This window comes from Amyelois transitella, chromosome 5 (assembly GCF_032362555.1).
Source record: "Amyelois transitella isolate CPQ chromosome 5, ilAmyTran1.1, whole genome shotgun sequence".
NCBI classification, from domain to species: Eukaryota; Metazoa; Arthropoda; class Insecta; order Lepidoptera; family Pyralidae; genus Amyelois; species Amyelois transitella.
The window spans coordinates 3,720,865-3,792,953 of NC_083508.1; the positions used below are offsets into that span (position 1 = coordinate 3,720,865).

General features: G+C 33.1%; 2 protein-coding genes and 1 non-coding gene across 5 annotated transcripts; 2 read left to right on the top strand and 1 right to left on the bottom strand.

The window, feature by feature from the left end:
* Window positions 1-9,399: 9,399 nt before the first annotated feature.
* On the top strand, window positions 9,400-21,548 carry LOC106137908 (uncharacterized). 3 transcript variants are annotated; one of them, XM_060954972.1, is made up of 8 exons: window positions 9,400-9,621; window positions 9,946-10,165; window positions 10,574-11,128; window positions 19,160-19,187; window positions 19,846-19,989; window positions 20,320-20,439; window positions 20,884-21,015; window positions 21,514-21,548. In XM_060954972.1, exons 1-8 carry the CDS (start codon window positions 9,551-9,553, stop codon window positions 21,546-21,548), a joined length of 1,305 nt encoding a protein of 434 aa, XP_060810955.1. In that variant the 5' UTR covers window positions 9,400-9,550. The 3 variants fall into 3 exon arrangements, with proteins under 3 accessions (XP_060810955.1, XP_060810953.1, XP_060810954.1); XM_060954970.1 differs by lacking the exons at window positions 19,160-19,187; window positions 19,846-19,989; window positions 20,320-20,439; window positions 20,884-21,015; window positions 21,514-21,548 and having other exon boundaries at window positions 10,574-13,582; XM_060954971.1 differs by lacking the exons at window positions 19,160-19,187; window positions 19,846-19,989; window positions 20,320-20,439; window positions 20,884-21,015; window positions 21,514-21,548 and having other exon boundaries at window positions 9,400-9,616; window positions 10,574-13,582.
* Window positions 21,549-28,552: 7,004 nt separating this feature from the next.
* Window positions 28,553-32,617, top strand: LOC106137914 (troponin C, isoallergen Bla g 6.0101). The gene is made up of 6 exons (XM_060954973.1): window positions 28,553-28,612; window positions 28,817-28,847; window positions 29,530-29,673; window positions 31,185-31,310; window positions 32,005-32,136; window positions 32,484-32,617. Exons 1-6 carry the CDS (start codon window positions 28,610-28,612, stop codon window positions 32,510-32,512), a joined length of 465 nt encoding a protein of 154 aa, XP_060810956.1. The 5' UTR covers window positions 28,553-28,609; the 3' UTR covers window positions 32,513-32,617.
* On the bottom strand, window positions 30,577-30,648 carry Trnah-gug (transfer RNA histidin (anticodon GUG)). Its single transcript has one exon. It is a non-coding gene; the product is annotated as a tRNA-His (tRNA).
* Window positions 32,618-72,089: the final 39,472 nt, after the last annotated feature.

Here is a 72,089-nt window from a genome sequence, read left to right on the forward strand (position 1 = left end):
TCAATGTTTTCACACAGTAGTTGCACATTATACATGCACATTTATCAAATTGTTGTTGTCACAAATCTTAAAAATATTTAATGTAGTATTTAAAAATCAGAGTCAGGTAACCTGATAATTTAAGGGATTTTAGTAGATTTTGAAGTAAATAAATTTATTCGTGATTTCACTTTTCAATGTTAAATGTCGTGTTGAACGTATTTACCTACCTTTTCTGTCATTGTAAATCTGACGCAAGTTGAAATTAAGGCTAATAATTATTTTTTAAAATATTGATATTTTAGATGTATCTACATCGTTTTAAATCTTAACTTTATCTGTATTTCAAGATTTGTAACTTTAATCATAGAAATGAATCGTCTGAGATAAAGACGAATAATGGCACCATAGAATATTTATCAAAATTTAAAATTAAGTATAATTAAGCTGTACAATTTTGTTTTCATGTGATGATCCATATGTGAGTTGTATACAATAAACCACGAGTTCTAATAGCCATATAATTTTCGGGACTCAATGGGACTTTGAAGAGAACATTTTCTTGATACCCCGCCCCGTGCCTCAAAAACATAACTCTGTTAAGATGATACGATTTTATGCTTCTGCAGCAATTACTTTATGTAAAATGAAGGAATTTGAGTACTCCGTTTTGTTCCATTAAATAATAATGGATTGGATTTGTACAGAGTACAAAAATATTTTGTAATTTTAATTAAATTTAGAGGTGCAGGTGCCTCGGGTTTTTTTGGCACACTACATACGATGCTAGTTAAATTCTGATAACGTCGACACAAATGTTTTATTTTGTAATTGAAACATAATTGTCTTTATTTTTAACCAACGTTAAAAGGAGGTTTTATATTTTATTAATTTTGATATGTTTGTCAGGAGATTCCATCGCCAATTATGATCTGATTAAAATGATTCATTTTTTATTCACTTTCAAACTTATTTTATCGTCACCAGTTCAGAATTTGGAACGACTAACATAAACTGCATCTGTATGGAGTAAGCCAGGTATTATCTTAAAATTATTGATCGTAAATTTATGGATATAAATGGGAACCAGCATCAAACATATCTACTTAGTATTTGGCTCTTGTAAGTGAAGTACCACGAACCATTTGACCCTTGCATATCACATAGGATAAGATATATAATCTACTTTATATTTATGTCATTGTTGTGCGTTGTTGTAACCTATACTCAATGTTATCGTTGTTCGAGTGGAAAGCTTGTAAGGTTTCATAATAGTTTTCAATCATGTCGTCTTTGGAAATGTTTATCAAATTAAGGTTATTTCTTAAATGTCAAAATTAACGAGAAGGTCATTTTGTAGAAAAAAAAAGGGAACCGGTAGAGTTTTTTTTAAGGATTTTTATTATAAATCGTTTCAAGAGATCAACTCGATGAAGCAGCTTTTATTTAACCATTAAACGGTTGATAACGAACGTTAACTTTTTAACCAAGTTTTGTGTCAGTTTATTACAATTTTCACAATTTCTTTGCGTTCAAAAAAGATTTGTTCTTGAAAAAAAGTATATTATTTGAACATTTTATAACTTGAAGAATTGATTCCAATCTCAAAATGACTTTCCAATGGTACATTGGTTGTAATCGTTTAGCAATAAATTAATGGTGAATGCTCTTTGGCTGAACCTTGTGACCCTTGTAGAAACAATTCTAAATATTGAATACATCGCAGTAATCACATTTATGGAAAAATTACAGTGTGTACTGTGTTCGTTCGAGTTTATAGTCACATTTATTATCCAACAATATTTGTAGGTAATCTAATCTAACTATAATATTGAAATTTACTGTAAAGATGTATTTATTTAATTTCAGTTTAAATAAAAAAATAAATATAATAATGTAATGGTGTTTTATTTGAAACTAGCTTTGGCTCGCAATTTAAAAAAAATCTAGTAATTTACGTTTTTTTGAAAATCTGAGGTAATCATATTTTAGTGCTCTGCTACATATGTACATTCCAAATTCTAACCCTTTAAGTATCGGCAATCTATAGTCAGTCTGTAAGCTTCTTACCTTGGCTCGTCTTGTTTACCTATTTTGAATTAAATATCTGAAGATATCTATGTGATTCACTATCCCATCACAAAACTACGGCTCCTCACCCCCTTTTCTTGGGAGAACAGCGCGAGACAGTGGTTTAAATTATTAGAGTAGGTATGATATCCTAAGTAATCTTTATTTAATATAACATGAAAATTGTATTTGTTGTAACTTAGTTGCATCAACAACAATATAAAAGATCGCAAACAAAAAGAAAATCTCTTCCAGTGGGAATTTCCAGAAGTAAGTAGCCTTAGTTATTCCTTAAGTTCTATTATATTTGTGTATCAAATTACATCAAAATCGGTTAAGTAATTTTTTAGTTTCTACGTTACAAACATAAAAATATCTTTTTTATTATCAGTATAGATAATTGCGGTTTCAAAGACAAAGACAGACAAATGTAATTGTGTTCAGGCAAAATCGTAGCAAGCGAGCGAAAAATTCTGCTACAAGGAATTTAAGTAAAATTTCACAGTGGAAATAATGGGGCCGTACTCAAACGCGACTGGCGGAAGAAGAGGCACTTTTTCATTCATACACGAGGATTCAAAGGGCCCTGAATAAGGTCCCTTTCAAAGAACGAGCAAATGCCTAACAAGCTTTTTACGAAAGTTATCTTTTAAATCGGGGATTTAGATATCGAATTTATAATATTGCAATCCAATCTTAATTTCAACCGACTTCAAAAATGTGGAGCTTCGTTTAGCTGATTTTTTTTATTCTTTTTTTATTTGGAACCTGTTATAAAATAAATATTAATAAGATTTAATATAACCATAAAAGTTGATGTTAAGAGTCATTATTTTCTAAAATGTTTAGGTAAAACAATGTTTACATATCAAGTAAAATAAAGGCTGAAAATGGCGACATAAAATGCCTATCTCCCTGTCCCGTCGGCAATGCCCAAATATTAATGCGGTTTTAGAGTAAACAATAGCAATCTGAGAAAAAAAAATGTATAAACACGTAATATTTGTAATACTTGTTTACTTATACATTTTTTTCGTCCAGTTTGCTAGGGAAATATTATAGCACCTCATAATATAGGTGTAATTGATTTCTATGGATCAGGTCAAGTACCCAAAACTACTTAACTTGCATGAAGAAAGTTATAAATGTAGATGAAGCGAAAGAAGTATGCAGGGATCGTGGCTGGTGGAAAAGAGTAGTCTCTTTATCCCTAAATCGCCCTTCACTCACTCACATCCATAGAAAAGAGATCGAGTAGTCCTATTTAAAAGTGCTAAGAACCACACCTTCTGCCAAATTGCCATTGCCGTATCGTATCTCGTTTCCGATCGGCTCGGAATATCGTACAAATTGCCTACCCGGCCAACGTTATCTCGCGCCCGCCCCCCAATAATTAACTCTCGCCAACCACCCTCGTTAACAGCCCTGTTTAATAGTTATAAGTATTAATCAATAATATACCAACACATTAAGTTAATACCTACTTTGGAGCACTTAGAATTATTAAAGAAAATTGTGTTCGTAACACTGTTGGAAAACAATGTTGATGAAAGCGTTTAAGACCTACTACAAGGCATTAAGGAGTAAGTAGTTTTCATAGGAAATAGCTTCATTTTCATTTGGAATATACATAGGATTTCGATAAAATTTTGCCAAAGTAGAGAAATCACAATAACATTAGAGATTTAATACAAAGTTGATATTAAGTTAAACGTAACGTACCCTGATCAAATCGGAGATGTTCTAGCAAAATGTCTGGTCAAGAGTACCCGAAACCGACGAGCTTGTATGAAGACAATTATGAATGTGGATGAAGCGAAAGAAGTATGCAGGGATCGTGGCAAGTGGAAAGATGTGGTCTCTGCCTACCCCTCCGGGAAAGAGGCGTGATTTATGTATGTATGTATATGTAGTAGTATAGTAGTGTAGATGGTTTTTATACACCACATTCAATAAAACTCACTTCAAATTAATTGAACATTAAACAGAATGGTAAATTGGATCAATCAACACCCACAGCTCGACTTAAAGAGTAAGGTCTTAGGTAGGAAGAATTTATCTGTCTTTATGTCTATTTTGTCCCGGGGCTACGCCCCCATAAGAATTCCTGGTATTTCTACTGGCATTTGTATGTCAAACAAAATCTATTAGTAATAACAGCTGTGATTCAAAGTAACGTTGATACCTACTTGGCCTTAATTTATTATATTTTCATCCCATACTATACCTATACCACCTACTGATTTAATAAGAAAGAAAAACTATATTTTAATTTCTTAATTGAACAAAATATTCGTTACTTTAAAAGGCTGTAAAAGAGTTGCGTGTCAGAAAGGCATTTATTCATTTTCTTCCATCCAAATGATGTAATTTTTGTCTTAATACGGGTTTGACGATTCTAAGTAAATTTTATTGAAGGTAACTGGGAATGTTTGGAAAGTGTGCCTATGCTTTTTAGTAATCGGAGTTAATTAGTTGATTTTTATTTTATAATAGGTACTTATACTGTTAAAAAATCATTCATTCACTTTCAACCAGCCATGACGTAGCGACGTACACTTATCTATTTATTAAGTTTATATATTGTTGTCCATTTAGGGTATTCTATCTTATAATTTTTAACAATTAAGTTCCCAATTTCATCAAGTTTCTTAATATTTGGTAAGGAGTTTTTAAAGTTAAGTTTAAAAGTTATAATTACGTAACGAATATAATTACGTACGTAATAAACACACGTATTTTATTTTATTTTTTAAATTTTGTTGGAAAATAAAACATTCATTCATTGCTTTGAACTTATATGTTTTATAACTTCCTTGTTAATATAAATATGCCGTGTGATTTAGTTTTTAGACTAGAACTAGAGGCACTTTAGAATAGAACTACTCCATATATTTCCCATGGATGTCGTAAAAGGTGACGGGCTAGCAACCTGTTTGTATTTGAATCTTTATTCCATCATTAAGTCTATCAGCTGAACGTGGCCTTTCGGTCTTTTTAACACTGTTGGCTCGGTCTACCCCGCATGAGATACATATATATACACTAGCTTTTGCCCGCGGTTTCGCCCGCGCAAATGTATTCTAAATTTTCATGTGTCCAACAATAAAAATGCAAAAGTTTCATATAAACTTTCAACCCCTATTTCACCCCCTTAAGAATGCTGCAATTTTCAAAATCCAATAAATAGATTATTATTTTATCTAACCTTAAATTTAAATCTAAAATTTCAAGTAATTATCCTACACTAAAAATTACAAAGTTTCATACAAACTTGCAACCCCTATTTCACCCCCTTAGGAATAGAATTTCCAAAAATCCTTTCTTAGTGGATCCCTCCTAATTAAAATCTACCTTCCTGCCAAATTTCATCTTTATTGGCTCAGTAGATTTCGAGATTTCGTGATTCCTAAGTGAGTGTTTTTCGCTTTTATATATATAGAAGATATATATAGTCATAGACATACACCCTTAACTATAAATTCCTACAATTTATCATGGTTTATTGACGTCTATAATATCGTCAAATAAATCGAGATACTCGTAAATACTCAATACAAATCCACAATAGTTCACTATGGCGTAAGTAAATTAAATCAACTTCTATTTCTACGCGCGTCACATTTCATTTGGTAACACACTAACACGTGTGCGGTGCTGAAAACTCATATGAGACTAGTGTTCAATATGGATAGATAAGATGTATTTTTAATAATAAAGACATAAATATATTTTTTTTTAATATTTTAAATTAATATTTTATAATGTTGTAAAACGAGAAGTCGTATTTATGTCATCGAGAAATAACAATCCAGTCAGAATAATAAGCTTCACGAATAGCCAACTAATGTTTTGTAGTAAATTACGAAACAAACGAGAGAAACAAGCAGTTAAAATGTTCGATTAAAAAACCATTATGTTTTAAGTTTCGTGAATAGGTACCTTATGATTTTAAACTTTCACGTTACATTGTACTATGTATAAATAATACAGGTATAAATCGCGCACGTAACGTACGTTTATTAAATAATACTTTATTTCCAGCTTAATGTTACTCGTGAAATTAAAAATCCATACATACATATAGTCACGTCTATATCCCATGCGGGATAGACAAAGCTAACAGTCTTGAAAAGACTGATTGGCCGTTCAGCTGTTTGGCTTAATCAAAATTCAACTATTGGAATAAAAAGATATAAAAAAATGTGCACACATTTGCAGCTATTAAAAATAATAAAGTCAACCCACATGCGAAAATATATGTTTCAAAATGCAGTTCGAATTTTAAAAAACTTTTTTCTCTATATGAATAGCAATGTGTTCCCAGCTTAAGTTACTCGTGAAAAGTGGGAATTCCGACTAGCACCAGGCGCGCGTCGGGGTCGTGATTGCAATATTCGCATTTGCCGCGCCCCTGATGAAAAATATTCTCCCGTTCGTTTTTTTTAAATTGCTACAATGGCTACAACAGTTCGCGATGAAGCCATGTTTTGTCATTCTGTATTGTAAATTTTTTTTAAATCACAGTACAAAAAAGATACAATTTGAGGTGGTAGAACGGGTTTCATAGTCTACACTCCGTTGCTCTCTCTACCATCGCATCGTGAACAATTTCTTTGAATTTGATTGGCATTTAAACATACTTATATATCTCATATTAATTTCATATATGTTGCACAGAGTCAGCAGTTTCGAAAACGCTTAAATGTCACGTTCGGCTAGATAGATTTTAAGATATAATTGAGATTTAGTAAGTGGCAGATTGCAGAGGCTTATAAGCCAAATTTTTATTACTCTAAGCTTTAGGTAAAATAATATTTGAGAAGATACTTCTTACGGCAAATAGTTTAACCAATATTTTTTCCTTTTAATGAACTTATTATAACACTTTACAAATATGACTATCTTACAATCCTCAACTAAAGGCAGTCCTCGCCTCAGGCAAGCTATAAGACAACACAGACTAGTTTGAAACAAGCGCCCTATCGCACGGCTTAACTTGTGGTGTCCAGGCGGAGTACAAGTTATGAACAACACTTTGATCCGTTCAAGCCTTTAATGTGCCATAAACAATCTCTTTAACCGCTTAGTATGGTAGCAGTTCTACACATTAGATAATCAACGGTGATTACAGTAAACAAAAAATGTGGAATCAAACCTTGTTAATTTTGATCATCCAGGTGATTTGTCATTAGCTGATTTCAGGACGCAAAAATTTAGAATTTGATCACCCAGGTGATACCACTTAGGTCATCAAATTCAAAGTGGAATAAATCGACTATCGGTTGGCGTAGAGATTTACTCCAAATTAAAGTGTCGTATTGAGAGCTGTTCTTTATCCCATCGATTCAGAGCAATTGTTATAACGTGGACATTTATTGAGAGATCGTTTCACCATTTCTGCCTTAGATTACCTCACCCATTTCTTCCATTCAGTACTCGGTTTATGGAAAGTACAAGGATTACGAAGGAAGTCTTTGCCTAGCATTAAACACAATAAGAGTATAAAAAGAAACGTGCATCGCCTAACCAGAAAGTTGTGAGATCACGGGGTAGGTTTTTTGTTTTATCTTATTCTAATTAAGAATAATTAAGTTTGCTTACATTAATTGTTGTATAAAAATATATTCATTAAAACACCTTTCATTTGATTTATTATGAGTTCTCAAAGTATATACATATAAGCTTAAGTAAATAAAAATTTGGCGCTACCTACAAAATAATACGGGAATATTCTGTCCGGGACGAAAAATACCGTATGTCTCCAGAAGATTATTGGTTTAGTAAATATCACGTTAAGAGGCAATAAAGAAACAAACAAAAAATACAAGCAAACTTATTTTCACATTAATAATATGAGTTGAGATTGGGATATACTTACATAACACTGTTCTCTAAAGTGCGGAAAGTAGTTGGTTTAGGTAAACAATTTATTTCTCACATTTAAGAGACAAGTTTTAGTAATTAAACTTAATACTCAAAACTTAATTAAATGAAGACCATGAAAGTGAAGTTAATAAACTATAAACAAGATACAAAGAGGACACTGATAAGACAAACTCTGTGTTAAACGCAGACAAGTTTGAACAAGCTCCGTATCGCTGATCGTAGTTCTCAAGTTAAGGTATCCTAGTGGCAAGCTGGAGCTAAAATGTAGTCCTTTCTTTTAAGGACAGACACAGACAACAAGCAGCAAAGTAGAAAGAGAAATTGGAAAGAAAAGAAGAACCCCATACACTGAAGCATATTAGAGATACATACATACATATTACATATATATATATATATAGACACTTCTATATCCCTTGCGGGGTAGACAGAGCCAACAACCTTGAAAAGACTGATAGGCCACGTTCAGCTATATGACTTCATGAATTGAATTGAGATTAAAATAAAAGCAGGTTGCCAGCCCAGCATCTTCAAGAGGAATAGAGAATATAGAAAAGGGTTAAACTAGAAACACGCACAGATGAGAAAGTGGAGGTCAGATATCAGTCGCTCTGAGTTGATGCCCGACTTTTTCACTCTTTGATCGTAGACTCCGTGATTTTCTCCTGGACGCTATGTAGCATATGTGCTAGGAGGGTGAAGCTGCAGTATAAGTTGCATAGCTTTTTTTCGACCGAAAACAGAGTAATAGTAACCCACCGGCGGCTCCCGATTCAAATAGTTTAAATCCAAGTCTCCAAGAGTTGGTTGGACTGACCACTTTGCCTTTGATGTGGATCAAAAGTAAAAATTTATTACAAAGTTCATCGAGGGCCCAATTTGGTAATTAATATTTACCCGGTACTCGCACTCTCAATCAGTAGCAAAAGTTCTGATTGATTGAATGCAAACAATAAAACAAATAGCATAATCAAATTACTATCAAAGTTATTAAGATTATCAAGATTAGGAAAAGTTACTTTGGGTAGATTGTATTTTAAATAAAATAATTAATCATGGAGTAAATGGTAACATTGGTATACGAATTACACAAATCGGGGTTGTTTTGGTGCAACATCCGTCCGATCAAAAACACTCCAAACTGTCATGAAAAGATTGTTTAATATGGATGAAGCTGTAGAAGTAAGTGGGAAAAGCATGATTAAATGGACCTAAAAATTAGTCGCACAATATTATAATGCTATTTCTGAGTACAAAAATCTCAGAGTGATGTAACATAAATGTAACGCCCTTGCCAATGAAATGTATATCGTTTGATGACTCCTTGTTTATTTAGCTTATCCTTTTATCCCTACGAGCGCTAATGGCCTGATATGGCCGTGTTGTTACAACTTATCTGACACGGATTAGCAGAATGAGCTGTTACCTGTCCGTTAAAAAGCTATCAGTGAGTGTCAACAGCGCCGAGCTTCTAGACTTCACTTATTGTTGAACTTCCAAAAACTTGGAGTTTATTTATTGAATAATTAATTGAATTAAATACAATTTGGGTCATTGCAATAGCGATTTTAAAGCAATTATTGACATTAATAAAATTAAATGATAAGTGGACATGGCTGGAACACAAATAGTTAAACATGGTATATTTCCAAAACCAAGTGTTAAAATTCCGACGGCGGTAAGGTGAATTAATAAATATTGTTTATTTTGATATATTTTCCATTTCAAAGTATAAAAAGTTATCAGTTAGTATACGTCATACTTATTCAAATAAATCGACATAGGTTAAGCTTAATTTTAAGGTAGAAAATATCGTTTGTTTAAATTCCGAATCGTTTGGTGTAATTATGAAGTTAAGAAAACAAAACATCTAGAAAACGGTTTGAAGTGTTAACATCATTATATGTGAATTCGGATTTTGTGTTGGAGTCATCACAACAACCAAATCGCAATCCTTACCTGAGACAACAGAGAATACAATTGAACTAATATCATCTCTTCCTTCAGACAAGCATCATGCAGTCGCGGTTGGCTCCGCATATTGGTGCAGTATACCTTCGGGGCGATCACAGTGGCCAGTTTCATCATGATTGTCATGATTTCAATGAGGTCAGATACCAAGGAACATCGTAAAAATGAAGTTTCCAGCTGCAGTCTACAGAACTGCAGGATTATTTGCAATGACACCGTTCCGTCGTTGTATGAAGATGTTTTGTCAATAGTTTCGGTAAGATACCTTTTTATTTAAATTGAAACATTAATGAAGGAGGAAGGCCTATACGAATTAACCTTTATCAAATCAGGCCCTAGGAAAATATGTTATTGCAAGGTAATTAACAATATAAGAGATGATTCATAAAGTGTATTGAGTATAATTTTATCATTATTATAAAACATATATATAACATTATATGCTCCAATTAGCACCCCCGTAAATTCAGTTTCCATATGAATTTCAAAATATCCTCTCTTATTGTCAATTTTCAGCTTCCTATGCTTAGCATTTTTTGATGTACGTTATCTGTTATTGGTTTTACATATTATAACGATTGATAACAATTTACTGATTTGATAATCAATAGCTTAGAATAAGAAAATGGTATTTATTTTTTCAAGAATTTCTATTGTTTTGCAGGAATCAGAAGTACTTTGCACAAGGTTAGCTTTGACTTTTGTGAATCCATATTTCGAGCACGAAACAATGCCTGCGCAATGGCTATCTAACTTAAGAAGTTCCATCTACAGATTAAACATAATACGAGGAAATCTTAGATTCATTGCACCACAAGCCTTTATGAGCCTTTTTGCTGGCAATATTGAGATACTCGTCTTTGAAGGCATAACTATATCAAATTGGGCAGCAGATATGTTAGTTGGCCTTTCAAGTTTACAGAGACTAGATATAAAACTATGTAATATAATGAATGTTCAAAGAAATTCTTTGCGAGCAGTGGATGAAACCTTGAAGGTAATTATGTTTACGTATAATGGTAATTGGAATCCCGTGAATATCTCTGGATCTACTGAAATGTCAGCTCTAGAAACAGTTGACTTTTCCTTTAACATTTTCAACAGTATATTATCAAACACATCGTTTACGGGCCTTCGAAATTGTAAAATCTTATATCTCAATTCTTGTAATATAACTGCTTTGGGACCAGGTGCATTTGACTCCTTAGATAGCATTGAAGTAATATATCTAAATAATAATTTGCTAGTAACCGTTCCCGTAGGATTATTTGACGGTTTGATAAATCGTGTAAATCCAAAGCCAAGAATAAATTTGCAGGATAACCCGTGGTATTGTGATTGTTCGTCTTATGACCTACGACGTTTATACTATAACGACTTACTCTATTTGATTCCATTATGTGATACTCCTGAAGAACTTCATGGTAAACCATTTTCAGCTATTTCAAATAATTGTGAAAAAACTAATTGTTCATATGCAGATATTGTTGTAGTTGATCTTGTTGAGGTCCCACAAGGTAAAAGTGTTATTCATACTTATACGAGTGTTTGCAGTAGCGAGATTACTTCAAATACTAGCATGTATCCAAAAGAAATGTACGGCTGTGAAGGAAACATTATAACTATTGCTATGTTGAACCAGTTAAGTAGGACTGTAAATGAGAGGATAAGTGAAAGCGACTGGATTACTCCAACGTATCTTGCTAGAAGCAACCAACACTCTATTGTTCAATTTAGCACTTTATCAACAGAAGATTATGGCATACTGTGGTATAAATCTTCATGTCCAAATGAAATTCATTGCATGGCGTCATTGCCAAGGTTTTTACGCATATATGATCTTTATATTGGTTCTGAATATATATTCTGTCCGATCGATTTAAAACATGGATATATTAGAGGCGATAAATGTGTAAACTACAACACAATGCACTTAGAATCAAAATCAACAATAAATGTGTTTTTTAGTGTAATTTTGTATATCAGTACTATCATGATTTGTATAGCAGTGGGAGCTGTAATTGTGTATGGTATCATAAGATATAATCCTGTTCTGTTAAAAGGTAGTAAGCGACTATTGTTTGTTAAACACAAAAATGTAGACGCTTTAGTTTTACCTCCAAAAGTACCACTGCGGAATACATTGTCAAATACAGATCCCAATTTCAACTTTACAAAAATTAATGTTTTATCAGAAAATGAAAATAGTTTATCGCCTAGGAATTTTGTTAGAATGAAGTCAACGAGAAGTGATGTAAGCACTGTTAGTTATATTTCCGCATTGCAGCCTACTGATGATCAGCTTGCGGAGTGGAGAGTCAAAAGACACATTGACAATAATTTCACAATAACTTCCGATTCAGAAGTATCAATATTTTCTTGGGCCAATGATGGAAGCAGTTCCTCAGAGTATTACAGCAGTATAGGTTATGATAGCTTAAAATAAAGTAGTAGTGTATATCATCATGTGCAGCAATTAACTATGTTCGTTAAGTTGGTGTGATGTTTACAAATATTTAGATTATATTATTTTCCAATAAAGTTATAGTAAGGTTGATTTAGAGAAACAGCAATGTTTTAAATATAGCTTATTATTAAACTAAAAACTATTAAAAGAAAACTATTATATGGATACCTATGTAAACTGTTAAAAATATGCTGTAATTTGAGAAAGCATTAGTTTGTAATTAATAAATAGGTCAGTAATATCTATCAGGGAATGTTGTCTGAGTTGACTGTTAAAAGCGCATTAATAACAGTATTTGATGCGTTTAGAGTAGGTAAACTAATTTATTTGGATCATTGTGATGATAGTTCTCGTAGGACGGCTGTCGGAGTTCTGCGTCCATTTCAAAATGAATCAATCGTTACAGCTGCTTCTGACGCAACTCTAAACGACATGCATTGTCTAACCATTGGTCGCCAGGATTATTTTTAGAGACATGTTAAAACAACTGTAGGACTTCATTTAGATCACGCATCATCATATTTCGTGCACCACGCTAGTTAGTTCAATGATTTATTTGATTTTTATTAATTTGATGAAAGTAATATTTAGTGTTAGGTTATTTGATAACGTATAACAATATCACACTTTCGGTTTTAAGAGTTTATTGGCGTCTTTCCAATTTTTGATGTTTAATAAAAATACTTATGTTTAAAATGAAATGTCTAATAAATGTATGAATATTACTGATTTTAAAGTAAAAGTTTATGTAAAGTAAAAGTACTCGTACAAAGGCAGTAAATATTTTACGTAAAAATAATTTGTTGGTATTTTGTGGACTAACTAAGCTTAGCACTTTGGAAGAATATTAATCTTCCATTTCATGTTTTTACAATAGAGCTAACGAAATAATAACATAACCAGATTTTACTCCACCGGCGCGAATTTTGCGCCATCTACCAAAGGTTTGAACTAATGTTTTCACAAGGATAAAAGTCCTCCAGACTTATTATATAAACGCAAAATTTGAAGAAGATTGGGCCAGTAGATTAAGCGTTAAGAGGCAACAATCAAACATATAATCTTACATTCGCATTTATAATGTAAGTTGTGATTGACGTGTACGATTTTTTTTTAAGTTTATTACTTTATTGTGAAATAATGAGAGCGATATTTTATCGACCTATGAAGCGTATTATGCCGTGTGGTTTCCGGCATTTTAATAGAACAGGACCGCACAATCCCTTTTCCATGGATATCTTAACAGGCGCCTAAGGGAATATACATCATAATCTAGTGTAGCTTTTACCAAAATCCAATACGAAAATTGCTTCGTTTAAAAACCTGACTTACCTAATCTAGAATCACGGTTAATGAGCGTGAACTCCTCTACAAAAAGGTAAAGATGTAACCGGAACAAACGCCAGTAGACCAGGAAGTGTATTGCTCTGATATAATGGCAGTACATGCCCTAGAACACCCTATATAGGCCTTGACAATGATAATGATCTAACAATAGTTAGGAACGGACTATAATATTGGCAGATCATTTCTTCCGGTGTGCACAACAATGACTTTTGGCAGGTGAACCTGGCAGTTGTGATCTTTCGTCAGCAATGACTTTCCATCGATGATTTAGTTGATTTTTTATCTTACATTAAATAGGCTGACTCGTACAATGCTTTCGCTCGCACACAAACCTAAGAAATAAGAAATTGGTAAACATTTATAAAAATAAGGGCTTATAATATTTTTTGGAGTAACTAATTAAAGCTTGCGTAATAACAAATTTGAATTGATTACAAAACCAAATTAAATTTTTCTATAAAAATAGTGGACAGAAGCGATCAATTTTTTACACAAAGCCACTCTATCTGACCCCTATTACCCTTATGCCATATCGGGTCATGGTAACAGATATTTACTTTTACTGTATAACTTTAAGACTTAGGTACCTTATAAATTTTCAATCTTCGAAAGACCTGGCTTTCTTTTCCACTAGGTTTTTTTTGTAACAGCATCGTAGTTAAATAATTTATCCTGGCAAAACTACCTTACCCATGCAATATGGGAAAGAATTATTCTGTCTTTGACTTGCTCGACAATAACCATACCATACCATGATAAGGGAATGCCAAAAATAACAGAATTTGTTAAAGTTAATGTGCCTTGAAAACATGAAAAAAATAAATAATACCAAATATCAAATTGTATTCAAGGTTTATTCAATAAAAAAATATACATACCAATAATAATAGATAATGACAGCAATTAAATTAGAAGTAAAACTACCACCACTAGGACAGACTTATCAATTTTACGATTGTGCGTCGACCACTTTAGATAAATGTCTCTTCCTCATCTCTGCGTGTTCCTGGTTGCACCCTTCACAGAAGGGTTTTGGGGCCGCCTTACAACTTTTCAAATTATATTAAATTCCTCGTTAGATTATGTATGTACTCGAAAAAGGAATAAAAAATAGTCGAAATACCTAGGAATTTCCTATAATTATAGGACCTATAAAAGGTAGGTACCTACCTATTATTAAATTATTTTTTTTTGGGCATTTGTACAACTGAGGAAGTCTGCATTGCTAGTGATCAGACTTTTAAAAGCGTTTTTGCTTAATAGTACTTTACTTTTTACTGGAAAAATTAAGATTATTTTTATAATCGGTAGATTAAAAATAACATTCGCAACAACAAAAATAATTTTACCGCTCCATATTTACACGCGCTTATCAAAAATTCCTCAACTTGTTTCTGAAATAAGATCAAAGCATTTGAAAGAAGCTGTTTCTCAATCCATTATAACTGGACTATAAATAACTTCGCAGTGAATTATATTTGTGGTATTAATTGAGGAACACCTGTAGAAGTGATTAGGGCACTAGCAGACGAAACATTAATTGGATATGCCCGCAGGAGGCCGGCGCTTGCCAAGAAAAGACCGGCGCATGCGCCTCATGCGTTTTCGCATCGAATGTTTTGACTGCCGGTTCAATTTATTTGTAAACACGGATTCGGGGGTACTACCAATGTTGACGTATTGACTTAAACGTAGCTTTGAGCGGTGGTAAAACAACTTGTATCTTTTTTTGGCAGCGTATTTGAAAAATTTAAAGAGCTACGCTAATAATTGTTGTTGAGTTTATGAAGATATGAAGAATTTTAAATCTCAACAGTATTTAGGCAATTAGATTAGGTATTGGATGGAGGTAAAAACTGAACGAACCAAAAGTTCAATTTATTAAGATTTGACTGAGAAAGTATTAAATAATACCTACTCGTATATGTATCCAATAATTAATTTTCCTTGGTTTTAAATTGGGGTTAATGTAATAGGAATCTAAAAAGGAATCCAAATAGGAATTTAAAAAGCAAACACGAAATTATTTATCTGATGGCAACTTAGAACAATTCATTCTTCAGTCAACCGAGCATAAATTACATGCAAGAATTGAATTTTTCTGATACAATAATATGTGTAGATGAGCGCGGGGTGCCTTTTTTGACCATTAACCTAGCGTCGGGTTTAACACGAAGCAACCTTTGTTAGAGAACTTAACCCACATTGAATTTATGTAAAAGTTTCACTTGACGAATGTACCTTTACCCTTATTTATCCATGGCCAAGAGATAAAGTGGTCCTAATTTAAAGTGTTAGGAGATAGCACGGAGGATATACAGACTAGCAAAAATAACTCCCAGTGTCCCAGATTTCATTGTCGATTCATTTTCACTATGGTATCCTTTTACACAAACACCATTTGAGACTTTTCTGGCAACTGTCACTCAGTTTACTATTGTTTGCAGACATTACTATATTTTTCTAAGTCTTATTACTATTAATAACAGAATAGATTTTAATTAATCGAATGTACTTAGTGAACAAGATTGTTAATAGTGTTTTGGCTGCTGAAAATATATATTGACTAGTTTGTGTGCTAGGTTTCTGTCGTATTATTTCTACATGGATAAGTAGCTGAGCCGTCCTTTTAGACCAAATTTTTTTTTTCAGTCGGTTGGATTTATTTTTGTGACGTGTTTGTGTCATATGAGTACAAAAAACGATATGTTGTCAATCGCAAAGGCTAAAATTATAAAAAGAAATTATGATATGCCGTGCCGTGTGGTTTCCGGCACCAATACAAAAAAGAATAGGACCAGTCCATCTCTTTCCCATGGATGTCGTATAACTCGACTAAGGGATAGGTTTACAAACTTGGGATTCTTCTTTAGGCGATGGGCTAGCAACCTGTCACTATTTGAATCTCAATTCTATCATTAAGCCAAATAGCTGAACGTGGCCATTCAGTCTTTTCAAGACTATTGGCTCTGTCTACCCCGCAAGGGATATAGGCGTGTCCATATGTATGTATGTACGTATGTATGTATGTAATTATGATACTTGAAAACCTGACCTGGTAGTCTTACGTGCCGTAGTGCCGTGTGGTTCCTGGTACCATTAAAAAAAGAATAGGATCACTCTATTTCGTTTCCATGGATGCCGTAAAAGGCAACTAAGGGATATTACAAACCTGGGATTCTTCTTTTAGGCGATGGGCTAGCAACCTGTCACTATTTGAATCTCAATTCTATCATAAAGCCAAACAGCTGAACGTGGCCTATCAGTCATTTCAAGACTGCGAGCTCTGTTTACCCGCAAGGGATTTTGACGTGATTATATATATATATATATGTATATATGTATGTATTCTAACGTAAAAAGAGAACTTAAAAACGGCTATATTACCAGGCACGACGGCCCAACACTGTTTGTCCTAGTGCAAAATACTTAGTTAGAAGACTGACCCCAAATAAATAGAAACAGGGTTGGACAAAGAATACCAAACGTATATAACTGACAAAGTTGTATAATTATTTTAAAGAAATGTTTTTACATCTACTCGGATGGATATTGCCTTATATAAGTACAAGAGGCCGCCCGCGACTTCGTCCGCTTTAAAAACTATCAAAACGTAACAATCAATCCCGTGGGAACTCCGGCATAAGAATTAGCCTATGTATTATTCTGAGTCTTCAGCTACCTACATACCAAATTTCATCGTAATCGGTTCAGTAGATTTTGCGTGAAAGAGTAACAAACATCTATATTGACATCCTGACATACTCACCAACCACTATCGCATTTAAATACTCGTATTAGTAGGATAGGATTTACATTTCATCAATTTGTACAAAATATGATCGACACGAGTCTTTACAACTGTGTGGTACAGTTGGCCACAAGAAAAAGTTTACCACTTTTGTATCGTAGATGTATCGAATGTGGTGTACTTTTCTATTTGGCCCACAGTACATAAACAATTCCGGCGCATCAACTTTTGCATCGGCTACAGTTGGCAACGATGGAAAGTACCGAACGAACAAATATGTCACTGTCTACTATTGGGAGCACCTGCCCTCCTCCCCTCCCCCCTCTTTGCCCCTCCCGAAACCCTTGGTTAGAGCTTTGCATTCATTTACGATGTAATGTGCGTTATCATAGCGGGATTTAATCAAAGCTGATCAAGTTTTAATGTTAACAAGGTCATGGAGGTCAGACTTATGTAAATTAACTTTATATTATTACATCGTGGATATACCCAGATCGCTACAGATCAGATAGGGTATAACTTGGAAGGAGGCAATCGGCATAATTTCAAAGATTCCGACGTTCTTGCGATTTCTTAACACTGGAAATGTATAACTAAAAATTTGAATCTCGATTCTATCATTAAACCTAACAGCTGAACGTGGCCTGTCAGTCTGTCAAGACTGCTGGCTTTGTCTACCCCGCAACGGATATAGACATGATTATATTATGAATAAATGAATGGAAATGTATTAATTTAGCAGGGCGTATTCAACTAATCTGATATGAATAAAGAGATGTATATATTGTATAACCGAAGAATCACATCATGATTCATAACTTCAAGCAATCGTACCGTTTCGTAGGAAGTTTCACTTATACTTGTTTTTCTGATTGTGATCATGAATATGAATATTCCATATAAATAACAAGCTTTTGTTGCGACTCTGCCCGAAAAAAAATCCGATCTTTTTCTCCGTATTCCATACTTTTCCACTAATTTTTTATGGATTATGATGCGAAAGACGAACAAACAAACACACTTTCTCATTTATATTACTAGATATGGATGCCTATTATGTTTTTAAATAGTTATATAGTAGGTATAACTATTTAAAAACATAATTGGCATTAAATTATCAATACATTTTATTAACAAAGACAATCGTAAAAGTAATAAAGTATATTTTTAATTAATAACAAACATTAAACTAAAGACATGGCAGACATCCAGGTCAGGATTCGTTGCTAAATAAAATTTAACATCAATTAATTAAAATAAGATGCGCATTTTATCTGCCATGGGTACGCACACCGCTAGTGGACATCCGGCAGGCGAGTATAATGTATAGTGACCTTAACAACATTGGTTAAATACGAATCGCCAACTAGAATAGTGTGACTCGTAGTGGAAGACTATCTCGGGGGCTGATCCGAGACAACCTGGGTGACATCGGTGGCCGACTACGGCTAGTCGCTCAGTCGATCCAGATTAAAGGACTTGTCTTTCTCGTCCTCTGGTTTTTCATAGCGTACACTATCATACAATTCCTATAGTGTTAAAATGGTGAGCAATTTTTGTGTAATCGATTATTAAATTGGTGATTCGAAATTCAAGTGATCAGTGTAACGATGGAGCTTTTGAATTTGTTCGTTTGTTACGTATTTATTTCTTTTATTAATCAAACTTTTTCGGTGACTTTTCAGGATGAACTTAACAAGGAACAGATTGCCAGTGAGTACCTTTATAACTTTTATACTTAAGGATTGAGGAAATGTCTTGGGAAATCATTATATTTGATTTAGGAAAATTTGCGGAAGCAATTTTTGTTCATAAGCTTTCAATGATGGTTCAAATTTTTTAATGAAAATTATTCCGAAATTATACGAAGTATCTGGGAAACACCAACTTTGATATCGTTTGACGTACATACATATAGTCACGCCAATATTCCTTGCGGGGTAGATAGAGCCAGCTGTATTGTTTGGCAATTTTTTTATTAACTGTGCGGCTTAAATATTCACGCATGAACCTTGACGCCTAAGTTGGATTCGGGACTGGTTCAAATTCGTTGAAATATCAGTGCAAAAGAAATAATTCTTATTGGCCTGAATCTGGGATGTATCTCAACATGATTGTAATAAATGTATTTAATTATTAAAAAAAAAATATTAATTCCTAAATAAATTTATTAGTTTTGAATAAATATTCCTTAACAAACAATCAAGACCTAAAGTAGGTACAATGAAATTTGACTCGGATTATAGAAAATGAGAAAGTTGACAATAAAATTTACTTTATATTTACTGGGCTACAAAAGGCTTGGATTTTTTCAAAGCTTATATTGAACTTGACTTGTATGTATGTATTCAATATGTGTATATATTTTCAGTCTTAAAAAAGGCGTTCGAAGCCTTTGATCATGAGAAGAAAGGTTGTATAGGCACGGTTATGGTTGGTACGATCCTGGGAATGCTGGGACATCAGGTGACAGACGAAACACTGAAAGAAATCATCGATGAAGTTGATGAAGATGGTATGTTTTTGTAGGAAAAATTTGAGAGCGTTTAACCTCAATCTTAGTAAGATGTGGTGTGGTCTAAGGTGGTATACTGGTGTCAGACTTAAATTATCTGCAAGGATGATGAACATAATTATTATTTTTGAACTCGTAAAATTAAAAATTGAAATATTACTAATAAACTTTTTACCCATTTCAAAAATAATGTCTTTTGCTCATTATTATACTTTGATATCCGTACATTATTTTTACTGATCCTGATCTTTATCGTTGCACTAAAGAAGTGTTTTTCTACGTTGTTGGTACAATTTTGGAGTTGGTTGTAAATTAAAATGTAAATTCTAGGTTCCGGAGAGTTGGAGTTTGAAGAGTTCGTGACGTTGGCTTCGAGGTTCATGGTTGAGGAGGACGCTGAGGCCATGCAGCAGGAACTGAAAGAGGCATTCCGGTTATATGATAAGGAAGGTAAAATCACAAATTATATATTTATACCGTTATATGTGAAATTTCGTTTACAACGATAGGAGTACTGAGAAGGACTATACTTTATATCACCACTAAAAATATATAGAAAATATGTACCATTGAAATTGATAAAACTAAAGCTTTACGTAAATTAAACTATATTAAATTAAGGATCATAGTACAAGCTGTACATGTGCTCATTCCCTTAGTAGACTTATACGAAATCAATGGGAAAGAGATTAAGTTTGATTCGAAAGTACCGGAAAATACACGACACAGTACCAGGAGCTGTGTTGTACGATTTGCATGGATATTTTTTTTATAATAGATTTATGTGCGCATGACCTCAATCTGTAAGATGAGGCCCAAAGTGTTGCACGCAAGCTAAAATAGTGCCTATTCACTCTTGATTTGAATACTTTATTGAATGAATAAATTTTCCAGGTAACGGATACATCACAACGGGTGTACTTAGAGAAATCCTTAGGGAACTTGATGATAAGATCAGCGCTGAGGAACTCGACATGATGATTGAGGAAATTGACTCTGATGGCTCAGGAACTGTTGACTTTGATGGTAAGTATTTCAATGTGGTTTAGGCAAATCGAAAAAGTGCGGAAAGAGTTTTAAGAATGATAGAGTTGAAAGAAAGATAAGAAAACTGTAAAATGCAGACACCAGATCTCGGAAAGTGCAACACGTATATATGAGAGAAAGCAAAAATATATTAACTAAATCTAAACATATCAATCAAAACGAGAATTGTTTATTCTCGTCTCTCTCTTACTTTTACATACATACATATAATTATGTACGTATGATGGGGTAAACGAAGGCAACAGTCTTAAAAAGAAGTTTGGTTTAAATAATGAAATCATTGAGATTCAAATTGTGACTGATCGCTAGCCCATCACTTAAAAGAAGAATCCCGAGTTTACAAGCCTATCCCTTAGTTGCCTTTTACGACATCCAGTGAGACTTATTTTTACCCAAAATATTTATTTTTTTTACAAAGACAACAAGTTGTATACTCTGAAATACTTTGTGCTTAAAAATTTTCTCATTTTTTTTCAGAATTCATGGAGGTCATGACAGGAGGCGACGACTAAATTCAAAATTACTGTGATTTTCCAATTTAAAAATACCAAAAATTGCCTAAGACTTAAAGTTATTGTTAAATCAATAATGCCGTAAATATTTATAAATTATAATAATAAGGTAATTTTTATTTACACAATAAAATAATTTACAAAACATAACGTTTTTTTTTTATTTAAGGTTTGAAGCGAATATTTCATTGCGCAAAAATGAAGAACTTTATTGTCTTTGTGAAATATGAAGGTTTTCATAATATGTAGATTGTGGAATTTGTCATTCTCTCCTAAGCGGAAACGAAGTATCTTCGCATGATACTCTTAAGTTAAATTTAACCCACAGTATTAATGTAATGGGACAGTGCATACTTATATCTACGATATATAAATGACCTTATATTTATTTTGCGTTAATTTTCTTAATTGAAATGATGACATAAGTATAATGAGAGGATTTTTCAAGTTCTGCTGATATTTTTGTTGAATTCACTGGTATCATCCATGACTGATTTTCCCTGGACATATTCTTCCATGAATGATGGTCGGTTAGCTCCTGTTAAAAATATGGTTCTATATCCTATTGTTAGGTTTTTCAAAATCAGTAATTATGCAACGTATTGTATGACTTGCAAGACCATGCCATTAGGTATGTTTTATATAAGTAGTTACCCGTTTCATCATTAATATTTTACAGCATAATAAAATCCAAGAATTCACTACAAAACAAGACTTGAACACATAATAAAATTAACGATAAGTACATACAGTTGTCACCTGTAATAATGATCATAAACCGGCTGCGGTACCAACGAAATATAATGTTAGGAACAACATTGTTACTCCACACATTATTCTTGTCACATCTCTCTCATTTCCTCGCTCCTGTAATTCATCTTTTATCTCGCTCTGTTGTAGAATCTCGGAAGCTATATTTCGACGATGTGCCATGAAGCAATTATACAAGTTTGCAAATGGGCTATAAATATTGCGAATCTGTGACGGCGCTCGCAGGGATGTCAGCGTTGCTTTTGGAAGAAGATTTTATTATTATTTAGACAATGTTGGTGATAATGTTAAAGTTCAGTTGGTCTGCGTAGGCTATAGGAAGTAGTATTCAGAAGTAAATTTAAAGTTAATTGTTCCTTTAGGTTCATTTTTTTGAGAGAATACTTTGGGCTCTCGGGGGATTGTGTTTGGCCCTATGTTTAACCGTCACATTATTTTAACACAACACGAGTACCTACTTCACATGGGCATTTATTTGTACAGGTTCTTACTTAGCATGTCTCCTCGTTGTTATACTTTGGAGCTCGGGTCCGCCAATTGATCACTTTCGCCTTTATAAAGAGCGCAGTAATTTGACTGCTTTAAATAGTCAGTTAATCTGAAATTAGTTGAAGTAAAATTTTATCTATTATTTACTATTTCATTTACTAGAACACCCCCGCGGCTGCACCCACGTAAAACTAAAAATCACCATGATTCCCTTTCACGCGGGAATTTTGGACAATCCTTTTCAAATGCACTCTGAGACCACATAAATAAAAATTCAAGCCAAATTTCAAGTCTCTAGACCCAGTGGTTTCGGCTGCGCATTTATGTCAGTCATTCAGTTTCTTCTTTTATATGTTAAAGAAGATGGTGAACATACATTAATAATATCCTTGCTAAACAATAGCTTTATCAAGAAAAATAAAACGGTTCGTTTGGCATCAGCATTCAGAAAAGTTTCTACTGAAAACAATATTATTTACATTCATTATATTAGAAGGATATAATGTTTGTGCTACATTTAAGTAAGTCACAACTGAAAATAAAATTATTTTAAGAACAAAGTCACGTAACACGTTTGCAGCAGAATATTAAGGTTCGATGTAAATTCTGATCTAGGGAAAGGTCAGGTCAGCAGTACCGGCTAAACGGGTAAGTTTATATGAAAAGTTGGATCGTGGTAAGTAAAAAGCATTATTCTTAGGTGTAGTCTCTGTCTAAACCTCCGGGAAAGAAGCGTGATTTTATGTAGGTATATGTGTAAAAATATACAATCTCACCCCAAGACTCCCGAAAATAGGCATGATTGTTTTTACGTGTAGGTTAGGTTATGTGTGTTTTTTTAGAGGGCCTAGAAATCTACTTATAAGAATTCTCTTTACTTATTAATATATAATTATCTATGAACGTACAATCCCTATGCGTTACATTATAATATCCCTAACATTCGAACCTTCATAGATTGAGGTTAAAATTAAACATACGCATTACCTCAATATCTGGTTTCTACACAGCCAAATAATGCTATCTCAATACATGTTATTTTGTTAGTAACCACATTATTGTGAATAACTATAACAATTTACTAAATGGTGGAAACTTGGCACGGCTTCCTGTATTGCAAGGAACACTAACTTGTATTTCTACAGCCGTGAATTACAGCGGTGTCTATCATAGACATACTATTTTGAGATTGCACCGCCCTTATACCATATTGTATATTAATATGAGTACTTTTACTTTAGATCCATAATACCTATGATAAAAAGGTATTTGATACAAAGTCAGTATATAATCCATCATTGTTGTTATGTAAGTGCATACTTGCGACTGCTGGCTTTGTCTACCCTGTAAGGAATAAAGTCTTAATTTATGCATGTCATGAATAAAAGAAAAATTTAAAAAATTTTACATACTTTTGTAAGTATCTTTCCCGAAAAGGGATATATTTCAGTTGACGAAAGATTTTGTAAAAGAACTTCTCCATTAGTGCGAATGTCAATACTAATAAAATAATATTGAAATATTTTTTTTTTCTATTGGTGCCGGGAACCAGACACAAAAAAGAATAGGACCACTCCATCTCTTTCGCATGTATGTCGTAAAAGGCGACTAAGGGATAGGCTTATAATCTTGGGATTCTTCTTTTAGGCGACGGGCTAGTAACGTGTTACTTTTATACGAATTACAATTCTATCAGTAAGCCAAACAGCTGATCTTGGCCTAGCAGTATTTTCAAGACTGTTGTCTCTGTCTACCCGGCCAGAGATATAAACATGATTATATGTATGTATGTTTGTATGTATGTATGTATGTAATATTAATAAAATTTCCATTTCTACGAATAGAACTAATCGTTATAGACCCGATATATATAGCCGGAGTTTCATTTATCACTCGCTTACCTGTTTCCTTTCGTAAATAGAGCGTAATCTACCGATAGAAATAACAACGGATGGCTTACAGAAAAAAAGTTAAGAATGGCCTTTCTTACCTTATACACTCGTATATAAAAATGATGTTGATAATAAAATATGATCAATTGCTTTTCGCGGCTCTGTCCCGAAATAGCCTATGTTTCCGTACTACAAAATTCAAAATTTTTATTCATTATTATAGGATACTTCGTATCGCTTAATAATTGTCAAAACATATGGTTTAACAACATTGGTTGACGTCAAATAAATTACTTAAAACTAAGTTTACTGCCGCTTCCAAGGCGTCAGTGCAGAAGAAGCGGTAACAACAACTACACTGTTTTCTTCCTCCTGGCTTTAGTCCCAGTTGCATCCTCACCATTATGAAGAGGAGCTCGGTGTATATAGGAGACCATGGATTCTGAATTTAGTGAGTTAGATTTTTATAAGAAGCGACTCACATCTGATCTCCGCAGCTTGTGCTGGTAAACTTAACCCGTATTGGATCGATTACTGCTACACATCAAGTTGCTTAGATATGTTGGTTTCCTCACGATGTTTTCCCTCACCGTAAGAGCATCGATTTCGGGTACTCTTTTCAAACTAATGTACAACCTTTACTGCAAAGCTTCTGGGGACCTGTCCCCAGAAAAAAAGAGAAAAGCTACAACGTGGTTCCTGAACCATGTTGTAGCTTTTCTCTTTCCAAGTCCGGTCTTCAAGAATTAAGGAATTAATTTACAAAAAAAAACAATACTCATCTTACTTATATTTTATAAATTTAACATAACAGTGAATTGGATAAGTCTATAACATAACTGCATTTACGTGTATGTAACGTTAATATTTATAATACATGGATTCAATTAACGTGATTACCGATATATTTCATTGACAAAAATAGTGATCGAAAAGTTTCTGTAACTTCACTATTAAATTTCTACAATTCTTAACCATATACGATTAAAATCAAACACACTTTCGTGCGATTATAGCCGTTTATAGCAGCATTACGCTATTTTTAGCTACCATCTCAACCCTGTCGAACATTGGCGGTCACAAATCTAATTGCTCTCATCACGCGACGATCGGCAGAGGTGCCAAACCTGAGGCAATTGTGCATGTTAATTTATTGCAATTAATTTAATAATTGCGTTCATTATAGTGTTAATGGGTACAAATTATATTTGTTCTACACGTTTCACTAATTTTTGCTACTGTTGAATTTCCAACAAATTTTTAATCAAGGCCGCGAAATATTTTGAAATACCTATATGCTATAGAATTTTAATAGTGCCAAAATAGAAAACTAAAATAATGTATATTTCTATATTATTACAGTAACATATCACGCGAGCAAACATTAGATTAGAGTGATTGGGTTTTACCTTAGAAGAATTCCATTTAAGGAGTGAAATCATTTCCAACTTGCTTGTTATATTTTTCACGAGATAATTATTTTTGTTGGTATATATATGATAAGTAATGCTCTTAGATCTTACTGACTCGATTGTTAATATCTCACAAAAGTTATAGATAAATATAATCCTCTGAACCACATTATGAACATGTCAATTGTTAGAATTTTTGTTACATATGGCACAGGGATCGGTTAAAGTAAATTTACTTATCACATAGCTCCTAAGGCAGGTCGTTCATTGATCTCAAAAAAAAACATGATAGTGTTAGGTCTGCAAAGTGACCAGTATTTTCACCTCCGCATATTTCGCTTCTTTCAAAGTCATACAAAAGCAAGATGCTCGAGCAAGGAAGCTCAGCAATATCTCGTTAACTTGAAGCGTCCTTATCCACAATCAAATCTCTTTCACTAATGATCACTTAAGGTTTTTATGTCGAAAGATTTTGTTTACATCTTGAAGTGTTTTCGCACTGCGGACCTTTCATGTAAATATTCATGGATTAATGTATTTAACGCGATACGATTATCATGAAAGGTTTCTCTTGTAATAGGTTCGGGTTTCGTCTTCAATTCTTGGGTCCTAGCGGTTTTCAAAGAACGGACTACTGCATATTAGCAAAGTGTATATTTGCGCTAAAAACTATGTATATATTCAAACACCCCAGCTAATATTTATTGTGGACAGATTATACTAAAATATGGCTAGAAAATAGGCCTGCTGACGCCTAATTTTGTGAGATACAACCAAGACAGTCTACATGCTATGGATTTTTGTTATCAATGAATTGAATAAGGGAAGCTACACTAGGACAACATTCCCACGGGCTCGTCGTCCGGTAGTCGCTCAGCAGTGCCTCGCCCGTTCACCGTTTTGTAGTAGTGTGGCGATCGTCGGTGTTGCCAGACAAGCAGTGTTGCTGACACACGTAACTTACGCAACTTAAGAGGAACCTATTGGATCATTCTTATACATCCAGTTGCATAAAGAAAGTTGGTCTCTTTTGTTTAGTAAAGACATCAAGCATGAAAAAAAAACAGCGGAGGCAAAGCCATAAAACGATACTTTTCCTCGCAGCTTTATATTTGGATAAAAATAATAAAAATACATTTTTTTTGTGGATACTTATTTCTTAAATTAAAACATAAAGCGTTGGCGAGCTAGGAATATAAAGAAGCCGTGAAAATTTTCAATTTTCCGCCATAAAATGCGCATATTTAATGGCGGTTGCCACTCCATTGTCGGGAACGAGGGTTGGTGGGAGAAGGAAAAGTCTTACAGAAAGCAATATATTTATTTTGTAACACACAATTCTAGGAAAATTATACATTGCATTGCTGCTAATAAATTGTTTATTTCCGCATATTTTTATTTATTCGTTTATTCAGAAAAAGCAAGCAAATCGTCAAATCTGGTAGAAGAAGTAAAAGAGATCTGAAATGGACGCAGCAAGTTTAAATCCGTAATTTTTGTTTGCCCCCTTAAAAAAGAATCATGTGTTTGATATGTGAAAAGACAAGCTTAATGTGCTAAAACCATAGTTCATGTAAAACGATATTCAAATACTGTTTATCTATTATTTCACATATACAGAAGGACTTCAGAAGAATTTTTAATTAATTCACTGGAGGTTTAATTAAAACAATCCCAAATTAAAGTATTTCATTAAGTCTAAACAAAGTTTACATTAATGCAATGATTAACTGGATTTCCACACGCAATCAGTCGTGCTGAGTTGTTGCCAGTTTTATTTAGTACTTTATTGATGTTTTAATTAAGTAATTGACTAATATGTTTGTTTGTTGAAACATAGGAAAGATGTATTGATTTTTACAGGTTAACCGTGAAAGTTGAAACCATGGCAATAACATTAAAGATGTTATTTTTGACTCACCCAAATTGAATTATTTGTATTTGAAATAGAAATCAATGTTTTGGTCATTCCATGAAAAGAAACATATTAAATCGTTTTGCTTGTGAAAAAAATTGATCAGTTTGTAATGGGATACGGAGTAAAATAACTTAAGTACCAAGTACAAACTAAGTATTTATTTCATCGAAGTATTCTACTTTACTATAAACCGTTTTTTACTGAAATAACATTTCGCCTAAAAGACGAATCCTTAGTTGCTAACCCATACATCATGGCTTAGAAAAAGCCTAAATAAAATTTTATAAATCGTTATAAACTTATTTGAAGTAGTTTTTTATAATTTAAATACTATGCAATGCATGCATAACAAAAAGGTCTAAATTATATTCTTTATAAAAAAAACGGTGATGTCTTCATGACAAATTTGCTAGATTAATTAGCATGTTAGGTACCCCTGAAATATTCCATCTAGCCGGAACACGTCGATCATTGATATATAAACGGCCTACGTTACTAAAATCTGGATCAAACTCTGTTTACAGACACATTGACAGTATCAATAATATTATTTGTTATTAACATCGAAAAACATTCAAAATGGTGGGTTTGCTTGATGTGTGAACGCGTTTATTAATGTGTTGAGTAAATAAAAAAAAGTGCTTATAAGTTTTAATGATCTGAATACAAGTTTAATAAAGCATTTAGTGAATTAAATCTTGCGCAAAGTGATATACCAAATTTTTGTACATTTTTTAATGAAATGCGATAATTTTGTTAACATGTTTATCGTTTTTAAATTCACAGGTTGAGGAACTTGACAAGACTCAGTTGCAGCGTGAGTTATTTTTTGCTTATTTAATTTTTGTAGTGTGCATTTTTAGAAACAGCTTGGTATAGATATAGATGTTCCTAATAAAGCTATCAGCAACCTAAGTGATTGGCACCGGACATTAAATTTGAGCCTGTACTCCACGTTTGTAGCTGATCTTTGACAACCAGATACCAACATGAATTTTTTTTCGTGTTTGATAAGCAGTTACCAAAATGGAATTTACTTGTAGTTTTTGTAACCAATTTTACTAACCAGCTACGATAGTGGGTGGTACTAATTATTTATATTATTATTTTTATATTTTTTTTCAAGTAAAATTTCATTTATTTATACTTTTAAAACAAATCCTAGTTTTCAAATATCGGTGTTACTAGTCCGAGACACAATTGCACAGAATTATAACTACTTAATTACTAATAGTACTTAAATGTTAACGAAAAAAAAAACTTCATTTATTTATAAATTCCATTTTTTTACAGATGGTTAATTTCTGACTAGAGTGTTAATGAGATAATCAATCCAAATTCTTTGAGCTCTGCCTTTATAATATTTTACATTAACATGTAGGTACCTACAACTTTACTTACAGTTAGACAGCCTTATTTAAAAGTTCATGCATAATTTATTTATTTAGAAATTAGCTATTTGCAATCGAATAACCTACCTACTTTCATAACTTTTACAGTTCTGAAGAATGCGTTCGACGCTTTCGACCACGAGAAGAAAGGAGTGATCAGCACAGACATGATTGGGACTATCCTGGAGATGTTGGGCCATGAGTTAGATGAAGGCACGCTGAAGGAAATCATTCAAGAGGTCGACCAAGACGGTATGCATTTATGTTGCACCAGCTCTTACTTTTCATCATCACATACTTGCGTCATATAATCACATCTTTATAATTTACGTGGTAGACAGAGCCTCGAAAAGACTGAAAGGTTCGGCTGTATCGAATTGAGATTCCGATAGTGAAATGTTACTAGCCCGTCGCATAAAAGTAGAATCCCAACTTTAATATCCATATAAGGGAAAGCCTTTGATTGATTCTTACAATCTACAAGGAAAGAGAAGCGATTGGCACATACTATGTATTATCTTCGCTACCTTTCACAAGATGAATGTGCGTCTATTTCCTTAGTCGCCTTTTACGTAATCCATGGAAAAAAAATGGAGTGATGCTATTCTAAAGTGACGGAAACGTCGGAAACCAACACGCTGGCATAAAAAAAAGAGTAATGAATGTGGACGAAGTTTTGCCTGTAATAATAATACTAACGAAGTACTTAATTCATCTTCATAATAAATTATGGTGAAAGAGCCACCTTTTGGTATTCATGAAATTCAACTCCAAGTACAGTGCTTCTTTTTCACCGTAGCGAGGTGCTTTTGGTGATTTTACGCGGTTAAATTCCCTTAAACTGTTTTTAGTATCGTTGTTCTACAACAGATGGCGCTTCTCAAAAAAATTAACCCAAAAGGCCACGACAATGATTTTGTCAAGAACTAGTCAGTCAAAAAAGATGATAATTTGATAATATATAAAAAAGAAATATTGTATGGTACATCTTGGTCAATATTGCGAATTTGCGAATTCTTATAAGCGTAACATAAAATTTGGTATTTAGATTAATTTGCATCTAGCTAGCTTATTATTATTGTTTTAAATATAACTAACTATACAATATTTTAAAATAAAAAAAAAAATTCACCTCTCCGTGACAATGCTTTGCATTGCCGTGACCAGGATTCGAACCTGGGTTACTACGGCCACAACGTAGGGTCCTAACCACTAGACGATCACGGCTATCGAGGCTTGTTTAATAGTGGCGAAAATGTTCAACAGTTTGGTTCTGATAAAAATGTTAACAACACTAGTTTTTGTTCATGACTTTGCTCGCGTATTTCTCTTTATCACAATTATTTTCTGTAGTAACATTATATTTTAATAGTATTAAGTAGATATTTTTTCGTCGCAACAGGTACCGTATCAATAGGTAGAGTGTATGTGAATTTGAAAGATAATCAAGCCTATAAGATTACTGTTATAGGTAAATAGAGAAACGACAAATTAGTCTCGTTGCCAACTGATTTTCCATTTCTATGGAATGAACCACGCATATTTTTAAATAATCCTTACAGATAATTATTATTTTACCTACAAGCAATAATTTCAAACCACATTATTATCTAGTAGAATAATTTTAGATAATTACGTATTATCATTACATACGCTATATATTTACTTTGATGTTTTTCATCACATCCTTACAATAGGTATATAATATCACGTCTCTTTCCCGGTGGGGTAGGCAGAGACTACATAATTTTTTTTATTACTAGGTTCTGGAGAGTTGGAGTTCCCCGAGTTCTGTTCATTAGCTTCTAAGTTCTTGACAGAAGAAGAGGAAGATGACGAAGCGATGGTCAAAGAGTTAAGAGAAGCCTTCAGATTGTACGATAAAGAAGGTAAACTCATCTTTTTTGAACATGGAAGCTTATTTACTTCGTTATATATTATGCATTATCTTCCCTGTATCTTTGAGTTTGGAAAGATAGAAAACATGCATTGTATACTACTGCATAAGTATAACCGATGCTCTAACGGTGAAGGAAACATCATGAGAAAACCTACACGTTTAGGGAACTGGATATGTTACTCGTACCATGATCGATGCAATATGGGTGAAGTTCCCCTACAAAGGTTGTGGAGCTCAGTCGGGAGTCGCTTTGTGTAAAAACCTGACTCACCCAAGCCACGATCCCTGGTCAAAGGTATAGCCCGGGCTCCTTTCCAGATTAGTTAGGATGCTACCAGGACTAAAGCCAGGAGGAAGAAAACTACTGCATAAGAATTAAAAATCCTTTTCAAATCAATTTACGTAGACAATTTGTTTATAAAACGAATAGGTATTTTAAGGAACCAGTAAGTAGATATTTTTAAGACTCCGTAGCCAAATAGCAATAAAGGAATTCTCATATTATCTTGTCTGTCTGTTTGTGCGTATTTTACGATTTAAGAGTTTGTCTAATAATTAGTAGAATTGAATGATGGACAGAGCGATTTCACATAAACTAAAATTAACGTTTTCGTCATTTGTTCAACAGTCAATAACCACTTTTTTATGAAATGAGATAAATATTTATAATTTTTTTCCTATAGGTAACGGCTACATCACCACAGACGTACTTAAAGAGATTTTCAGAGAGCTGGACAACACCATCACAGCTGATGACTTGGACACCATGATTGATGAAATTGACTCCGACGGATCAGGCACCGTGGACTTTGAAGGTAGGGGGACGTATTTCATTTTACTTTAAAAGAAAAAAATAAAAAAGTACTTATTTCATTTACACTTATCTTAGAGCGCTCGCAACAACTTCTGATACACGACTTGGAGTGTGAAAATCTTGATTTATCCAGGATTGTGGTGAAAAGAGAGAACATACATCTCATAGACACGTATACCTAAGCCTTCCTCAGATAACCCTTTTTCAAACATATCAATAGTTACCCTTTTTTTAAATCCGTCCACAACTTTTCGAGATTAGCGCATACGTACATACAGAGAGAATTAAAAAATGTAGTGATGAATTATGCATAAAATAAAATACAACATAACATCCTTTTTGTTTCAGAATTCCTTGAGGTCATGACTGGTGAATAAATTTTAGTTAGTTTAGTTAGGTAAAAACAATAGAAATAGTTTAAACTCTATTTATTAATTTAAAAACGACCAAAATATATCTTCGAGGGCCTCGCTACGGTGAAGACGGAGTCTCTAAGATGGTATATTTTGATGAGAATCGTAAACTTATAAGTTTTATGTACCTAATTCATATAAGAAGCACTGAATGTAAAATACTGCGCGCAGTGATTTTTATAAAATAAAAAAATATTTTTAGTAATTCCGTTTTATTTTATGATGCTACAATTTAAACAAAAGTCCGCCTAATACTTAAAAAAATCCACTTCTGAATTCGAAATAATCTTAACAGATGCAAATCTTGAAACTCACGACTATTGCGTACTGACCATACTTCTTCAAGTTCTTGCCATAACATTCAGATTGCTGTGAATATTGATTTACTTCTACACATCTGGAAATACTTGTCAACTTCAACTATCAACAGCTGCTATGTTTTTTTTTAGAGGCATATAGGTACTACTTAAATAGTGAGTAGTTCACCAAAATTTCAATAAATATGGAATAAGTAGAAATGCAAGTCAGACCTACGAAGTTGCTGGCAAATTCCTCAATTTATTAATTAAATAAATCTAATATTAATTTGATTATTATCCGTTCTTTCCAAAGCAGGCAGTTGTCACAATGAGGTGACAGAATCAAGCAAATCAACGTAACTGGTTTTAGTCATTTCTTCAGATAATTGTATAACGCTTGCAAAAGCACTTTTACTTGTGTTGTCTGGGTTTACGACATTATCAGAAATACCTTATGGAAATAGTTTTGTTATGATTTTCCAGTTTCCAGCACTTTAGAATAAAACCGCTCCATATCTTTCCCATGGATGTCGTAAGGGGCGACTAAGAGTCTCTAAGTATTTAGGCACTTATAAAAAATCAAATCCAGGCCATATAGGCGGAACCTACTCTCCTCTCCAGGGAGGTGATGACGCAAGTGGAACTATCGCTAGGAGGATAATTATGAGGGAAAATACCATGAAAGATATATGACGCATGTGTAATATACACATTCTTCCTCCTGGCTAATTATCCCGGCTACATCCCCACCGCTCTGGATAGAAGCCCGGGATAAGCCACCATAGATCCTGAATAGGGTGTCAGTTTACACAAAGCGACCTTCCTTCGCAACCTTGAATGTAACCCGTAATTGGGATCATGATTACACATCCCCTTGCCAGTTTTCCTAACGATATTTCCTCTCACCGTAACAACAACGGTTAGTATTAAAACTAATGTAACTATAAAATAATTTAAACGCATTATGTATCTACATGACTTTCCTATATGACGTAGATTCTTACCACATTATGTATGCAGGAAGACGCTTAAATAGATTGATGACCGCAAAATCGCCCTTACTTTCCATGGGCTATTACTGTATCTCGTTGCAATCATGCGTTCCTTAGCGGTTTCCCGGTTGAAATTGCTAGTTTGATCCTATAATTTTGTTTCTTTGAGCACAGTTCAAAGGGCTTTTCTTAATAAAGGAATTGATTGACATAAAATTATGGGCATAAACATAGCGGAGCAAAATGAAGGGAGTGCTTTAGAAGCAATTTACTTGTGATCCAATAAGAATTAGGTTGCGGAGATCAGATGGGAGTCGCTTCGTGTAAAAATCTTAGTTACCCAATCTATGATCCGGCGCATCCCGGTCTCTTCGGGGAGGTGTGTAACCGAGATTAATGTCAGGTGGAACAAAAAGAAGTACAGTTATAAGTGATAAAACTTTTATCCACTTCAAAGGTTTAAGTACATAGTCATCAATTTAGGTTGCTATATGTACTAAGTTTTATACCTGGTCAGGTCAAGTCGACGATGTGGAGAACGACCTTTTTAGATTGATGATTATGTATGTAAATAAAGCATATTTAATCATATCGACATGTTAGTAAAAATATTGCAAAATCATGTTAAATTTCCGCTTATTTCCCACCTAATAGCGTGTCGAGGTATAATAACTCAATTCGCCACTCGGTTAGGGTAATCGTGCCGTAAAACTTCAATGAATAAATTAAACCAATTAGATTCTAACTGTATACCAAATATGGATGAATAACCTAACCTTACCTTTACTACATAATAAAGAGTATCTAGAGTTTGCAATATTGATTGTTTGTTGGTAAAGGGTTTATGTTCAGAAATTCTAGAAAATTAATGAAATTTTTTTTACCATTCAAAATGTTTATTATTGCTCGTGGACATAAGCTATTATCTATAAAAATAAAAAGTAAATAATAAACTCTAATAGCAGTGTTAGTTTAACCTGAGTAGCCAATTGACGACACTGCTTCTTATTTGGTTATTTTTAAGGGAAACTGATATAGCTAACATTGATTTATGTATTTATATTATCTATGTATGCACCTAAAATTTAAAATAGGTGGATTTAATGCCATTAGGCGAATGCCTTATGGCATTAAGTTCTATGCCAGTCAAACCTTTAGAACAAACTGAGGTAATGTACGCCTGGTGCGGAAACTGTAAAAGAAGTAATAATATACATAAATATGATGAATACAGCTAATTATGATGAATCTAGGTCAGATTATGGCTGATTTTTGAAACTTTACCAGGTAGGGTACTTAAATGTAATTATTAAATACCTTTCAAGAAATACCGTTTATCAGTGAAGGTAAATTTGTAATAAATCTTATGAGAGGTTAATTGTAATTAGCCGACAATGGGTACAGGTAACTTGATAAGCTATTATTCAAAATTTTAATTATCAAGTCTGAAAATGTACTAACGGCTCGCAAATTTGTCAAATGCAAATGTATCCAAAAGTAAATAAGTACTTACGTCCATATGTCCGCGTAAAAATATACGCCGTGTGGTTTCCAGCACTTTAGAATAGATTAGAATCATTCCAACTCTTTCCCATGGACGTCGTAACTGAGGGATAACCTTATAAAGCATTCATCTTGGCATGGGCTAGCAACCTGTCACTATTTGAATCTCAATTATATCTATAAGCGAAATAGCTTTTTATCAGTATTTTCAAGACTGTTAGCTCTGTCTACCCTGCAACGGATATAGACGTGATTATATGTATGTACTTATGTATGTCAGTCCATATACATAGATAGATAGATAGGCTCTTTATTGCACCATGAGAAATAGAAAATCAGAAAAAAAACACAGGTGATGTGGTACATAGCAGTCTCTAGTACCTCAGTCTGCTCCTCAATCTCCTCAAAGATATCTGGATCCTCCTAAAAGATCACAACGATGATTGGGTTCGTCAGGTTGAACACGAAGTGATTCCGTCTGGTCTATGCATTAGGCGAATATGCCTGTTCCTTTATTCGCCTTTAACGACATCTATTGGAAAAATGGAATGGCACAATTCAAAAGTACCCGATACTACATGTCATATGACAGTACATTATTACTTTAATTTATTATGCAAAAAATCATTCACCTAAACATGAGACGGAACCGGAATGAGAAACAATTAAGGCAAATTATAATAATATGTACGCGTATGCATTAAAATTTGCCTATACGTATAATGAGTATAATAAATTTCCTATACGACACGACATGGCATAGTGGTGAGAGGGCTTATCTGTGATCGTTTGTTCCGTGTTCATTCCAACGCGGACAGGCGAGTGTCATGTGTATTAATGATACGATTTAGTGATTTATGTCACAATTTATCAATGCGTTTGTTTATTTAACGTTTCAGTGTTCAGAAAAACTATATCTTTACTTGTTTAAGATTTCATAAAATGTATTATCTCATCTCAGTTTAGGATAAAATTGTGAAGTTGACGTTATTGAAGAAACTGCTGCAGTGCGTTTTGTTACCGCTTCTTCTGCACTGACGCTTTGGAATCGATAGTAAACTTAGTTTTAAATAATAATTTGACGTCAACCACCGTAGTGAAACCAAAAGATATGACAATTTTAAATGATGTTGAAATGTCCCATAATAATGAATAAAAGTTTCGGATTTGATTTGAACATATTATTTCGTTTACATTTCGAAATGAATACAAAATCAACTGAATACAATCTCCAATGCGACTACTATTACTCATTGAAAATAGCCTGTTATTAAAACACACTAATCTTAACGATAACCAAAATGAATAGTTGCCAAAAGCAATCAATTTACAAATGAAATTATAACGACATATATCTAAAGTATGCAAGCCTGAGGTCACATATCCAAGGTCAGGAACCGACTGACGTGATAGCTGGGGGCAAGGTTCGTTGGTAGAAACCTAATCATTAATGACAAAAGAATTTACACCTGCTCAAAAATACGTACAATACTTAAATAAACATTTGTGAGGTGAGTCAGATTTTTACACGAAGCGATTCCCGTCTGACCTCCGTAACCTTTTCAGGTAAACCTAACACGTTTTGGATCATATGGTTACACATCCAGTTTCATGAATATGCAAGTTACCTCACGATGTTTTTTCTACCGTAAGAGCATCTTTGAAAATAGTCATTGGTACATGGCCGAGGTGGGATCGAACCTGTGCCCTTTTTGCGCCACACATATGTATTTCAACCGATTCGACCACCGATGCTCGTAAATAAGGGTCACATTTTGGAGTCTGTCAAATAAAATGTAACATAAAAGCTAAAAGTATGCTTTACTCATAATTTAGGGTTTCTGGATTAAATTTAAGTTTATTTGGACACACGGATTAAAAAAACCAGCGAGTATTCATTTCTATGCTTTGTGGCATAAAAAGTTTCCAAACGATAATCTGACTTTCTAGATCTGATGAATGCTTGTTCCTGTTTATTCAATATCTAAGCATTTGTATTGCAATACAAAAAGAGAATAGGTAGATATTCATCATTTCTGATCACTTTATTCATATGATATTTTCACTTTCATCCATATGTTAAAAAGTTAGCAAGTAATTGTTTTAATGTGTAGGTAGATAAATGTCCAGTTTACAAAGAAATATTGCCTCATTTCTATTCAAAATGTATCAAACCTTTGTCTGAAACTAATTTTGCAACACCGGCCAAACTAGATCAATTTGATCACCACTGCTCATAACAAGGTCATTTCTAATCTGCTGTACGAGAACAAGATAAAGGCATTAGACATATTCAGGAACTATCTGATTGTAATAGCTTGACAACAACGCATAGCTGATTGATATGTCGAATAAAGTTGTTGCGTCGTCATGACATGATACTTATTATAAAATAGGTAAAGTTCTCCATCTTACTCTTATATCATAGCTAAACAGCTCTCTGTTCAGCTGTTTTCAAAGGCTGGTCCTTGTTAAAGGCGACATATTAAAGCTACTTTTGAAGTGTCGCTGGTCTAGTAGGTAAAAAAACATGGTAAGTGATGCTTTTCATCCAGCACACATCTTTTCCCAAAATTTTCTTTCACAATCTGTGCTGATTTTAAAAATCTATTCCTTATACAAACGCAGTCTTTTATAGGTGATGAACTGGTATTTTTCACTGAATGTAATTTCTGTCATTAAGACATCCAGCTGAACGTGTTCTTCGGGTTTATCCTATCTTGTAACTAGTGGCTTTGTATTTCCCGTAAGAGATAAAATGTCATAAGTTTGGATCATACATCTCACAAATATATGATGGAAGGTCATAAGTGTATGTTTTTATTAAATAAAAACGCCAACCTGCTTTGTGAAAATCTAACTCTTTTTAACCACCCAAATTAAAATGTCAGTTTGATCTAAAGGTTCGACTGGTAGATAATGCCTTATGGCATTCGGTCCTTATTGTACCTAAAATAAAGTATAGTAATAGGTGTATATTTTATTTTTGGGCGCAATTAAGTATAAAAAAATTAGTTAAAAAACTCTGGTACATAAGACGCTTTCTAGATACAGTGATATTTTTCTTTCAACCGGAAACCACTTTGAACATCCTATCCATATTAACAGAAAAGTATGATATAATCCAATTTATAGTTCATTATCAGGCAGACCGCTTAATCCATTGACTAACAAGTTCAGATTTAATGAACCGAAGCATAAAATTATGTTACGAATTGTAACAATGAAATATATACAGAGCGTTAAGATGAAGTCAGCATTGTGTCTGCAAGGTGAAATTGTGAAACTGTCGATATAAAAATTTGGTTCACAATCTACGCATTTTATGATATCAATAGCTTTCTAATGTATCGATTAGTTTTTGTGATTTTCATTTTGGAATTGACACATTATAATGTGACTTCTATATATACTTTATAATTTATAGCTCTAGATTTATATTATAGCCGTCCATTGACATCTGTGTATACTACAGTTAGGGTTAACTAGATTTCGGCCGCGGCTCTACCTGCGTGACAAACCTACATATGTCCCTCTCCGTACTCACTCCGTACACACAATATCAAGTGGTCAACAGTACATCTGAACAAACTTTTCCCAGTTGGAATGTTGAGGAGATAAAAGTCCCACTCGGTTGACAGGTTACAAAAAGCAGTCAGTTACAAATAAGTAAAATTAATAAATAATTAAATAATTGTAGGTTATTACCAACCGTAATAGCGATTTTTTGTTTTAAACACTAAGATTAAACATGATATCTAATACAGACAGCTCTTTGACCTTTAGCGAATGGGGGACGAGGACCATAATCTAATATCATTCGTCATGCTTTTTGCTCAGAAATCTACTGCAATACACATTACCATTATATATTTTGATAATATTGTCAACAATAACGGCAATATTCTGCAACATGAAGTAAGTGTCGTATGGTTAGAATAGAGTTATTCCATCTCTCCCATAGATGTCGTAAAAGGCGTCTAAAGGAACTTAAGAGTACAATCATCTTGTGTAAGGTTCGATGTGGACTCATAGCGAAGAACATATCGTGTGCAAAGATATTATGACAGCTAAATATATAAGCTGTGTTTTTTAAAGGTATCACATTACAATAAAATACCTAATTACTTGTATATTTGCTGTTAACTCTGTCGCAATGTTTATCACGAAGAAAATATAAGTGTATTGGCGGCCACGAAAAAAGGGTCCCTAAGTGGGCCACTCGCTTCCGGGCATTCGTTCAGTCACGAATTAGAGCGATACTTGCAACACGGCGGAGTCCTGATAGAATGTCATCGCCTTTTGTAGCGAAATGTGTTCAGTTAAATTAACAGCAAATACTACTGTTTCTTATATGGAATGAAGCGGTGTTATTTAATTGGCAAGTCCTGTTTAGATAGGCCGTGGGTTATATGGCCACACTGATGAATTTGATTTTTATATCTACTTTGTATATACAGTGAATTCCTTTAAATTTTACTTTATGATCATTTGAACGCTCGAATTTTTAGTTTTTTTCTCCTCATTAAATTAACAATTTGCTTATATTCTGTAATCGAATTAAAGGTACGGTTTGATAATGGCACTAGTCCCAGGCAAAAATCTAAAATTTTGTGCCTGTAGGGGACAATTCATTGGGACTAGGGCTAATGGGCAAATTCCAATATAAAGTTATTTAGGAAATGTAAAACATTACTCACATTAATTTGCATCGAATTAACATACGAGAGCGGGCATCGCTCACCATTGTTCTTGCTCGCCACTGTACAGAAGTATCAGTTACATGTTCACTGAACTTCACGCCTTTCTATTGTCATCGCCTTTCTTAATGCTAGATATGGTACTTATTTTATTATTTCTAAGTATTTATTTAACATAGAATTTGGAATAATATAATAAAAGAAATGGCAAGTCATGGTGAATTTCACTTCGAATTTATGGTTGTTACACCCAAGTACTAGCTAGCTTTATGACCATTAGATAAAGACAATATATTTTAATTGAATGTCAAGACATAGTCAATGTACAATGAAAGTGCTGGGTGGCCAGTATGATATCATTTGTTTTGTCAAGTGCTTGTAGGGACACTATACGAAGTGCAGGAATAAGACCTAGAATCTTTTTAACATTTTATACATACGTTATGTTAAATACACATATTAACTTGAATATTATAAACATAAATTACAAAAGAAAAGGTGTAAATATATGGACAGAGGTCAATCTAAATAGTTATGAAACAAGGCGTTTAGTTACGATAATTTTATTAAGAGGTTTGTAATTGTTTAAACTGTGTTATTTATATATAAATAGGGCTATTAGCAGAACAATATATTATTAGGTTAATTTATTCAAATTGTAAAATTGATAGTGGAAGGAACTAAAGTTTATTTAAGTAGGTGTGTTGAAATCGGCATGAAATGATATCATCATGAAATCTAAATAATGTAAATATTATGTACTTATTTTGTTCATTATTTACATTTTTATTTCTATTTGATTCTATTTGCATGTTTACCGTTTGATAACAGAGATACCTGTCAACTTAAAACGCTAAAAGTACACATAAGTTATAAAAAATGACCCACACATGTCATTCACCTTTTAGTTGAAATTCTGAATAATAAAAAATATTAGTGACCTGGTTTTGACGCTGAAAGCGTTGAGTTAATATTTATTGTTTTATTAGTATTTTAGAAAAAAAAACATGAATTAAGTTGCTAAGGTTAACTAAGGTTAGCGAGTTATTCACTAACCTTAACTCTTAACATCTAAGTACTTACTGTATTAAAAAGACCTTCCTCTAACATAAGTATAAATTAAAGTATTATTGTGACCCTCATCTTTGGTCAGCCATCGACTACTTGGAAAGAAAAATTGTATAAGGGTATAATTTATATGTATAAGAATTGTATAAGACCCTTATACAATTCATCTACTGAAATTTGAATGTACACATGAGCGGTTCTTCATAAATAATAATGTTGTATGCAATTAGTGTTGACAAATAATATTGATATGTAGTAATCATCATCAAGGGTCAATGTTGTATGTTCAAAATATTTACTTATTTTTAATTTTTTACCTCTAAATAATTGGCACCAAATACAAAACCTTCCTAATATGTTAAGTCATTAAGTGCCATCGATTTTTTAAAACACGTAAAGCACATAGCACGCAAATACCAAAGAGTTCCTACGTAACATGCGTTTTTACAAAACTACAAAACAATATCTTGGGCAATCACAATTATTTATAATAACGCATAATTTTTGTTACATTTCGCAAGACTATCACGAATTAGCTTCTATTGTGTGTCGCTGCATGGTCGAGTAGATTAGATCGGTGGGATCTTGACATCGTTGCACAGTTTACTTTGTCATTGCTTCTGCATATCTAGAACATCGAAAAAAGTACGAGCGTCTCTATGGAATTTGTAAAAAATTAAATTTGCAGAAAGAAAAGAAACGGTTTCATTAAAATCTTAGATAAGACAATTTCCACGAAATGAGGCTTTGCTTGTAACGCATTGAATAACTGATGGAGTACTTATACTTGAACATGACATACCCTTAAAATCAGCTATGCCGATTTCATGTCATCAAATACATATTATCAGGCTGAACAATCATTACTATATAATCACAAGGTATATCTGCATATATATTAGTAACACATGATATGCTATGTTGCAATATCTGCAGGACTAGCATTGCATGCGCGACGCCATTTTTATCGCGCTACAAACTATCGCTGTTTCGCTTTTTATTATGGACTGAAACGGGAGAGCGATAGTTTGAAAATGGAGTCGCGCGTGCCCGCTAGCTCCGCTGCCAGCATGAAAGCAAAATCAAAAAGAAAAGCAACAATTTGCGGAACTCTTTAATTATTCTAAGTAAAAACTTGGGCTAGTTGTAATAAATTGCTATCTCAGTAACTACTGTGGTATTCTGATGCGGTCTTGAGTTATTTTTATTTTTGGCATCTAATTTAGTGCAAAAACGACGATGAGATGTTTTTGCAATTGTCAATGCGAGCACCGAGTCGGCTCACTTAATTGTATTTTTTGCAAATAACCAAGTTTAGGGTACTACAGTTGTAATTATCTCGTATTATATTTTATTATTAAAATGCTGCACTTGTTGTTTAGCCCTGTCAACGTTTTAAAATTATTTATGTTGTACTTGAAAAATGTTTGTCAAGGATGAAGGTATACCGTTTATTAAAAAAAAACATTCTAAAGTAAAATCAGCTTTGACGGTTGTCGATCTTAGGATTTGCTAAAAACATAGTAGGTAATCGCAGAGGTTTCTCGTAACAAAATACTTAAGTCTAAAAATATAGGTACCTATCTACTCCTGTAGAAAATCTAAACATCTACACACGCTGTGGCCGAGGATTTTATCACTTATAATTCTGACCAAAGTAAGATTGTTTATTTAATATCTTTTCACATTAACGTTATCTACTGAATCAATCTTCTTGATATCTCGCTTATTTATAGGATAGAGTACCTTTTATCCCGGTAAATGCTATAGTTCTCGTAGGATTTGCGAAAAACCTTTATTATTTAATAGATAGCACTACAATAACGCAGGCGGACCAGTATTCTTTTGTATGTGGCGCACAATGAGCGCGGACGAAGACGCGGGTAAAGCTTGTTTGATTATAATTAGGAAATTCCATGACAATTTCTGATCCTTTTTATGTTTATTAATATATATTTTTTTTCATTTCATTACACAGCTACTTATACAAGACCGTTTTCGGATCAGACAGAGATATTTTCACTGAACACTCCTCGTTGTATCCTTAAACCTATTGTCTTTTCACACTAATCCGCCTCTAAGGTCACAACTGACAAGCTACTCAGTAACTATATATATACGGAACACTACTATTTTCAAGCCACCAAATAGCCTTTTCACGAGTCATTTCACAATGGCACAGAAACGAGGTCGCCGGAATAGTCAATTGGTAATAATATCGGATAATATCTTTAATTTTGTACGAATCGATCGGTTGGTAATAACATTTGTTAGATTCCGGTTTGAGAAAACTGTAATAATATAATTTATTTACATATTAAAACTAAAATACAATAATTATAAAAACTACGACTTACTCAGATAACATATAATGATACTCATTACGGTTTGTTATAAAATAGATGTATTTATAAATACACATATCTCTTTATTCCTTACAGGATGAATAAAACCAATGGTCACATAACTTTCATGGTAATCTGGCAGTGAACAATAAACATAGTGTCTGCCAGTTACATTTGCTATTCCTATTCGATTTTAAAGTCATAAGAAAGTCTTTTAATTTTAGGACTCCTCTCTAATAGGCTAGTCGTTACCTGTCGCTATTTAAAACTCAATTTCATCATCAAGCCTAGCTGAAAGTGGCCTTCCACTCTTTTCGAGACTGTTAGCTCTGTCTACTAGGTAAGTCGTGATTATAAATGTAAGCATTAGTCACATTACTCGAGGGCCATGTTACATGAGATAAGTTGATAAACTGTTAACAATGGACCAACCAGGCTACCTGTAAGAGACCTACAAATATAATTGACATGGCTTTTAGGCCGGTATTTGTATCAATTTAAGCTTAAACACGTCTCAGATGCTATCGTGTTGTCACCAATTTGTGACACGACGTTTCAATGGAAATTCGTGTTTTTCAGAGAAGCTTATTAGGATACACTTATAGATTTAACCTGCTGCTTAGGTAGGTAGAAAGATAAACTCTTTACTGCACCAAGAAAAAAAATATAACATAAAAAAGACTGTAGGTCACAAAGGCGGACTTATCGCCAATGCAATCTTCTGCCAGTCTCAACCTTAGGTTAGCTTGGGAAGCCGTGTAATATCATAAATAAATATCCGCGCGTGCCTCTTTCTCATTTTGATTCTGGTCCATCGGTCCATCCGTCATTTTTAATTTAAAGAAAATTGACACTTATGTATGTCATATGGTGTAAACCTTTTTAGAGTTATTTTCCGTCAACACATCAACACTGGATATTAGATGGAAAATTTCATGAAAAAGGATGATGTTGATTGTTTTATGTATGTTTATTATAATTGTTTTATTTTGAATTTTGTGTAGGTATAAATATATTTATTTAGTTTGACCCCGCATAAACTTTCCTGTGAGACCCAAAGGTTTACTGGTAGAAAATGCTTCTAACATTAAGTCCGCCAATTGTGCTATACATTTTTATTATCTAATATCGTACATAAATTCACTTTCACATTTAAAAAATTAGTTGCAATTAGAATAAAATATCCATAAAATTTTTGTTACCATTACGTATTTTAATAGTTTTCGATTAGGTTTTAATATCTCGGACACGTTACAAAGTAGCTGATAAGTCTACTTATCAAAATACCGATTAACAGTCCTGACAGCTGATTGCGTGTATTGCGATATTGAGCGATTAGGAGTAAGAGCTTCCGCCTTATTGCCTTAATTTATACTTGTTGATTTTGTTAGATTAATAACAGACCCTACAGTTATTGATGACGTTGTTAGGGCGGGTTCAAATAGCGCGTTTTTATAGTATATACATATACATATTATCACGTTTATATCCCTCCCTTGGTGCCGTGTGGTTCCCGGCACCAATACAAAAAAGAATAGGACTACTTCATCTCTTTCCCATGGATGTCGTAAAAGGCGACTAAGGGATAGGCTTACAAACTTGAGATTCTTTTTTTAGGCGATGGGCTAGCAACCTGTCTCTATTTAGATCTCAATTCTATCATTACCAAATAGCTGAACGTGGCCGATCAGTCTTTTCAAGACTGTTGGCTCTGTCTACCCCACAAGGGATATAGACGTGACCATATGTATGTATGTATGTATGTTATATCCCTTGCAGAGTAGACAGAAACAACAGTCTAAAAAAGACTTAAGTTATTTGAAGTACCTATAGATTCATACAAAATTAAAAGATCGGTTTTAGAAAGAAATAAACATTATTAAGCAAATAAAAGGAAATTAATACCTATATGTTAAAGAATATCTTATCTCCCTATAATTGTTAACTTAATTTTCATAGCCGTTGAGTCTCGCATCATGAGATTACCTATGCTTTCACAACTGATACTTAACTGGTCTTTATTAAACCTGCACTCAACAAAACTTCATTACAGGTACCAACGGATATCGACTTGTTAGTACCGACAGTTAAGGAGCTTTTCTCTTCAAACTGGCAACATTTAATTATGCTTTAAACTGTGTTTGTTCACACCCGCTTCACAGATAAATGAGCACCTTGTTAAAGCTATAAGGACTGGAAATGGTAAACCCATAATTTTGGCTGTTAAAAAAAAAACTCTGCTGCATTTTAGCGACATCTTATACATGATGTGTTAAGATTTGGTAAATTTGTACGAGAGAATCATTAATTAATAACTAATTTCACTAATTTCTGACTTCACTGATCCTATTCCGAGTCAAGCGAAGTCAGACGTATACTAATGATCTACTTGGAACTATCAAACAAATAATATCTTGACATCTAAATCGTAATAATGCCGACAAACTGTTAAGTCTGGCAAAGTAAAATATCCTTTTGTGTGATAGTTTTGAGGAAAAAAAAAATTAAGACGTATGTATATTTTAGACCTGGTTTGTTTTCTGTCGTACCTACATGCTAAGGTGAATAGCTGCTGAATTATGATTCATCAGCTGCGGAAAAAAAAATATTTTAATAGACTTATATTTAAGTATAAAACGTCGTGTTTGTAGTATGCCTTAAGTTAACAAGAATTTCGAAAGGTTTCAGAGACATAGTTGCCGTGCCTTGGTTTAGTCACTTTCTGATTACTGGTGTTCTGTATCTAAATAATTATTGCGTTCTGTTGGTAAATCAAAATAAAACTATAATATAAAAACTTAAAACATAAACAACATATCGTGTGTAATTCTAATTCATGACAATCATCCTGAAAATTAACAAAAGAAGATCACTACTGCACTTAAATATTCTTTTTTTCTTAGAGGCCAGTGCCCTATACAATTTTAAACAACTAGGTAGTTATGAATCTAGTTTTAGTGTCATATACAAGAAATATCTTTTTTATGAACATAACACTAAAACAAAAAGTAAAATACAAGTATAAATAAAACTTAACACGCAGTACAACTAAAACATCCAATTGTCAAAAGACTTGGATGTCACATTTAGCTAGATGACATAACATTTCTGTACATACATACATACAATCAGTAATCAGGTCTATATCCCTTGCGGTGAACAGATCCAACAGTATTGAAAAGACTGAAAGACTACGATCAGCTGTATTGATTAATGATGTAATTGAGATTCAAATAATTGATTCTTATACCACATTATAACATTTATGGTAAGTAAATTAATAATAAACTTAACCATATGGTCGAAATACTGCCGTTTCGAGATCTTTGGTAAAATAAATCAATTGGCAACAGACATGACATGGCTATATAAATCCATTATCATACTTGCTCAGAAGGATTAGCTGATATAATTTTAATTGATAATTATAACAAAATATAGTTATGTTTATATTTTACATATACATATGTAGTGTTCATGAATAATTATTGTGTGTTATTCTAACTGTTGGCTATTGTAGGATTTGAAGTATCAGGATCAAATGTCAGGAGGAGAAATATGAAAGTTCAATTATTTAACGGTACAAAATTGACCTTTTCATCTTCATCTTCTTTAAGTCTTTAAAGACCAAAAAGGTTGATAAATTTCTTACTTAAAATAGGCACAAGAGGGTATGTACAAGCCATAACATATTGAATTGCAATATACTCGTAAAGCATCCTCGATGCTTTTTATGTGAGCTGCATCTATAATTATGAATTTTCCTTTTTATTTTGGTTGACTGGAAGAAATTACAATTGGGATATGTCCACCAATATACATTATTCTAAAATCTAATGATAGTAATGTTTAATGTGCAATAAAGAGTTAACAAACAAACAACAGTGACCATTTATTACTCATTGATAAATATAGTCTGTTTAACCTACATCAGTAAACTTAAATATATTTACAATACAGGTTTTCACTAAGTCTCACTGAAAAGAATCGAACTACTTATTTGTTAGTTTGAAAGTAAAGATTGCATAATTTCATTACATATCCACGTTGGCTGAGGTAACAATAGAATGTTTATGATCACTCGATAGAACGCAGTCTATAGTGTTGCAACAGGATAGTCAACTATCGATATTAAAAAAAAAATGTATCGATATAATAATATCATCTCGATGACTTAGCCTCTCAGTCATTTGGCTCTGTCTTACCTGTAAAGAATAAAGAGTGATTGAATAAACTTTATATTTTTTTTGTCAACTCTTTCGATAATAATAAAGTTTTATGTTATTGCAGTTACAAGCAGAAATTATGTTATTTTCAAAGTTTTGCTCCGATATAACGAAAAAACTATACTATCGATACTTTGGCTTTTTCGATTGAAATGATCGTTACTAAAACTATCGATAGTTCGGCAACGCTATGCAGTCCACTGACGCCAATATCGGAACTGTACTCTATTCGTTTATACTGCAATCGAGAAAGTGAATCAATTTATTTGCTATTTGTTAGAATAATTGATAGGCGTAATGCAAATTTTATGTTAAGAGTAACATAAACCACGTAAAGGTCGTTAGTCTTTGCGACATGTATTAGTTTATTAGCATATAAATGTATGTTATGTATGTATGTTAAGTGTTCTTGTTTCGATGATGTAGGGTAAATGCAAAATCTTGCTTCTTTCCCAGAGGGATTGGCAGAGACTACGTTATCTTGATACTTGGCACGATCCCTGCATACTTCTTTCGCTTCATAAACATTCTTTATCAAGACCCAAAGTCAAACAGAAAAAATGGAGATCTATATTTTTTTTATTATTTATTGCAACTACGCATCGCCCCACTAATATTGTTTTGAATGTAAGTTTAATTGTTTATGTCGTTTTACGCGTAACCTATCTACTTAAGCTATTTAAAAAAAAGATAGGTATACGTAATGAAAAGTCTGGTGTATACTAGGGTATATTGGGTACTTTCCATTCTACTAGTAAATACTATTTCTTCGCTGGGATTTACGAAAAACCTGCATAATGTTTGTAGGTGGCGCTTAATTCTTTGTGTTTTGTGTTTGACGCCTAAATCACGCGGGCGAAGCTGCGGGTAAAGACTAGTTAAATTTGACTTGTGAATAACTTTAGTCTTGATCTATATCTAAATGTATAAAATGGATAACACTAAACGGATTGACTGACTGAAAACAATAGACATTTGATTTGATTTCGCATGTATGTTCTTTATGTGATCTCTGTGGCACATTATGAGAACATTTTCCGAAATTCCCCCGAGAAGGGAAATTAACGAGACTTCTTTTATCTAGCAAAGCCGAGGGAATAGTCTAATTATCCATACAGTTGCACTGAGTAAATATATATTTTATTATTACTAAAGTTCATTATTATGAGGCACTTGACATAAAATTTTATAACGTGAGACAAAGATAATACAAATAATATGTACTTGTAATAGAATTGAGAAATCCCTTAACCGGCTTCTAAAACAATGGTGGTCTAATTCTGTCTTATCGTATGTTTCAACTTATTACAACAACATAGCACCTCGCGTTATTTCAAGGTTGTAGAGATAAGAATGTAGACATGTTTATGATTATTTGTTACTATGACTTGGTAATATGGGTGCAGTCAGATGTATGGGATAGCATTTGAAGGCCGTAAAAGGTAAAATGGGTTTCATTTATTCTTTAATGTCTTTTTAAAATACAAGGTAGGTACAGTCAAAAACTTAAACAACATATAAAAATCAAGTATTATCTATTCCTTACGGAATACGCAGATCTGAAAGTCTTGAAGCGACTAAAATGCCACGTTCACCTGTATAGCTTAATGAGGTTATTAAGATTTAAATGGAGGCAGGTTTGTAGCCCATCGCCTACAAGAAGAATCCACCCAAGTTAGTCAAGTTATTAATAACACTTTTAGTCGCGTGACATCGTATAATTATAAGCAGCACAGATCATCTATAAGTCACATATTTTTTACAAACGGACGATTGCAAAGTTTCAATAATCCTTTTAAATTATTATAAAATTTAAATTTAACAGTTAAAATAGAATTTGAAACGAATTAGAATTTGCCCGCCCAAAGCGACAGGTCACTAACATTGACCCTGTTCTACTTGATATATGCTTAGTTAATCGCGATCAATCCAGTTATAGCAGTGTAAAGAAATTAGTGTATTATTTTCATAGCGTATGATACAAAAGCTGTGAAAATAAAAAGAAATACAAATATTTATTGACACTAGCGAAATAATTCTAATCTGAATTTGGTAAAAGTTGGCATGCATATTCCAGTAAGGATTTTTATTACCTTGATTCACTGTAGAACCAAATCTCTATATAAATAGACATCTTAAAAAAATTAATAAGAACCTTTTAAGATACCGTTACTTGTACGAAGTCAGCATATTGTACAAATGACTCTATCTCTCTCATCTTGTCGTGTTCTATGATCATTGAATAATTTCATGCATATATTTTTTTTCTTACATAAAGGCCTAACATAAGGCTTTCTCCAAATACCGTAAATTAATTTATAATATTTATTTTTATAATGACAACGAAAATACACAATTTAAAAAAATAGCTTTCTAGCATCTAGCTATCACTGTTTATGAGATACAGCCTGGAAACAGATAGGCAGCGAAGGTTACTAATAGGGTCCCGTTTTTAATATTTAGAAACGGAACCCAAAAATGAGTGAAAAGATATGCCAAAATGTTGGTGCACGCCAAAACGCAACATTTGTTTTCTTTCTATTTTATGTCTAATGTATACACATCGCTGTACCAAGACAATTATCAAAGCAATTTATACCATTCACTACTTGTTAAATAACATAATCATATTCAAAACATAACTCTTTTCAAACAAGAACGTACTTGAAGTAGGTAATTTAAGTAATAAGATATCAAAGTGGCCATTATAATTTCCCATACGCATGGTGAAATATTGAGTAATTGAATTAATTATCACATTTTTAATCAAAGACAAAGAAGTGGTTAGCTATATATATCCACATCTAGACTAATATAATAATAAAACTAAAAAACTACTGGACTTAATTTAGTACAGTTATCGCATTGACCTTCGGAAGTGACATAGGCTACTTTTTATCTAGAATTTCCCGCGGGAGCGAAGCCCTAAGAAAAGCAAGAACATACACAAAAGTTTTCCGGTAATGTGTGACTGACTAATTGACTAATAACCTCCAGCTTGAACTACTGGGTGTAGACTTCTATGGGCTTAAATATTGGTATGGAAGCGTGCACTAGTTTATTGTGTTTATTTTTTGTTGTCTTTCGTTGAACTGAAAATATGTAGAAGATACTTTCCGACGCAATACTGTAATTTACCGACATAAAATGTAATCATGATCCTTTCATAAGGCAGACCCCGGGCACCGAAACACTTCTGTGGAGGGTGCAACCAGGAACACGTAGAAATGAGCAGAAGATCCTATCATAAGTCACGTCGTCACCGTTTTAGAGAGAGCCTAGGATGCTTCAATAACTACGAGTAAGTCAGGTTTTACACAATTCCTATCTGACCTCCGCAACCTTTGCAGTGTACCTAACTTGTAAGCATTATAGTAACATCCAGTTACCTACCATGTTTCCTCACGAAGTTTTCCCTCACAATCAAAGCATCGGTAAGCAATCAAATTATTGTTTAATCAAACATCTGTAAGCATTCGCCAATGTTGATACATACCCCGCGGGTAACATTACACTACAGATAATAACTGTAATAGGCCCCCGGGCTCGCCCACCGAGACCATCAATCATGGTCACGATAAATTCAATTGATGGTGGTACAATTGAAAATTACCAGCTATATAGATGTTTGACTTGATATGCATAATGAGACTTGTTTGACTGCCTTGCTTTACACAGACTTATTTTATGTTGAGGACGTTTTTACATGAAATTGACTAGACTAATGTCTTATCTCTCCGTCTCTCGTCTTTGACGTTAAGTAAAGTGATAAAAAGACCGAGAGAAGATACAACATGCCTTTTGTCGTGTAATTGTTCCGAGTAGAGACAGAATCTGAAAACTAATTCATGAACCTTATGAAAACGCTCTTTTCATAAGGTTCATGAATTGTTATTTAAGTAAGACACAGGTTATTTTAATAAGTAATCTCTTCGAAAGTTATCTGCTACAACAAAATATGGCGGTTGATCCATTTCTTATTGACTATTAGTTTAACTAATTAATTTCCTAGTCAATATTTTATTCAAATCAATAAAACTTCAAATGTGACAGCAAGCTTATCATTGCATATAAACTAGCTCGCTTATCAAATAATAACCCCATCTCCTAAAAGAGAAATCCCAAGTAAATAGGCGCCTTTTACGGGAATGGCCATGGGAAAAAGATGGAGTAATCCTATTTTACCCACACGGCACAAATAATATTATGATTTAATATAGTAGTAATAACCATAATTAAATAACAATATACAGGCCATTGCATCACTGCCACGAGTGTATCGGTTTTGCATAATGTCAATAAAATAAACATTAATTTGGAACATAATTTACATATTATTTTATCACATGGTAAATAACATTTAATATAAAAACATTGTCCATTAAATAATAAATTCTGTACTGGAATTCGCTTACAGAAAAAATATTCAGACTTATATTTAAAAAATCTGGACCAAGTCTGTATAAATTCTTGTCATGGTCAGCGACAAGTTTTATTGATAAAAGACTATAGATAAAAAAGTCTGATTATGCACTGCAACGACCTTGCTTTTGATACACAAAACAGTGTCACATATCTTTCGTTCAACAGGAATTTGTATAAATTAGTTTGGAAATAAGGAAATGAAAGTAACTCGTAAATAAAATAAGTATAAAAATATGATTTATGGCTAAAAATCTTGGGATTCTTCTTTTAGGCGATGGGCTAGCAACCTGTCTTTATTCGGATCTCAATTACATCTTTAAGCCATACAGCTGAACGTGGCCTTACAGTCTTTTCAAGAGAATTGGCTCTGTTTACCCCGAAAGGGCGTAAGTATGTGTAAGACGTAAGTATGTGTTTAAAAATTTTGAGCGCTTATTTTAGGCATCGCGTGTTTATTTGCAAAAATAATATGTTGTATGCAAAAATTTTGACATATCCATGTTATTCTTTAGTATTTGATTGTCTTAACATAATGAACAGTTTAGCTCAAGGTTGGTGCAAGAATGAATCTTACACCTACTTTTTATTATGTATGATTGATTGAGGCGTTTAATCATTTTATATTAGTAAACGTCATTATTGTCACATCATTTACATTACAAATTTTCTAACAATCACATAATATATCAATGAAAAAGATGAAAGGTCTGAAACTCGTACGTGAAGAACACTTTACTAAAAAAAACTATTAGATGTGTTTTAGGAACGGCGACACAATTTTTTATTTATGAATCAAAAACATGCTAAATCACTGAAAAAGTTTTGGCCAGGATTATATAGAACTTTTTAATTAAGAAAAAAAGGCGATAGAGAATTTATACTTAACCTTTTTTTGACTACAAAATTTCAAGAAAAGGAATAATATCAAGAAAAATGTTGCCTGTCAATTAGAGACATAACTAACTCAGATTTACCTATTCATTCATAAACACACGTGTGAATGAATTAGATTACATATTATGGGAAACAAGTTCATGTTACATACTATCATTATAAAATAATGAGAGTATACAAGTGACAGTTATCTCCTGTGCACCTTTTTTGTTGACGCCACATTACTGTTTCATTTATTATTATTAAATTATTAAAACCTATAACAAGGTTTAAACTATTTTTTTTTTGTTAGAAATTTAAAGTCAATACGTTGTGTTAAACACATGTTGTGTTGTTTGTCCGTGTGGTTCCCGGCACCAGTTGAAAAAAGAATAAGACCACTCCATTTCTTTCCCATGGATGTCGTAAAAGGCGACTAAGGGATAGGCTTATAAACTTGGGATTGTTCTTTAAGGCGATGGGCTAGCAACCTGTCACTATTTGAATCTCAATTCTATCTTAAAGCCAAATAGCTGAACGTGGTTTATCAGTCTTTACAAGACTGTTGGCTCTGTCTACCCCGCAAGGGATATAGAAGTGATTATATGTATGTTAAATATAAAAAGTATGGTAGAAATGACAGAAGCATACATTAAGAAAGGTTATATAACAAATTTTAATGTATTATTTTATTTTTATTAGGGCAATTTTTGGATCAAACATTTTAATATCAAAAGCTTATGCTTCAACTACCTTTGACTTTTTTCTTCGTGGATGAGATAATTTACAACTATATATGTAGGTAATACTTCTGCATTCTAAATAACAATATCGGAATGTCCTCAGAAATTGTGCAACGATTCATTCAAATTGGATACGGTTTTTGCTCGAACCAACACCGATTATAAATATTTATCAGTTCACTGGTTTGAATTTATATAAAAATAGCATTAAGTTATTTATAAAGGGAGAATTAAAGGCATTGCTTTATCTAGATATAAATATTAAAAATGTCAGTGTTTTCAAGCAATATCATGGGAAAAAGCCAGTCATTCTAATCTTCTTTATGAAAAAGTTTGTGAGTTGGAACGTTTATTGTTATTTCAAGCGCAATCTTATCAACGGATTTAAATATAACAATATTATATAGTAAAATATAATATTAACAAATATATTAATATTTTAAAGCAATACTAAGCTAAAACATTGGATTTAAACTTTGGCTGCATTTACACGTGAGTAAAGCTTCGGGCAATAAAAAAGGAATTAAATATTTAGAACATCGGGCTCAAATTTATTGCAATCATCTTATTAATGACAAGAGAATCATGTTTGTTCAAGAAGTATCATTAGCAAAATCAATTATTATATTACTACGCAATGTAAACTCAACTTACAAAACAGCTATGGGACACCATTCACTATTATGTACATAATTTTATTTAAGGAGAAGAATTTCTTCCTCTGTTTTTGTTTCATAAAAACAGAATAATAGGTACTTTAACTTGACATTCGTACTTTTGCATCGGGTGATCAACCATTCAAAAATTATTTAAACCGGTAGTATGACATTTTTAAATACCTATATATAAAACTTAATTTAATAAATGCATGATATATAATTAATAATCAAATTAATCTGACTCTACCGCCAGAAGATAATGGTGAGTGGCAAAGATAAATTAAGAGATGCAGTCTCAAGATAAACATAATTTAATTTTTAATTCAAACATACGCCTACACCCGTGTGAACAAGCGTGCTCATTAAATAATGGCACATATTTTTTTATTAAAAGTGCGTTTGTGTATTTAACTAACATAAAGAGATATAGTCAGAAGTCAATCTTTACAAGACTGTTGGCACTATCTACCCCGCAAGGGATATAGACGTGATTATATATATATGTATGTAAGAGATATAGTGGAACATATTCCTCCTCAATAAAAAAGTTAAAAAAAAATATTATCTACTGTATTTTTGTGTCTTAAAGTTGTCTCTGCCTACCCCTCCGGGAAAGAGGCGTGATTTTATTTTATGTTTGTATGTAAAAAAATCAATATAAAGGAAAAAAAGAAGAAAGATAAATAACATCACCGGTTATGAAATATATTTCACTATTTGGTAAACTCATAATTGTAGGTATAATAGGTAAAGCCCGAAATGCTTGGCCTTAAGTATTTACTTGCAAAAGTTTGTTCGATTTTACATACGACTATGAAAAGTTTAAAGTTGATGACGTAATCATTACTAACTCAACTTATTGTAAACGTCAGATATAATTATTTTACACAACCCAGCTATATTTGCAATACATAAATTGGAAAGATAATTGTCATAGTTTAGTCTGATTTATAAACTTGGTGGTCTTTTAGGCGATGGACTAGCCACTTGTCACTATCTGAATCTGAAATCCATCATTAGTTAATCGTTGTGTATGTACCTAACTATGTGCTTATATTGTACATCTTTTCAGAACATTTTATTTACTTTGAAACTGACGTTTGTAAATGCAATTGATATTCTTGTTCTATAATGAAACGTATCAGTAGACTAGTATTCAAAACACCAAAATTGTATTCACTCAATAAAATATCTTCTGTTTACTCACTTTTAGGTTATCAATGTATCTTTATTGTCAGTTTTGCAACGAAACTAAAAGGTATGTGAAGCGTGCCTAGCCTAATTAGATGAAATCCCAGCATTTTACTTACATAATAAGATCTAATGTTGGCATAGATCATCAATAATTGCCCAATCAAAATACTCAGCAATAAACAAATTGCCACCAAATTTGGATCATGCAATGAATTTCATCATCATTGATTGATTAGGGTGTCTTCTTATCCAATTTTGGTTCTCTGTAACTCAAAACAGGTATACAGGTAATGATGGCTGACAACTTTCAAACTACCTATTTAAGTTTCCAAATGGTAAACGTAGTTTTTTACTAATCGATTTTACTTAATTCTATAAATGAGTCAAACAGCTACACGTGGCCCATCAGTCTTCTCAAGACTGTTGGCTCTGTCTAACCCGCAAGGGATATAGACGTGATCATATGTAAAATAATGAAAATTCATTTCTTTATTAACGACATCCATATGGAAAGGAGATGCAATATCCATTTCTAAAGTGCCCTGGACCACACGGCATTTAAAATAAATTATTTCCCCTATGTTTTTCTTAGAAATATTTTTTTTGTGCAAGTCTGGTTTAGAAAAAAATAGTGATGAGGTTACTAACAAATAACGACAGTATTTAAAAATATTATACACTTTCGTTTTTTTTCAATGACCACCTAGTTAACGCCCTAACACGCGGATACATATACTAGTTATTGGAAAAACGGTTGCGAAGTTTTTCTTCTTCTAACGCAACACGATTTCAGTGAATTAATTAACACCTATCTGGAGCATATATGAATTTCCTACGAACTATCACAGGAAACGAAAGAACTACACACTGGTTAGTTAAAGTACCAAATTTAGGCATAATCTTTATCAATTTTTTACTACGCTTTTATTAGCTTGGGTTGTATGTATGTATGTATGTATGTATGTATGTATGTAACGGAATCTTTGAGCTTAATTTTCACTGATTTCTAAACGTCTGATCAACTTGAAACTTTGCACACGTATCAAGGACCGATGACAATGCAATATTTTGATAAGAGTTTCTCATTATCCTTATTAAAACTGCCAGGATTAATAAATTCATTTTTAGATCCTTCGTATGAGAGTAAGAGAGACAGAGATAGCACCAGTGCCAGTAATCTCCATACAAGAAACCAAGAAGTTCTGACGTATAAGGAGTCCAAAAAGAGATGTAATATATTTCCATATAATGTTACTATTAACCTGAGGCTTTTTTATTTCATCGCATCGCTCCATTTAGAATTACCATTAGAAACAATAGTAGAATTAGTAGAATATTTTAAAACAATAAAAAATATATAAGTAATAAAACAAAAGTAATAAATGAAAATTGAACAACTAAATTTACAACAATACAAGAATAAAGTTACTACCTACAGAACTTTGCGATATTTAATACGTATTTAACATATTAATGCGATTCTTGAATTAACATTATGTAACTTTTGCATATTTATAATAGCAACACTGTAATACTCGCTTGGAAAATGAGTGACAGTTTGTTTATTTATGTAAAATAAGTTTTGCAGTAAGTTTTGAATTCGATTCTAACACCTGTAAACTTTCTTTCTGTTTTTTTACCGGTGCCTGTGTATTTACCTATTTGCACTTTGTTTTGTGCCGATAACTTGTCGTTATTTGGAGTTTGGAATCTTCCGTTGAGTCGAGCTTTGTTCTTCCGGATATTCGTGTGATTTTATCATCTGAGATTGGACTCTGACTGTGTTCACTGTGTTGTGCAGATATTTTGAGATAGGACTCCTGTAAAAAGTACCTGATTATTTGAGATAGGAGTCCCAAGTTTGTGTTTGTTTTTGTGAAAGACAGATTTTACTACAAAAGTGCCACGATGTCTTCAGATAAACATTGTTGCGTTCCTGGTTGTAAAGGCAGTGGAGGTATGTTTGAAATATTTTTGTTCTTGTATCAATCTGCCTCTTAATCTTGTGGTTTGATTCCTGGCAAGGCCACAATCGAAAATTGTTATGTTTGCTGGATAGTCAAAAATATTATTAACAGTGATTTATCACTATAAAATTCTTTTCAACTGGGTTTAACAATCATCATACATACATGCATACATATAATCACGTCTATATCCCTTGCGGGGTAGACAGAGCCAACAGTCTTGTAAAGACTGATAGGCCACCTTCAGCTATTGGGCTTTAAGATAGAATTGAGATTCAAATAGTGACAGGTTGCTAGCCCATCGCCTAAAAAAGAATCATGATGATGAGAATATTATGAGATTTAATCCAATCAGGCCACATATAACTTTAAGAAAGTTAGTTGTGAAAACCTCCGGCGATGGGCGCATGGTTGCGAAAGTCATTTCTAGTAAGAGAGTTATACAGCGTAGTAGAAGTAGTAGGAAGTTAACACTTCTACCAAAAAATAATTGTATAAAAAAACTAGGCGTTTTATTGCTAATCAAACTAAAAAATAGAAAATAAATAATAGTTTAAAAAAAACTAAAAAACTACGCTTTATTGCTAATCAAACTAAAAAATAGAAAATAAAATTTAAAGACAAAGGAATTATAAAACAGTAGTAGCAAGTCGAACAATCGGTTATAGTCAATTACCTCCGATTAAAATTATAACAAAATTAAATTTATAAACAAAACAATTTAAATCAGAGTAAAAAGCGTGGGGTGCATTTTACTTCATTTTCATAACTCTCTTGTCATAAATATATGCTAATAGAATGATTTTAATATTTACTACATCAGGCACCCCACGCTTTTTACTCAGATTTCAATTGTTTTGTTTATAAATTTAATTTTGTTATAATTTTAATCGGAGGTAATTGACTATAACCGATTGTTCGACTTGCTACTACTGTTTTATAATTCCTTTGTCTTTAAATTTTATTTTCTATTTTTTAGTTTGATTAGCAATAAAGCGTAGTTTTTTAGTTTTTTTTAAACTATTATTTATTTTTTCTTACACTTTTTGCTCCAAATTCTTCGTTCCACATCGCCTAATACAGTAATATATATGTAGTTCTGACGATCAGTTGCAATTGCAATATCGTTTAGTTAATAAATTAACGTTTTAGTAGCAATTTACTGACACTAACTAAATAGCCATATTTACTACTGAAGTAAAATTTGTTTTGGATTAAAAACTAGTTCAAATCTAAACTCGTGCCCAGAAGGTGGCAAAGAAGCTTAAATTTGTTTTTTACAATTGATCTCTGTCTCTGGTCATCGGGAATATTGGCTCTGTCTACCCCGCAGGGGGTATAGACGTGATTATATGTATGTAGTTAGATTACATAATGTTTAAATGATAAACCTTTGCAAATTTTATTTTGTGCGATAAAGTTAAAAGTTTCAAATAAATAATTCACTTCATCTCTTCCCTGTATATCGACCAATGTCGTAAGTTGCGACTAAGCGTTGTGTACGAAAGTAAGGCTTACGTGTCATTTATAAATATTTTATCGGCTAAATGAAGAATTCCTGAAAATGTTTCCCTTGACGTCGTAAGTACAAAGACTAGCTATCACACACTCCAAAAAAAGATTTGAAGAAATGAACCTGTTCTCGTACTTTTAGTCGAGTAACTTATCCGTTCAACCACTGAAACCAGGGTGAGTTAGTAGCTGAACTTTAACTTCGATATAACCTATGGTCATTGCCAGACAATTGAGTCCTTGTATTTTGTTACATAACCTAAATTCCTTTGTAAAAGGTCTACAATTATTATTAAAAGATATTGCTCCACTTGCAACCAAAGATATCATTAAATATTAATTGCCATTGGACTTGGAACATATAATTGAGCTGAGTGAGGAAAAACGCAACATGTATCGAAAAAAAAACAAAAGTACTGTTACAGTTTCGATCTGTTGTGGACTAGAGATACGAGTACCATCACACTTTGAAGATGGGCAACAATAAAATAGTTACACCTAGACTTTGCGAGAGTGTAATTATTCACTCTTTCACTTTCATAGTAATAATATATTAAACCTTTGATTTAACATTTCCATTTAGATTTAAGAGATCTATTTTTGTAAATTGGCGTCCGGTGAAAATGCTGCAGTGTAGTTTGTTCCGCCGCTTCTTCTACACATGCGCTTTGGCCGCGGTAGTAGGTAGTTATAATAAGATTTAAGTAATGTGACGTCAATAAGTGATACCTTGTGTCCAATTTTGAAAATATATCTATTCTATTCATAAAGTTTGGAAGGCATTTCTATATTGAGCACATTCCTGCATTTATAACCATGATAAAGCCATTAATAACTTGGGTCATGGTTTAATATTTTTATGGCTTTTATTTTATAGATGACCTCTAGATACGTACATTGTACAATTATGTATGTACTTATAAGAAAATGTTATAAACGTTTTAAATTAACCAAGTAAACTTAATATTTTTAAAACTCGATATTGATCTCGTCCCACGTATTCAGTGATAGTAATTAATTGATTTCATAATTGTACAGTTGCACAATTTTTATTCGAAACTCATGTTTTACGAATATGACATTTTAAGATGAAAGTTTTCGTTGGAAGAAAAAGATTGCTTTACTTTATTATTTCGTAAACTTTTTAATTACTTAGTTATATTTCAACGCCACTTTATGGATTAATTTTATATTTTCAACAACTAATTTAAGTCCTCCTGCACCATTTCATCTTGCTTACTCTGATTGAGGTCAAACACACTCGAATCTATTATAAAAAAAAATATCCAGTTCTTCTCTGAATTCCGGCGTTAGTCCCAATAATATCATCACTTTATTGAAGAAAAGATCGGGTTGCTCCTTTGACCTGATAAATCTAAATTAATGATAGTGAGTAAGCAACTCCTTGATTCATAAAATACAGATTAGTAGAAGCCTGTAGTAGCATTACAAAATTTCTCAATGACTAATCCAGTTCAGTACTCACAGTAAAGTCAATGGAGAATAATAACTTCATCATGAAATTCTGTACAAGATTATTAATTCTCTTTGACCGTTTCGTACCAATTTCATTTGTCTACTTAAAATTAAACTCGAATTTGTGAGACCCTGCATTACCTTTGCAGCCTTCTATTTTCCTAATCACATAAAATAGAACTAAACGGTCCATAAAACCTCGTGTAAACGCGGTATGCGGATCAAATACTCTATTAGGGTTGTATCTTTATTTCCTTCTATTCAGAAATTAGTCAACAAACGTTAACCAAATTAGGAATGTTTATAGTTTAAATTATTAGCACCAAATGGCTTACTACACAATTTCTTCAACAACAAACACCACAGAATAGAATAATTGTGAAAAACTACTTGAAACTATACCTAGTTTTAAGCTAATGCCTTAGCTGTGTACATATATTACAATTTAAATATTCTTTAAGAAAGTACCTAAAATCCAAACGATGCATATAAAAACCTGAATGGAAAATCTGGTAACGCGAAGCAGATATCTGATCGTAATCCCATGAACAGAGGAACTACTTAAAGCCACATGAATCGTCTGATTTCCGCAACTTATACAAGGGAACCTTACCCAAGTTAGATCAAGGTTAAAAATGCAAAACATTCCGTTTTTTTACTTTTCTAACATTTTCCCACAAATTAAGGTTAAAATATAGTTCAAGCAGCCCTGTTTTGCCTTTGCTAGTTTGCCCAGCGACTGCGCCCGCGCACGCGCTCCGATACGCACGAATGCTACTGGTATGTGTAATCAGGGCTCGAAAATTACGCCCCATCTAATTAACATGTTAAAGTTAAGTTATATTACCGTTTAAGGGACATCATTTCAATAATTTTAAAATAATAAAATAAAATTGTCTGACGTTCAGTTGCTAAACACTTTTTCGAGATTTGGGCTAAACAAGTTGCAACTCCAAAATCGTAAAAGAGTAATGTTGTTATTAATAATGAGTAATAAATAATCCTCTTTCTCGCTCACACTCAACACTTAAACCTATGCCTAACGCTGAAATAACCCATGTAGGTAAATTTCAATAAAAAATATAACTTTCAATTTAAGTACAAAATTAACCCCTTATTGCTTTAAAAGTAGGATGTAGGCGTTTAACACACAAACACAAAATTAATACATTCTTAGGCACAAGGCTACTCGTATTGCGGCAGTGTATTGCGCACACGCAGCCCGCTGCGTAGGCGTTTAGTCATAAAACAGGGGGAAATTATATGCCTATAAAAATGAAATTATGTTTATAATTAAGATTTTAGGTCGGCCCTGTTTTATATGTTATTTGATGTAATTTGTGTTATGATCAAAAGTTTTGTGCAAGGAATCAAACCTAGAACCTATTTTTGCTTGCTATGCTGCGGAGGTACATAGTATTTTTTGAAATGTAATTTCCAGACACTTAAATCTTGATCAAGTCGGTCTTAAATATAATTATGCCCGACTTCTACAGGCGAGTGTCAACAAATAAGTATATAAAATGTCTTGCTATTCAGATTTCTAAGGTCCTACACGAACCGTGCATATAAAATATTGTTCGTTGAACTTGTTGTTTATTTGTTTTTTTTAAATAAAGTGAAACTGTTCTAATTTCTCAACTTGGCGATACAAACGACAGGTCGCGAGCAAACAGAAATTGAATGTATTAAATCTGTTAGCGTACTATTAGAGTTGCGCGATCCTATCGCCTTATACGAGGCAATTATAGTTGTGTGCTAATGCCGGTCCGTTCGGACATTCAATGGATCATGACAACTGATAAAGTTATTTAAATATTGTTCGATTTTAATTTTTATATAAATTGTTAAAAGTACTTTATTCAATGAAGATATGCGTGACAGTCGTTTAAAAATTCAATACGCTACAGACTGCATTTAAAATTAAGTCGCAACTCTTAGCCACAGTGGAAAGAGAAATGTTCGAAATCAGAATTTTCTTAATTTTTTTTTGGTTGTAAATGCTGTCAATAGGATCGCAACCTGTCACTATCTCAATTCCTTTTCTTGATATAATAAGCGGTCCAAAGAGAATATAATTACTATTAAGCCGAGCAGCTGGATGTGGCCTTTGAGTCCCAAGCTACAAAAGTGTGCCCCGTATATAAATATGACTATGGAGGGGATAAATAAGACTTGTATGTTTACGATATTGACCAACATAAATTATCTTCTAAGTAAAATAACCACATCGTTAATTATAATTTTAACTAATACATCTAGAGACAGGTTAATTGCACAAAAATATGTATAGTGACATGATTTGGACCTAATTTATCAGTTTATTAGTTATTTTAATTCAGGAAGTCCATTCAAACCAACAATTTTAAGAGTATTTTAATGAATTCGTGTAATACAAGATTTTCAATTAATTTAAACGTGTCCTTTATATTATATACCTACTTAATTATAGTTACAGTAAATCTTTATCCTTAAATAAGCGTATATTTGATTAAAAACTAAAGTTTTTCTCAATTTTATGTTCTATATCAATTTTTTTTATTCATAACATATAGTAAGAAACGAATTCGCATTTGGATATCGAAGCCTGTGTTCTTAAATAAAGTTACTAGGGTACTAGAAACGACGAGTCGGTCTTTTTTCCGTTTTAATTATATCTCACGCAAAAGCACAATAAATTAAATTATTATACAAAGTGGTGCATATTTAATAAAAAGAATACAACTTCCCACGACTATTATAAGAAACTCTCTGCGCTTTGGGATGTGCGTTTATATCAGTTTATTATTTAGTCTGTGCTCTCTCTCTTTTTATTTTTTAAAATGTAGATTGTTGTGCCGGGAACGGCAAAAAAAAAAAAAAAACTTTGGATTCTGCGTTTTGGCGAAAGGCTAGCAACATGGCACTATTTGAATTTCGATTCTATCATTAAGCCTAACAGCTGAACATGACCTATTTACCTGGCTCAGCCTACCGAAAATAACAGTCAAGTTTTGAATAAAACTGATAACTTAAGGTATTGCTTACTTAAATCTAAACCAAAACGGGCTTTATGAGGACCAAGTCCTTATCACCAGTGATTTATCGATGATAATGAACCAGATTTAAGTCAGTCGTAGCAATTACCAATTACCTTGAGTTAGCAAAAGGTGTTGCTTATTTTATGACGTGAAAAAATGTATCACAGTCAGTATCAATTGAGCTTTGTAAATTTACTAATCTACATAAAATTTTGGTAATATGTACTCGAAATGGTTAATCATAATCATTCCTTGAATATGGTTACGATATAGGTCTTTATTATTTAGGTACAGTTTTTGTACCTAACGTTGTTAACGTTGGATCTAAAACTACAGGCAACAGTAAGTTTTAATATAAATTTGCAGCTACGGTAAAAAAAGGAAAGTATTAACATTAAGATAACCAAACACCACTTTAATTCCTAACACTGTTAGCGTTATAGTTAAATTTGACGTAAACTATACCCAAAGCAAGCCTTCGGTGCAATTTATACTAAGAGCATTATTTCCTTTCATAAGCTGTCACAAATTATGATTCCAAAGATACTACACATAGTATTGTCAATTGGTAGTTCATAATTGGTATGTTAGTTTCATAACAAGTTAAGTGCAAAAAATGCAAGGGCGTATCTGGTGAAAAATAAATGAAATTACAGAAGTTGATATCGATTTGACCTTCCCGTCAGATGAAAAAGTTTATATAATAATTTATTAATACAGATTTTTTTTTTATTTATTTATTTTATATTGTTCATTCATTCATATAATCACGTCTATAGCGCTTGCAGGGTAGACAGAGCCCGCAGTCTTGAAAGACTGATAGGCCACGTTCAGCTGTTAATCTTAATAATAGAATTGAGATTCAAAAAGTGACAGGTTAAGAGGAATCCCAAGTTTATAAGCCTATCCCTCAGTCGCCTTTCACGACATCTATGGGACAGAGATAGAGATTTTATATTATTGATAAAATAGAGGCTCTACTCAATATTTATGAGTTAGTATATTTACTTATAAGGTTTCTATATTATTGATGCAATTTTAAAACCTTTGTATATATAGCTGCATATATCCGATTATTAAAACCTTTGCACTGAACATATAACATATTTACAGGCTTACCTTATTTGCGTTCGGAGTCCGCTATTCGGGAGTAAGTCAAACCTACGGTTTCTGTATTGAGAAAATAAGTCGAAATTCTGTGTCCTCTATAATTTGTATTATACCTCTTATGCTGCCACAGCCAATTATTTGATCAAAATATAGGTTTACCTTAAACAGTGTTTAACTTTTTATTCGTAGTTATATCGCCGCCATTAATTCCAATTATGCTGGAGGTTACGTTCGTAACGTAAGAGCTAGTAATATAATTATCTCTTTGGGCTATTTCTCTATGGAGTTCCCGTTTTAAGTTGTTACTTAAGTTTTGACGTTTATTGCCCATTAAGGAGCAATAAATTACTCTATTTTCAAAATTGCCAATAACTACGTATATAGTTAAAAAAGGGAATTATGAACAAATTATGTCAATGAACTGCGTAATTTGTAACTAATCCTAACCAAGTTATACATCGTTCCTGGCATTTAAGAATAGGACCACTCCAATGTTGTAAAAGGCGACTAAAGGAAATGGGCTAGCAACCTGTCACTTTTTGAATCTCAATTCCATCATTGAGCCATAAAGCTGGACGTGACCGTGGCCTATCTGTCTTTTCGAGGCTGTAAGCTCTGTCTTTCCCGCAAGGGATATAGACGTGATTATTTGTATGTATGTCAATTACCTGCATAAGTACTTATTTCAGTTATAAAGTCTTACCTGAGTTCAACCTTCATAACTAAATAGCCTTCGTAAAACGAACTAATGATATAAAATGCTGTATAGTAAGAAAGTCAAACCACATATCAACCACATTTCAATCTTGTCTGATTTCAAGAGATTACGTTGCTATGTGTAATCAAAAGATACTACCACAGATTGATTAAAATTAGTAACAAACAGAAGGGACAGTGTCAAATTGAAATACTTGGTACGATCGGGCTAAGTTTAAAGAAAAGGGTTTGGTGGTCAAATCGTTAAAGTGCTAAGCTTAAATTCACAAGTATATAAGGCGTGTGATTAAAATCCTACCTCGGCCAGTTGCCAATGACTCTTTTATGAGGAATGGACTTTAGTATGAGTACTAACCGATGCTCTAACGATAAGAGAAAACATTGAGAGGAAATCTACACATTCATTGAATGTGTAACCAATATGAGTTAGTTTCCCCTGCAAAGGTTGCGGATGTTAGATTGGATTCGCTTCGTGTAAAAACCTAATTCTACCAACTTTGAAGACTATTGGCTTCTTCTTCTTGCAGCGTCAACTTCAATTATGAAGATTGGCAATCTGATGATTGAGTCCGCTTTCTCCAAAATACAGTTAGCATTGATATGCTAACTGTATTTTGGAGACAGCGGATTAGGAAATTGCTAAAAAAGAAATAAAGCGAGAGCAGGGGAATAAATACAAATACTAACATACGGTTCACTTCTAATGCATGTTGTAGAAATAAATCAAGATAACCTTGCATTTCTTCTTTCAGCCGATGAGCTAGCAACTCGTCACTATTTGAATCTCAATCGGCTGAGCGTGGCCTTCCAGTTTTCTCGAGTCTGTTGTCTCCGTCTATCCGTAAGGGATAGAGACTTGATTATATTAAAGTAAGAACTAACAAACGAAATTGACACTTACCCTCGTGACATAGATTCAGATTCTCAAATATTCCACGCACGCTCTGACTACTTTTCATATATGTATATATGTATGTTCCAATTAAATCGATTCAGTTTTTTACTAATCAACTGTTTTGTAATTAAGCTAAGGTCAATTTGATATGCTAGATCAAATATGTATAACTATCTCACGGCGCCTTAAGCCCAATACAATCGTGTTCATTAAATTGAAAGCGACATATATGCCCAGGGCGAAGTTAAACCTTGGTTAACTATGGCTATGTCAATATGTACGTGTGGCAATAGTAATAAAACTACTAGATAATTACAGTTCTAACTGGACATTTAAATTATGAACTTGACATAATGCTGACACAGGATTCCCACGCGTTTTGGTTGTATAAAAGTAAAATCTAATTTTGTTTTCTATTTAATAAAGAATTAAAAGTAAATATGCAGCCTCTGCCTAGTTCTACGGGAAAAAGGCATGATTTTATGTATGTGTGTAGAATAAGCTCGCGGATCTACCCACATTAAAGAAAATATCAATGAATGAAAAATATGAATGAATATTAGCTAGATTTTTTTCTTTTCATTCGACGGGCGTTCCCGCGGGCTGACTTTAGTAGTTAAACCAAACCAGAGTGCCAAGACACTGGTAATATATTTTTTTCATACTAATTTGTTTCTCGGAGCATACTTTGATATAAATTATTTTAAGGTGACAGTTATTTATTACCAAATATAAAGCGCAAGTTCAGTCAAGTAATTAAATGTATAGATTAAATTAACATACGTACATACACACTTCAATTAATGTAATAAATTCTAATTATAACTAACAAACGAACGTATCTTGATCAAATTAAGGACGTCCTGGTAAAGGGTGAGGTCAAAAGTACCCGTCGTGGTAGAATGCTCGCGATCCCACGGCGCCCCCAACAACGGCTGGTGCGGAAACGCCGTAGGAGGTTTAAGTGGGTAGTCTGGGCCGATTAGCGACCCGAGTCCCACACTCCAGGGGAGTTCCCCTTCCCCTGGGTCGCCTGTAAATGGGTTTCCTCCTGCGATGCGAGAACAAAACAAAAAAGGTCAAATATACCCGAAACCGCCGAGCTTGCATGAAGAGAGTTATGAATGTGGATGACGCGAAGGAAGTATGCAGAGATCGTGGCAAGTGGAAAGAGGTAGTCTCCGCCTACCCCTTCTGGAAAGAGGCGTGATTTTATGTATGTATGTATATCTAATTAAGGGAATAGGAACATTTGAGTAAAGTAAGATATGCCGTCTGGGCACTTTAGAATAGGACCACTCCATATATTTCCTATGAATGTCGTAAAATGTGACTAACGGAAAAGCTAACATAGTTGGGATTTATTTTGTAGGCTAGCACCAACCTGTCACTATTTGAATCAAAGTTCCATCAATAAGCCATACAGCTGAACGTGGCCATCCAGCATTTTCAAGACTTTAGACTCTTTTTACTCCGCTAGGGATAAGACGTATAAGTAAAGTTTAAATTTAAATAACCTTTGAATCTACCCTACAGCCTAGTAGGTATGTATTATAAGTACAAAATAAACAATAACTCAATATGAATGGTCACGAGAAGGCAGCCTAAACAATGGCATTTAAGCGTGCTTCCCAGTCGTGCCCTAACACGGTTTATTGTTACGAAACCGTGGACATTGGCTATCGAATTCGCCCTCTGCGTGGCTCAAACTATGGTGAAAGAACAGTTTGAGAAACTTGAAGGAACTATGCGTTAGCAAAAAATATGTAATTGAATTGCTGTTATTGTTAAAGGTATTTATAATTTGGGACTCCAGGCGCTCTTAAGGTCGGCCGAACTGATACAGAATCTTTTGACAAACATACATATAATCACGTCTATATCCCTTGCAGGGTAGACGGAGCCAACAGTCAGCTGATAACATAAAGTATGAAAGGCCACGTTCAGCTAATGGCTTAATGATGAATTTGAAATTCCAATAGTGACAGTGAAAGAAATAGTAAAAAAACTTACTTGAAACCAAATTTGCTTATAAGTATTAAATACAGACGCTTAAAAACTATGATGATGGAAAACGAGCATTGAGTTTTTTATTACATTGTTTTATTTATTTTTATCTTATTTTGTAGCGAATATTAATTCACTTAATTAATACTCGACCCATTTAGATGAATATTAAACAAATTGTAAATTATTATGTCCACATCCACAATAATAATACATAGAAAACATTTGTGTTTTTGTTTGTTTGTAACGAATAGACTCAAAACTTACTGAACCTATTTTGATTAACACAAATATAATAGACCTTTGAGAATAAAATAGGCTTCTTTTCTGTTGAAATTTCAAAGGGAGCGAAGCTCCGCGCAAAGTCTAGTTTTGTATGTTATACATATTTATGTATCCTTATCCTTGCATCTTCATGATGGAATTGTACATTATATGAATGCCAAATACACAATGTTTCTATTTTTCTTTCAAAAAGGCTAGATCTAGTCGGAACTCATGCAAACAACTTTCCTTTTGAAAAACAAAGCTCTGAACAAAAGTATAGTAAGTAACAAATATGTTAACTATTATTGAAATCATTTCTCTAACAATACTAACTTTTTTATTTTGCAACTGTTGCTCTGGCCAAAGGTAAAATTAATTTGAGCAATTATGAACAAGGTTTTGTTATTGAAATAATAATCGCGATGACCCAATGGGACCAAATTGCAAATTATACTCGCAAGTTTTGATTCAAACGTTGCAAAATGTTAAGGTGTATTTTTCTTTACTGAACTAGCGAACGGCCCCAGCTTCGAATGGCTAGCATTTAAAAAATATTGATACCATCCTCAGAAAATCTTCTTTCCAACATTTAAACAGGAACAAAATCCATCCACAACTTTCTGAGATTAGCGTATACATACCGACAGAGCAAATATGGAGACTTTTTGAATATTCATTCAATCATATAATCACGTCTGAATCCCTTGTGGGGTAGACAGAGCCAGTTGTCTTGAAAGACGTATAGCCACAAAGGCCACCTTCAGCTTAAAGAAAGACTTGAAATAGTGCTAGCCCATCGCCTAAAAGAAGAACCCCAAGTTTATAAGCCTATCCCTTAGACACCATTTACGACATCCATGGGAAAGAGATGGAGTGGTCCTATTCTTTTGTATATTAGTGCCGGGAAAAGCACGATACTAATATAAAAAGTAAACTTTTTGAGTACCTATGTAGTCATTTACTTTTATTTTGTTTTCTTACATCCATATTTATACCAATATAATCATCATGCCCTTTAATGTTAGTCCTGGTTTTTAAAACATTCTGACAATTGTTTGGTTAATTATTGCATTATAGACTAGGGATTTTCTTTTAAGCGATGGGCTAGCAACCTGTCCCAATTTGAGTCTCAATTCTATCATTAAGCCAAACAGCGTTACGTGGCCTTTGAGTCTTCTTAAGACTGCTTGCTCAGCCTACCCCGCAGATTATATAGACGTGATCATATGTATGTATATATTCTTGACAAATGTACATTTGAGATATTATAGGTTCACCGCCGACATGCAAAGTGGTATAATGTAAAACAAATGAATTGTCTTTTGTACAAGACTTATGGTTTCGCAAACGCCAGAACAAATGCCAAATGACATAGTAATGTTGCGGACATTGATATTTAACATCGGTAGAGGTTCAACATACATATGGTCACGTCTATATCTCCTGCGGGGTAGACAGAGCCAACAGTATTAAAGAGACTGAATGGCCACGATCAGCTATTTGGCTTAATGTTAGAATAGTATGCAAATAGTGACAGGTTGCTAGCCCACCGCCTTAAAAAGAATCCCAAGTTTGTAAGCCTTTCCCTAAGTCGTCTTTTACGACATCCATGGAAAAGAGATGGAGTGCTCCTATTCTTTTTTGGATTGATGCCGGGAACGACACGGCACTGTAGAGGTTCAATATATTAGGTATTGTAGCGATAACTTATTATTGATAGATAGAACAATTTTTATGCTCGATTAATTATATAGTACATCGAGTATTCTTTCTCAATTAAGTTCATAATAACAAATTTTTTTGTATGTTTGTTTGTAATAATTTTACTGTACATACGACAAAACACAAAAATACAGCATATTTGTAAGACAAAATATACAAGGGTAGACTTATCCTATTTAGGGATCTCTTCCAGTCAACCATTGAATAATGAATAGGAGAGTTACTTGAATAGGTCAGAAGTACGTACGAATTCTTATCCTATATATCTTTTTTATGAAAAGAACAATTATGGATTTTTTTTTTCTTATTTTAATAATTAGTACACCTAAAACACTTTTCACAATTCTCATGATGCCAATATAAAATCAGATCAAACCAATAGTTCGTTTTGTTCTAAAAAGTCACTTTAATTGCCAATATATTTCTGTGGTTATACTATACAGTCAATGGCACAAAATGGGATAATAGTCTTAACACACATACAGTGCTTACCGCATTAAAGATTTACAATTATGCACACATAAGCTCTATAATATTATTTTACTTGGATTTATTTAAAGGTACCTTGATCAATTTGAGGTTATTTAAGTGAAGAGTCAGGTTAAGAGTACCCGAAAACGACGATTTTGCATGAAAGAGTTATGCATATCGATCAAGCAGTAGAAGTATGGCATCGTGGCAAGATGACGTCTCTATCTACCCCTTCGAGAAAGAAACGTGAATGTAAACCTTTCATTCTTATCAAATATACTAATATTATAAAGCTGAAGAGTTTGTTTGTTTGAACGCTATAATCTCAGGAACTACGGGTTCGAATTGAAAAATTATTTTTGTGTTGAATAGACCATTTATCGAGGAAGGCTATTTAACATCAAGCTGCAACTATTAGGAGCGAAGAAATATTGGAAAATGTGAAAAATATTCATCCTTGAGTGCTTCCATGATGCCCAAAATAACTAATCTACGCGGACGAAGGCGCGGACACAGCTAGTTATATTATAAATCAAACGTTTAAAATGGAAGAGATTTCATTATAATTGGAATGGCTTGTTTATTCTTACTGCCGTGTGGTTCCCGACACTAATAAAAAAAGGTACAGGACCACTCCATCTCTTTACCATGGAAATCGTAAAAGGCAACTAAGAGATAGACTTCTAAACTTGGGATTCTTCTTTTAGGCGATGGGGTAGCTACCTGTAACTATTTGAATCTCAATTCTATTATCAAGCCAAACAACTGGTGGCCTATTGTTCTTTTAGAGACTGCTAGCTCTGTCTACCCTGCAAGGGATATTATAGGAATTAAACTGAAAATAATAAAATATTTGCGCTGGTAAAGAAAAAATGATGCACGCTCAAAAACGACTGTGATTTCTTTTTCTTATTTTAAATTACAAAATGTCTGTTCTTTACAAAGGAGTTCGGAACACTTTAAGGAGTTCGTAACAGATATAGACATGATTATATGTAGGTATGTATTATTCTGTCTGTTAAGACCATTATCAGGAACTCGAGGTTTTAATACAGTATTACAATTTATTGTTATTCCTACAAATACTTGGCGATAAGCTTGTTCCTATACAAATTAGCCCAAGGTCTGTTCGCTTACATTTGTGACATTTAAAGCACAACGGTTTAATTGATAATACTCTAATAATTTATAAAATAAGTACTTTTGCTATTTTAACTCATAAACGGCTGTAGTATATTTTCCTTTTAATTTATCCATTCATTTATATAATCGTGTCTATATCCCTTGTGGGTTAGACAGAGCCAGCAGTCTCGAAAGACTGATAGGCCACGTTCAGCTGTTAGGCTTAAA

Bases quoted from the DNA above. Each gene is read 5' to 3' on its own strand.
- LOC106137908 (XM_060954970.1), top strand. From the start codon at position 9,551: ATGGCTGGAACACAAATAGTTAAACATGGTATATTTCCAAAACCAAGT. The intron at 9,622-9,945 runs GTGAATTAATAA...CTCTTCCTTCAG, and splicing joins AAAATTCCGACGGCGGTAAG to ACAAGCATCATGCAGTCGCG. The intron at 10,166-10,573 runs GTAAGATACCTT...ATTGTTTTGCAG, and splicing joins ATGTTTTGTCAATAGTTTCG to GAATCAGAAGTACTTTGCAC.
- LOC106137914 (XM_060954973.1), top strand. The intron at 28,848-29,529 runs GTGAGTTATTTT...TAACTTTTACAG, and splicing joins TGACAAGACTCAGTTGCAGC to TTCTGAAGAATGCGTTCGAC. The intron at 31,311-32,004 runs GTAAACTCATCT...TTTTTCCTATAG, and splicing joins CAGATTGTACGATAAAGAAG to GTAACGGCTACATCACCACA.